The sequence below is a fragment of the Lathyrus oleraceus genome, chromosome 2, assembly GCF_024323335.1.
Source record: "Lathyrus oleraceus cultivar Zhongwan6 chromosome 2, CAAS_Psat_ZW6_1.0, whole genome shotgun sequence".
Taxonomy (NCBI): domain Eukaryota; kingdom Viridiplantae; phylum Streptophyta; class Magnoliopsida; order Fabales; family Fabaceae; genus Lathyrus; species Lathyrus oleraceus.
Genome location: NC_066580.1, coordinates 655,021 through 727,109, shown reverse-complemented (window position 1 = coordinate 727,109; position 72,089 = coordinate 655,021). Strand labels below are relative to the sequence as shown.

Genomic DNA, 72,089 nt, shown 5'->3' with positions numbered 1-72,089 from the left:
TTCCATTCACTACTAGATTATACTTTGATTGCACCAACAACATGGAAGAATACGAGGCATGTATCTACAGAATTGAAGTAGCCATTGATTTGAGAACTAAAAATCTTGAAGTATATGGAGACTCCGCTCTAATGATCAGTCGGGTCAAAGGAGATTGGGAGACCCGGAATATCAAGTTAATTCCTTACAAAAAGCATATCATAAAGTTGATTCCCTGGTTTGATAAAATCAATTTTCACCATATACCTAAGGAAGAGAATCATCTAGCAGATGCTCTAGCCATCCTGGCATCCATGTTTAAAGTCAAGTGGAGAAATGAAGCACCTGCTATTCACATTGACCACTTGGATGAACCAGCACATTGTCTAGAAATTGAAGCAAAATCTAGTGATAAACCTTTGTTCTATGACATTAAAAGATATATGGAAAAGTAAGAATATCCCGAGAAAGTGTTTATCACTGATAAGACGGCTCCAAGAAGGATTTGTGTCAAGTTCTTCTTGAATGGGGATGTGTTATACAAAATGAATTATGATTTTGTTTTACCTAGATGCATGGATAGACACAAAGTAGCACAATTATAAGATCAATACACGAGGGATGTGAAGAGTACATGCTAAAGGGTCTGCCATGGCCAAAAAGATCCTTTGAGTTGGTTACTATTGGATGATAATGGAGGTTGATTGTTACAACTTTGTCAAAAAATGTCACAAATGTCAAATATGTTGTGACAAGATCCATGTGCCACCAATTCCATTAAACGTTTTGACTTTTCCCTAGTCTTTCTCTATATGGGGTATTAATATGATTGGAATGATCGAGCCGAAAGCTTTCAACGGTCATCGCTTCATTCTGGTTGTTATTGATTACTTCACCAAATGGATCGAAGTTGCTTCATATGCTAATGTCATACGACTGGTGGTTACCAGATTTATTAAGAACGAGGTAATTTGTCGATATGGTGTTCCTATCAAGATTATTACTGACAATGTCGGTAACCTCAATAACAAGATGATGAGAGTTGTGTCAAGAATTCAAGATCGAGCACCATAATTCTTCACCATACCGGCCTAAGATGAATGACATCATAAAAGCGGCAAAAAAAAGCATCAAGAAGATTGTCCAAAAGATGGTCAAGACCTGTAATGATTGGCATGAGATGTTTCATTTTGCTTTACATGGCTACATAACTTCAGTATGTACTTCTACTGGGCAACTCCATTCTCACTGGTATATGGGATGGAGGTTGTCTTACCAATTAAGGTTGAAATTCCTTCATTAAGGGTTATCACGGAGGTTGGCCTTGATGAAGTTGAATGAGTTCAATCCATATAGGATCAGTTGAATCTCATTAAAGAAAAGTGTTTGAAGGTCGTTTGCCATGGTCACTTGTACCAGAGACGCCTCAAAAGAGCTTTTAACAATAAGGTTCTCCCTCGTGTGTACCATGAAGGTGGTCTCGTGCTCAAAAAATACTCTCTTATACACTCGGATTCACGAGGCAAGTGGACTCCCAACTACGAAGGACCATTTGTCGTCAAGAAGGCCTTCTTAAGCAGAGCCCTGATCCTCACCGCCATGGATGGGAAGGAGTTGTCACTGCCAGTGAACTTCGGTGAAGTCAAAAAATATTATGCCTAAAAAAATGATGAAAGAACCCGCTAGATTGACATCTGCAAGGACAATCCAGGCAAAAAGGGGTATCCCGATGGAACAAAAAAGAAATTTCCATGCAAAAATTAGGGATCAAATCAAAAATACAAAAGTCCGCTAAGTTAAAAACCTGAAAGGGCGACTTAGGAAAAAAAGGGCATCCCGATGGACGAAAAGAAAGGAAATGTCTAGACAAAAATTAGGGATAAAAGGCATTTGACTGCAACCCTCAAGCCTCTTTCATCACAACTTGATCTCAGACAGCCAAAGATTGATCTAATCATCATCAACCGAAGCGAAGTGTTGGAACCTAGATCTTACAGTGGATGGTAGCCAATGTTGTAACTAATGGAAAATCACATAAATTTTCCATTGTCGTTTACTTTTGTTTTTCAATTTTTACAATTTCCTCTTCAAGGATTTTTGTATCCTTGTACACATCATATGTACAAATTTTCCAAAATCAATAAAATTCATTTTTCCTTTATGAATTGCTTTTAGTTATCATTTCTCGTATTTTGTTTTCAAAATAATTGTTTATTTTGACCATATAATGCCACAAAACATTGAGAATAATAAAATCTAAAATTAAAGGTAAACTTAGTTCATTGCTTTGATTACTTGGAAAGTTCTAAAGGGCGATCGGTAGTCTACAGTAAATGCTTGATATATAGAATCATCTCAATGACTGCCCAATCAGATCATATATCCTTTCCTTCCCAGCGGTATTAAGTTGAAATCTCCAACAGTGGTGGTAACACGAAGCACCTTTTCGTTGCAAGTTCTTTGGTGCAGATATTGGCAAGTTGAAGTCTACTATACACCAAAAGAGTCTTACCCTTGTGAATATCATTCATTTGCCACAAAATAACCCATATTACTATGTAGCATATATAACCTAATGCATCATGAAAAAATCAAACATACATTGCATATAGCATGCATATCATGTTTTTCCCTTGCGTCTGATCTATTATTTCTCCAATATAATATTTCAGTCAATCCCCAGCATATGAACCTGTAAAAGTTTACCTGTCATTCCATATTCCCAATACATTTATCCTTCTCATATTACAATTGTTTTCAACAGACAAATTTTTGGATATTTGTGTATTTAATCCTCTTCTACCTTGAATACCCGAAAAGTTGTCGCGATTCGCACATTCAGGTTTAAGATGATTAAATAAGGCAGTTGTCATACCCCAAATTTCCCCCTCCCTTTTTCACTTTTCATCTGACTTTTGGTTTTATATCCATCTGCACTCATTCATGCCAAATGCATGTATATCATTTATTCATGTTAGCATTTTTAAATAATCATTATAAATTCAAGATTTATAATTATTTATATCTAACAATAGCTAGGGTTTGCTTGATAATCAAACCCTAAGGATTATGGTGGTACAATCAATTTGGAATCAAGGTATGAAACCCTAATTCTTGTTGCTTGGGACCTTGGTTCATGAAGGTTGCATAATTGTATTCAATCAATATATGAAACCTTAATTCTTGTTGCTTGGGACCTTAGTTTATGGAGATTACAATCATGGTATTCACTTATGCACAAAACCCTAATTTTTGATCTTTGGTACTAATAGATCATGTGGTTTGCCTTATGAGCTTGGAATTGATCATGAAACCCTAATCTTGAGAACCATTTTATTGGGAGTTGATCGTGGATCCTTTTACTTGATTTGAGGTCTTTGATTAGGTAGTTTTCATCTCGAAACCCTAATCATGGATGATTGGCATTTATGGACAATGTGGTTTGTCTATTGATCTTGTGATTGGTTAGGGAACCCTAATTCATTGTAGTATGGTTCTCAATCATTATTGATGCATCATACCATTGTTATTTGAAGTCAAACATCATCCTTTATTGTGGTCAAGCATAAGTCAACCTCAATTTTGATCATCTATTGACCATGGCTTATCACTTGCTTGATGACTAATTTTCATCCAAGGCCTTATTATTCAAGTCTTATTGAAACTTTCATTCAAGTCATGTTGCATTTTAGTTTTATTCAAAATCCTCATTTAAAGTGCATGTTTCATTCAAGTATCATAGTCCATGGATTCATGCTTCATAGTGCATTTATTGTCTCATGATTCATCATGCATTTCTAGTCCACTGATCTTTGATTCATGGTGCATTCATGGTCCATTTGTTCAAGTATCATAGTCCATTGTCTCATAATTCATCTTGCATTCCTAGTCCATTTATATTTTATTCATGGTACATTCAAAATCCATTTGTCCAAGATTCATAATTCTTATTCAAAGTCCATTTGTTCAAGCATTTTAAAGTCCACGATTCATTCATTTCAAGGCTATGATTCGAACATGAATTTTGGAGGCAAAGTTCTAAGTTGAAAATAAGGCATGTTTCTTTGAACCAAAAGGATTAATTTCCATTCAAAATTGTCCATTAATTCATACAAGTACCATTTACAAAGTTTCATACAAATAAACAAGAGTTTAACCTACAATTGACTTTTGGTCAATTATTGACTTTTTGGTCAACTGGTTGACCAAAGTCAAGTGGCCTAATTCGATGGTCCTAACTCTAATGCCTTTTTATTCTTCATTCTCTTTTCATTCTTACATTTGATTTCATGTCCAAGTCTTTCTTCATGTGTAAGCAAACTTTGATTTTTTCAAGTTGTCATCGTGAGCCTTCATGCCAAGCCTCCTTGCATCATGACCAAAGTTTCAAGCCAAGGTAACCCTACACATCACAATTAGCCTACAATGCATTAACCATACACATCATAAATAATCTTTCAAACCAGTTCCATAAACAACCTAGGAACCAAAACATTCAATTCAAGAGCAAGAGTGCATTAGTTTGTTACATCAACATTCAACGCATCATTCAATACAATGCATGATGCAATTCAAAGTTGAATGCAATGACATGACCATGACAACAAGACCATTTGGACTGAGTTATTACCAATGTCAATGATATTGCACAAAGTTTATACACTAATAACCCTATTCACATATTAACAATAGCAACCCAACGTTAATAGCAGGAAATTTAATCAAAATTGCAACAGGGAAGTGGACAAACCATAAGCATTGAGTATATATTCAAATAGGGAAGCCGTATGGTAATACCAACCCACATATATACATTCAGCCATTGATCTAAATTTCACACGTACAAGGCTATAGTCAACAGCTGTAGGAAAATTGAGCAGGACTACAACAGGGCAATGGACAATATAAGCATCAAGCATGTCATACATGTTACAACCATTAACAACCAATTGCGCATACTAACAACCCAAAACCCGTATCGGCCATATGTTCATCACCATTTAAGTATAATCGGTCCTTTGTTTCAAATTACAAACAGGTGACAAACATGAGCGTATCATACTTAACATTAGGACCTAGCATCCCACCACTAACAACATCACAATAGGCCAAAGCATAGCAATAGGAGGGTCATCAACTCATTTCAAATCCATATTAATCTAATTGAAATAGATGGCACAACCAACCTAATATTAACCAACCTTATAACAGAAATAAAAGAGAAGGGGAACCCCAACTAACCATCACAACAGAGCTAACAGAAATGACATCATAACCAACTAATATAACAATTACATCTAACTCATCTCAACTCACAACTTCCTAACTCCTAACTGTCTAACAGAATCCAACTGTGTAACAACCTGATTGTTTCCATCTAACAACTCACACATATTTCCAAGCTAACATAAATCATTCAGACTAAATTGCATTAAGGGATTTAAGGATTATAAAGCCATCTTCAATCCTCACTAAAGGGGAATCAATCATCATCAATTCTTCACTCAATACTTGCCCTCGCGAAATCATCTTCATCATCACTAATCCTTATTCTCAATACACACAGATCATAATCGGTTCACATAGAGAAAACCAACCACTTGTTCACACAATCATCAAATAAACCATCACTCATCATTCCCATAAATCTGATTCTTCACTCTACAAACATCACTCAAAGAGATTCTTCCCAAAGACTAAAGAAGTGAGTAGTAGTAGAAGAAGAAAAAGAGAATACACATTAAAGAGATCAAAACTCACCGTGTTTCTTCTGGAATCTTCAATTTCGATATGCTCTGGTAAGCTCACGTGATTTCTCTTCATTCCCTGTGATTTCTTGTTACCATTGATCGTTTGAGTGTAGAGTAGCAATTGCCCCATGGTTATGAAGTGGAATTATGTGAGATTGAGATTTAATTTATGGATTTCTATCTATGGTTCTTGAATGTTCTTGGTGATTCTGATTATATGGTTAGAAATTGAGATAAATTGGGTTGGGTTTCGGTTAGAGGACACTGAAACAAGTTGATTGGTATAGGTCTTACATCGTTTGGCTCTCCGCCGCTGTCAGAGACAATTTCCGACACAACGAAGGTAGGTGGTTCACAAGCCAAGAAGTTGGAGGGAACATTTTGAATCTTGGAGTGTTTCTTCATGAGCGTGAGAATTCTGAATCCCTATCTCCCTTGTGAAATTGGACCAAAATCCCTATGGCCCATGATATTACTTGTTACATTCCCTATCCAATTTCACGCCCAACCTGCATTCCAAGCAAGAACTTGGCATGGGTATGCTCTAATGGGCCTACGCAATTTCTTTTCACACCTTGTTTGGAATGTCTTACCCCTTACCCATTTTAGTTTTATTTTTGTTTTTCTTTATATTTTCTTTGTATTTTTATTATGGTTTTTACCTTTATTTTGATTAATGCATTTTGCCCTAAAAATTAGAATATAAAAAAAGAGTATGGTGATTAATGTTGATTAATGATTGAATTAAACTTTAATTATTTTTTGTTACTTTGATTAGGCATGGCAACGGGGCGGGTCGGGGACGGTTTTTACCTCTCCCAAACCCAAACCCGAATCCCCAAACAATCCCCGTTCCCCGCCCCAAACCCAAACGGGGATGGGGAATCAAAACCCAAACCCGTCCCAAACGGGTTCGGGTTGGGTTCGGGTATCCCCGCCCCGCCACCATTCATTTAGTAAAATCAATTTTTTAATTGAAATATTTATTTTTCCAAAATAAAATTACATTACAAATAATAAAATAAAACAATCTAAAAAAATTACATACATACATTTCAAATATTTTAAATAATAAATTCAAATTAAATTATCAAAACATTGACCACATATTTAATATTTTATATTATCAAAAATAAATAATAATGTACATAATAAAATAAACGGGGCGGGTTCGGGGACGGGTTCGGGGTGGGTACTAGTGTCCCCATTACTCGACCCGTCCCCATATTTTAAAATCGGGGAAAACCCAAACCCAAACCCAAACCCAGTCAAAGCGGGTTTTCCCCGTCAACTTCGGGGCGGGTTCGGGTTGGTACCCGCGGGTACGGGTTATATTGCCATGCCTAACTTTGATTACTTTGAAAACAAGAGTGGTTAATATGTAGAAGTTACTCATAGTTTTTTTTGGTCAATTTAGCAATATGATTCACATTGATCAAACTCCTAAATGTGTAGTAGATTTTTAGCCACGCTGGTGATTAAAAATTCATGATCTTAATACTTTCTTTTTAGATGTTTTTGTTAACTCTGATGTATGTTTAAGTTTAGACCTTAATCTTTAATTTGTATTCTTTAGAATTAGCATACCATTTATATACATTCAGTTGTATTTCGATGCATGAACCATGATCATGATTATGGACTTATTAGGGTTTAGCATTGCCACTTGATTGAGTTTAGGCCATGGTTAACCATTATATGTTTGCAAGGACCTTTTCCCATTCTTGTATGGTGTATAATGATCCATCCCCCCATTGTGGCCAATATGTTTTTCATTCCCATGATCATGTAATAACTTAGGAATTTATTTTCTTTGTTGTTTACTTTGCATGTCAATAAATAAGAAACGATAAAAATAACATTTTTCCAAAGAATAAAACACACTTGATCCAACGTCAAGTGCTTTTCAAAATCAAATACAATCAAAAGCAACGCGAGTGCTTGATCCAACATTAAGTATCTCATCCACTCCATTTCCATCTCACTTATATATCATCCAATTATGTCTTCCATTCCATTATTCTCCCATACCTTGATCCATTATATAATCATCAAATGATTTTCATGATAAATTGGATGAAAAATATGTTGTGTAAGTACATGTGCATAACATTCTCAAGTACTTAGGTTGTCAGTCGTATCTAGCTTGTGGCCCGATACTTGACATCCATTCGAAAACACTTATAATAAAACGAGTTTAATTAGGTCCTCTTAGGATAGAAAAAAAGTGGTTAGGATGCAACTGTTCTTTCAACTCCATAGTATTCTGATTGTCGACCGTACTTAGCCGGTGGTTAGACGCTTGCCTCCCTCTAGTTACCGACGATTAAACTCGCCAAAAAATTCATAATTATAAAAAAAAAACAAATATATTCTTTTTCCTTATGGAACCATCCAAATCTTTCATCATTCATCAGTCAATATCTTCAACTTCATCAAATCATTCACCTCAGTGATATACTTTCTCTTTGGACCAAATATAATCTTTCTTTGGATTCCATATATATCTTTGGGTTAATTACCATATGTTTAAATACCTACTTATTAACCAAGATCCCTTTTTTATCTTTTCTGTCATATCGTGTATTAATTCATGCCCATTTTTATCTTTTCGGCCATACTATGTATTCGTTCATGCCACATTTTATCTTTTCGGTCATACGATGTATTGGTTCGTGCCACTTTTCTCATTGATTTAAACATACTTACCTTATGGATTCAAACAACATTATCTTTTGGTTCAAACTATACCTTTATCACATTTCAAAATCCTTTGTGGTTTGCCTTGTCAACCTTCATGCTTAGGAAAACATTCATTTCATCTTCCGTCTTAGTTCTATGAACTACGGAGCTCTGAATTCCTTATTCCACTATGAGGATACATATGGATGAGGGTCCCAATCCTCAGCGAGCACCATAATTATTAAAACACTTTCCCCCTTTTGCAAATAGCCTTTAAATATAACACCCATTCGAGCAAAGAACAATCAAAATGGTTCTCATTGAGTACAACAGATATGAGGGATGCTAATAATTTTCCCTTGCATAACCGACTTCCTTATCCTTTTTCTCTCCTCTCTAGGTTTTATCTATATTTTCCCTTTCCTTCGGGAATAAATAAAGTTTAATGGCGACTTTGTTGTATCTTCGAGCGTGCGATGCACTCAGGTATTTTTGTATAGCTTCGTCTGTGGAAGCCATCTTTATCTGGTTATAAATGGAGAATCCGTCCATGAATGAGAAAACCGAGAATTGAGCGGTGTTATCTACCATCATGTCAATGTGTGGCAGAGGGAAGTCGTCTTTAGAACTAGCTCTATTCAAATCTCAGTAGTTCACACACATTATGACTTTTCCATATTTCTTTGGGACTGGCACGATGTTAGTAACCCACTACGAATATTTTGCAATGGCTAAGAATCCTGCATGGAGCTGCTTTTTTACTTCCTCTCTGATCTGTAGTGACGTGTCGAGTCTAGTCCTCCTCAATCTTTTATTTATTGGTGGACACTCTGGTTTGAGCGGTAACTTATGTACAACGATGTTCGTGTCTAGTCCTTGCATATATTGGCATGACCAAGCAAACATATATGCATACTCACGTAGGATCTCGACCCATCTTTTCTTAATTTCATCATTTAATCCAGCGCCGACTTTGACCTGTTTCTTATCTTCTTCGGTTCCTAGATTGATCACATCCACTAGTTCCTGATGAGGTTGGATTTCTTTGTCCTCTTATTTCAATAGTCTGGATAACTCTTCAGGAAGTTCACAATCATCCTCATCTCCTTCTTCCACTTGGTAAATCGAGAATTCGGAGTTGTAAGGGATTATAACAGTGTTGTTTTCAATAGGTTCATTTATTAATCTGCGTGAGGAAGTTTATTCATATTATTTGTCTTTTGAATAAAGTGATAGGAACGAGAGTGTGTGTACAAGACTATTGCCATTTTTTTTGAAAAATCTTAAAATGAAAGGAAACGAAGCTCAATTGAAAACAAAATGCAATTTTATCGATAAATAAGTCATTGAAACAAAAAAGAGCCCTACAAAGCATGTCCGTTTGTCTTGGGAAGGGCAAATGACTTATTATAATTTTATTTAGAAAAATAATAAATTACTTTGAACTATAAATCATCTCAGGAATCTCAACGGTCTTCCAATTGTTCAGAGTGGCATATGGTAAACAACAACACACGAAGTTAGGTATCCATTCATCTTCTTTTACGACTACAACCACATGATATTCACTTATGTATCCAACACTATGGAAAGTTTATTTGAGTGTGCAAAGTTTCTTATGATTGGTCTTTTGAGCTTCTTTGTTAGTCGGTTTGTAACCCAACCTGAATCAATCCTTCGTCTCAGGTATCTCCGACAGCTTGCCCCATCCTAACGTATCTCCACTCTTAATCAACCCTTACAACTTCTCCCATAGAGAGACTAAGTTATCTTTCTTGGGAGCGTCTTTTCTTCGACTGACCGATGCAATTTCCAAATCTTGGAAAGGTATTTCCAGTGTTTTTCCATCTGCTTCAATATATCCGAATAATGAGAGGTGGCTGATAAACATGTCCTTCTCACCCTCAACAATTATCAATTTGTCATCTACTATGAATTTGAACCTTTGGTGAAGGGTGAAGGTGACGTCTCTTGCAACATGGATCCAAGGTCGTCCTAGAAGACAATTGTAATATGGGTTAATGTACATCACCTGGAAGGTAATTATAAACGTATGTGGCCCCACCATTATTGGTAGTCCGACTTTTCTAATTACTATTCTCTTCGAGACATCAAAATCTTTGACCATCGATGTGCTAAATTTCATGGAAGTTCTCATAGTATTCAGCTTCCCGAAAGTGTTTTTAGGAATTACATTTAGAGATGAGCCTGTATCCACTAGTACCCTCGAGAGTTGACTATCATAATATTTTTATTGACATATGTAAGACCTTATTATGGGCATGTCCTTATGGCGATAATTTGTCATTATTGAACCCTAAGCAACTGTTGGTAGTGATGTTAGCCACTACTTTGTCAAACTAGTTTACTGGTATATCATGGGTGACATGTGCCTCATTCAATATATTCAATATAGCTCCCATATGAGCCTTTGAATTTAGCAAAAGAGACAGTATAAAGATTTTAGAAGGCGTTTGGTTTAACTGATCCACCATCTTATAGTCATTCTTTCTGATAAGTTTCAAGAACTCATCAACTTCTTTTTGGGGGACACCCTTCTTAGAAGGTCATTTCCATTATCTTCCATCTTCTTTTTGTTTTGAACTTTCAAGAGTATTATCCTTTGGTGGTTGTTTGAGGGTGAACACTCTTCAACTACGAGTCATACCTCAAATACCGACAATATTAGTAATTGCGATTCTAGTACTAGAGGTTTTTCTCCCACGTATGTCATAGTATTATAATTCCACAGTATTGACTTAGTACTTTTAAATGGGAATGGTCCAGGAACATGAAAGATAATAGGGTCTTCTGACTTCATTGGTATTGGAATCTGAAAAGGTAGTGGAACCATATTGAATTGGTCCTTGAGAGGACACTGGTCCGAGAATCTTAAATCATGCTTGCACCTTCCCTCTTTGATAAGGGGTCTTAAAGGGGATGTGTCCCTGAGATTCCATAGCTGAAATATCTTATACCTTATTTGTCTATCTTATTTGAACCAAACCTTCGTCCATCATCTACTGAAGGCACTTCTTCATTTTCTCACATTTGTCTCGATTGAGCAGATAAACTTTATAATCAGCGTGCAACTTTTTGAATAACTCGTAGCCATTCAATTTCTAACGTATCATAAAGATAGGGGTTTTCACTTGGTCTACCCTTTGTATCAAGATGTTGTCTTATGATCCCTCAATAGCATTGACAGTTGGGCCATTATGCCCTGGCATTTGATTACTCTTCACATCTGGACCTACGGAAGCAAAAGAAATAGTCGTACTATTAAGCAAGTCTTGTACCTTGAATTTGAGAGCCAAACAGTTCTTGGTAGTATTCCCTGGTGAAACCAGCATGAAAATCACATATTACGTTAGCATCATAGCCACGAGGATGAGGTGTTGGTGGAGGCGCAAGAGGTATAGTCTCCACCAACCCTCTTTGCAATAAGTAAGGCAGGATTTGAGTATACATCATTGGTATAGGGTCAAAGTTTTTCCTAGGCCTCTGTTGATCGCTTTAGGGATACCCATTATGTTGTTGTTGATTATACGGAGGTGGTGCCTTAGGTTGTTAGGCTTGGTGCCTGCCGTGGGTACTGATTAGGATTTACTGTAGCCACATAAGAATTATAAGGCATTTGAGAATAACCATCAATAGTAACACCATTGGTCTCGCCTTTCTTCGAGTTATTGTTGTTAGGGTACCTATTATTATTATGTTGATTAGAATATGATTTTCTGACCTTACCATTATTCAACCCATTATCAATTCATTCCCTAATTATCACCAGGTCAGCAAAATCTGTGGATACCGATCCTATCATTTTCTTGTAATATGGGCCTTGTAAGGTGCCCATGAACATATCAACTATTTCACTCTATAGCAATAGAGGTTGTATGCAAGAAGCCAATCCTATCCATCTCTGAGCATATTCTTTCAAGGATTCATTGCCCTTTTGAGACAAATTTTATAGTTGCATGCGAATTGCACTTGTATTGTCTTAGAAAGGCATTAGCAAAGTCTTCCTAGGTATTGACACGAGTTCTCCCCAACTGCATATACCAATCTAAGGATTCCTCATTTAGACTGTATTAAAAACTGTGCATCATCAATTTCTCATTTGTTGTGTAGACAACCATTTTTTTGATAAACATTTGGAGGTGATTCTTAGGGCAGTTGACACCTTTGTACTTCTCAAACTCCGGTGTTTTAAATTTTGGAGGTATGACCATATCAAGTACCAGATACATCTCCATAGCGTCAAATCCTAAGATATTGAACCCTTCAACTACCCTGAACCTTTCTTCCAGTATCTTGTATTTATTGTCGACCCTTGGTTCTTCAACATCAGTAATTGGGTGAGCCGGTATATTCCTTTAAGCCATACACCTCGAGCCTTCATCTTCATATTGCTTACTCAGGTCTATGTAATTGTCATGTGGCACTGGTATTTGTATAGGACGAGATGCCTCATTTTGGACCAAGACTGGAATAGACCCTTCAGGAAGAGGGACATTTGTTTTCGGTTGAGTCACCTCCGCCTCAATACCTTGAATATAAGCAACAAATCTGTATAGGGGGTATCACCCACAAGTGGAGGGGAAGACATGGAAGCAACCTTTCTTCTATTAACCTCAACTTCTCTTTCCATTATATTAGTAAAAGTATGTGTGGGCTACTATATATTGTCTTTCATTCACTCTACATTCCCTTTTATCGAGTCTATATCCTCTTTGAGAACGACCTGATTTTGCTTGATTTATTCCATGGTTTTATTTTGGTGAACTCAAGTTTGATAAGGAGGCCGGAGAGCCAGGTTATCTTGAGCAATGAATCTGAGAAAATATGGGCCAATATGATTTTTGTTTCTTTGTATGCATGTGTGTGTATGAATGGATGAGTATGTATGCAAAAAATATATATATTTTTAGAGGAATCTTAACCATACATTGATTGCAAGTAAGCTAAGGATATTAGAAATTCAAAATACTTTATTTATTCCATAATTTGAAGACAGTAACAAAGAAAACTCAAAGATTGTTCATAGTTTGTAGAAAAGGGAAACACACAAATATAAAAACCCATTACAATAAAAAAAACTTCTAACAATGTTCCTTAATCCTAACTATAAACTCGTCCATCATGTACCAACACAAGTTAAGGAAGTCACACATCTCCTTCTAAGGCTTGAATATGTCAATCATATCTTCAGCTTCCCTAAGACTCTAGGGTATCTCATCAATTAGGTCATTAGACAGTATGATCAGCTTAAGGTATTTCTCCTTGTAATGTTCAGCCTTATACTAAAGCTTTAACATAATAGCATTGTCTTCCTCAATTGTGTCATCCATTGCTTGATTATGCTCCTATGTGTAAATGCCTCATTCTCTCATTTCATCATAAGCATCTTCAATAAGTTTCATATGTCACTTAAGATCTACCACCTCATTTTAGGCTTTCTTCCATTCATAAGGGCGTCTAGCAAGTAGTTCTTCAATAACTCTTCTTTGTAGTAGTGAATCCGTGTATTGGCTTATGGCTTCACGGAGAGCATTAAGTAGACTTTGTACTTCAACTTCCAAAGCTTGGATACAAGCTTCATATTCTCTTTCACTTCCTTCGGGGCCTTGGTTGAATTCATCCAGATATCCTTCCATTAATCCCTTTGGCGCTAGGCTCTGTCCAATTCATCTTTACGTGCTTTGAGGCTCGAGTTAACAACCTTAAGGTTAGCATAAGCTTGCTGCTTTTTATCCTCTTCTACTATAGTCATTTCCTCACTCCTCTTGAGTTGTTCTAGTGCTTGTTTAAGGTATTTGTTCAACTGATTTTTCTCACATGTAGTTCGGTAAAACTTCTCTTTCAATTCCTCATTTTCTCTCCTTAGTTGAAGGATATTGGCATTGAGGGTGTCCCCCTCCTCCATAGCGATCATAATTGGCATAAGAGCTATTAGTTTAACGGGGCTATCTAGGGCAAATGGTAACTTTATTATACATACAATTTACCTCATCCGTTGAGCATAGGGTGTGGTGGACCCCTCCCTATGTCTTTTAGGATTAATTTTCCCTTATTGAGTTGCCCCGAAGCATGAATAACCTTTAGAATAGTAGGATTGTTCATAGTTTCCTCTTGTAAAATAAAACCTTCCAACAATTTATCCTCGGGCTTATAAGCCAATAGATGTCCCATTTGTCTCGTAGCTAATGTTGGATTGTAAGTTATGTATCCTCTTGATCATATAAGCGACACATTAGGAAAGCTCCCATAACTTAAGATTATGTCCTTGCGGTGAAGGATTTGTGGGAACCATAGAATGTCTTTATCATCGAGTGAGACTATGTATTGGGACCACTTGTGTTCACTAATTCTTTCAAGATCAGTTATATCCCTTTATAAGTGGGAGATAAGCCATTTATAGAGTAATGGAACACAACATAACATCTTACCTCCCTTTTTTGTATGCCTTTGATGGAGAGTATGGTAGACATCTGCAAGAAGAAAAGGTATAAGATCTTTATCCCCAACTTTTACAGCCAAAAATAAATTTATGGATGCATAGTCCACAAAGTCTTATTCAGTAGGAAAAACTATTAATACAAATATGAGAATGATCATGATACTATCCAAAGCATCCCACTTTAGGGAAGTTGTAAAGTTAGCAACTTTTTCCTCTAGATAATCCCTTAGGAAGCCTTTGAAGTCCACCATTGACCCTTAAGTTTGCTTGCAAATCAGTGCCGTGGATGTTAAGGTGATAAGTTATTTCTTATACTAAAGGATGATACCCTATCATATTTAAGTGGCCTTTTGTAGGTTTAAGAGTCTTTATGATCTTGTTAAACTCTTCGAGAGTTGGAGCCAATTGGAAATCTTAAAATTGAAAGCACCTTAATGTAGAGTCAAAGAATTATGTTAGAGCAGTCAAGGCTTCTTTTTGTACAGTGACACTTAAGAGGTCCAAGATTCTTCCATATCTGTAGTTTAGAGATTTCCTACTGTTTTTTCTTAATCCCATGGCATGAGTCTTCAAGTTATCTCTCTTTGATTCCCTTACTTTAAACTGGAAGGTTTTCCTTTTACCGAATTCCATCTTACTCAAAATGCTTGCCAATAGATGATTAAGATTCATGTAATGATTGAATGCAAAAAATGATTTTAATGATAATGATGATGTGAATGTTTTGAGGTTTAAGGGTAGGTAAGGGTAATATGCAAGCATTACCTAGTTAAAGGAGTCTCCTTATGATAGGCTAGCTCTAGGTTTAAACTATCCAATCCCCTCTCTTGTAGGGTATAGAATTTGGGTTAATAGCCTTATAGTTATGGACCATACCCTTGTTTTACCATTAGAAGGAGTAAGCCTTCATACGGTAATCCTTCGGGATAAGTCTCATCTAGGCGAGACATTTGTAATGACCCTTGCGAGTTGATAATATAAGGTTACCATAAGTGGAATGAGTTTTAATTAATGGTTCTCAGAGTCATGGATCGCATCCAAATCATTAGCATAATGAGGGGTTAACCCTATTATGAAGATACATTTGGGGGGTCTATCATGAGTGTAGCTTTCATGCCTCTCTGAGATGTGACATCTCACCGGTTAACAATAGTTCTACTTATTAACTTATATTTTCTCTCAAGCCTGTTATATATATATATATATATATATAATAATAATAATAATAATAATAAAAACAGGAAGAATAAAAATATAAATGGAAAAATCAAATAAATAAATAATAAAAAAAATTCAAGAATAAATAAAAGAAAGCAAACAAAGAAACACACAGAAATCCCCCTAAAATTAGAGGTTAGGATGAACTTTCTTTATGGAAAGTTAGAGAATTCCCCAGCTCAGTCGCAAGCTGTTGCGGCTGAAAAATTACATAGTCATCATCATCCTTTATTTGTTCCTAAGGAACAAGGAAACAATGATAAAACCTAAAGTTAAGGGTGAGACACTAGGATTAAAGAGTCAGTTAAGCAAGTGAAAAGTATTAGGCACCCCTCGTCTCTATTATACTCAATGAGATCCTTCTCTAATTCTAGATTTTCCTAAGGATGTTTGCTTATATTATTTATGCTTGCTTAATCTACTTACTTATAGGAAATATTTTATTATTAAGAGAAAATATTCAATAAAAAAAGGAGAAAAAATGTTTTTGATTATTGTACTCGCTAGAGTGTTACAACTCCATGCTTACGTAGCCTCAAGTTTATTGAAGAATTAGAGCGCCATAATTCGTTTAGAAAAAAATTGTTTACTTATTGTTTTTAGATTTTGAAAATTCTCAACGCATCAGGGGCGGATAAATGTTTGATTTGAAAATGCCTAAATGCACAAGGACAGATGACTTAAAATTTGAATGTGTGAAAGTTGATTTTAGTTACAAAAATGTTATGATCAGTTTGATTTAGAAATTAGATTATATATATATATATATATATATATATATATATATATATATATATATATATATATATATATATATATATATATATATATATATATATATATATATATATATATATATATATATATATATATAATATGTAAAATAGAATAATGGAATTAGAAAATCTTTTCACAAAGGACATGGGCCTCGGTTATTCAAAGTATTCACCTTCATTCATAGATTTTAGTGTGATTCAAGACAAACTTTTCAAAGTTAAAATCAATCACAACCCATCAAATTCAATTTTTCGCCATAGGGCATCTAAAAACTTTTCACAAAAGGACATGTTATTTTCGTTCTATCGTAATACGAACAACACTTAAGTCTCCCATGTGCGAGCATACAAGTAATGTTTAACTACTAGAATATGATCCAAGCGCATCCATTTTACTGCAAACAAACAAACGTTTAATTCTCTCATGCGCGAGCATACAAGCAACATTTAACTTCTAGAATGTAAACGTTAACATTGTTCACCAAAAACAACTAACACTCCATATTTTCTACCATGAACTACAAATAGGGGTGGCAAACAGGCATGCCTGTCCCATTTAGGTCTGCCATGCAAAATCCCGTAAAAAAACTGGGCGGGACGAGGTGGTTATAGTTGAGGATGTTGGCCTAAAACTTAGCCTCGCCCCACAAATAAGTGCGTGTGGGGCGGAGAAGGCCCGTGGGAACTGCACTCTTTAAGATTAAAAATGCAAAAATTTATGTAAATGTATGTGTTCGCAAAAGCCCGCAAAAAAATGGGGCGGGACGGGGTGGACACATTGAGGGACTAAATCCTTGGCCCGTCCCGCAGTAAAGTGCGGGCAAAATGGGCATACCCAGTGGGTCGGACCCGTTTTGCCACCACTAACTACAACGTTATGATTTTCTCATTGCACTATGAGAATACATAGGCACGGGGGTTCGAATCCTTGGTGAGCACACTGATTATCAAACCTATTTTTCTCCCATTTGAGCAATCACAAGTAATCTTTAGATAGTAACACCCAATCACGCAAAGAATAATCAAAATGGTTATATTAGGTACAACAGATGTGAGAGGTGCTAGTACTTTCACATTACATAAATGATTTCTTTACCCGTTTCTCTTCCCATTGAGTTTTATCGATATTTTCCCTTTCCTTCGGGAATAAATAAAGTTCAGTGGCGATTTTGTTGTATCTTCGAGCGTGCGATATGCTCAGGTATTTTTTCCAGCGCGACAACTGGAACCCACTCTTTCAGCTTATTTCCATGTGCAACCACCTTTAGTTTTTTCTTCGGACCTTTTTGTTGAAAATAATTTAAAAGATAAAAAATAGTTTGTATAAAAAGATTATTCAACATAAAATGTCTAAGATTTACTTATATCATTGTACCATAAATAATGAGAAACATGGTCCTAGTATGTACGAGAAGTGACGTTTCGTACGACCTACCGGAGTACTGAAATGGTTGTTGCGCATGTCCACCTACCTCATTTTCTTGTACATCTAGGGCAGGTAGAGCTCCTCGTCCTACACCTCCATGATGAATGATTCTACTATCACTTACTTTATGCCTCGCCATTGTTAAAAAAAACAATTTTTTATCAACTTAAAAAGAAACTTCTAGTGAACAAAATCAAGGGTTCGAAGAACTTACTCCAAAAGTTTTCTGGTATGTTAAGCTTATAGATCGAATAACTTAGAAGTAAGACTTCCATTATTGATATGTGATCCATAAGACTTAGGGAATAAGTTTCAGTGATGATAAGCTGACCATATAACTCAGGGTAAAGATTTTCAGTGTTGTTTTGCTTATCGAAAAACTTGGGGAAAGATTTTTGGTCTTAGTGTTCTGGACCAAATAACTTTGGGATAAGACTTCTAGTTCGTAAAAAGTTTTAGATTTCTTTTAATGGACCAGAAAACTTGATATTAAAATGAAAAAAAATGAAATTTTAAAACATATACAATTTATACATGGGTATTTTGGTAAAATTACATAAATTGTTAGGGTGGGGATAAAATCAGGGTTATCGGGTAAAATTTATGGCACTTTGGCATGGTTTGAATGAGGACGAAATTTTGTTTAGGTGAGGAATTTGGTCCACGCTTGATTTTAGTTTGATTGGATGTTTGATTCAATTTACATCGTCTAAGGGAGAATGTTATGTTTGCATTATTTTGGTGATGAACTTGGTTTGATTTGCATTAGTTAAAATAATAGTAGTTGGGATGGTCAAAGGGATTGTGGAATCCCATTTGGGATTGGTGGGGCTCAGTGGTTGTGAGGTATTTTCCTAAAAAATAAGGTAGTTTTCAATGGTAGAGATTTGGTGGAATTTCCAATGTCAACTTGTGATAGTATATGGCCTGCCATTAAGAAACATGTAACATATGAGGAATCTTGTGGGAATTTTGGAGGCAAAATGGTGGATGATTGATATTGAAAACGATGAGGAAGAAGATGATTTGAAGGTTGGTGGGTGGCACACATGAAAGTGTGTGATGGAGGTAAAATGGTGGACTTGCATTGAGGACAAAATTTGTGAGCATAAGATTCAATAACAAGGATGAGGCCATACCTCCCCATCATTTTGTTTTTTTGGGGAAATCTAGATTTTATAGTGGTTGATGGGTAATTCGTGCGGATGGCCCATATTCGTTTTAAAAAGGGTCATCTGGAATATACGACCCCTATTTCCAAGTGATCGAGGTGTATGCATGGTAGAGTGTGGTAAGACCAACATTGTTGCATGTGGAAGGCGCATGAGGAAGTGTAACATGTTGGACTTTTTTTCAAATGCACTACTTACTTCATTTCACAGTTGGACTTTTTTTTCTTCCTCAAATGTTTTCTCTTTTCTTTCCATGTTTTTTTTCTTTGCGTTTTCTATACCTTGTTTAGCCAAATGCTTAGAATTTTTGTGTGACCTGGAGCCCTTTTCTAAGTCAATGTTGTTCACTTTTTCCTCCCAAAATACATCTTACAATTTGAATGGTAATAGGCAAAAATCAGTTTTGGATTTTCACTATAGTAGGATCTTAGCAAGGAAATATGAACCTTATGGTGTATGTGTGGGGAAGATGTGGGATATATTTCATAAGCTTGTCTAACTCGTTTAATAATAGAAATGGATCAAAACACAATTATCTAATTTTTATGATACATATTTAGTGACTATTTGTTTCCTGTATGGATGTAAGCAAAGAATGACTAAGTCACCAACCTCAAAGATAAAGTCGTCTATCTTTTATTTGTCTGTATTTCAATTTTTCGATCTACTTTTTGTAAGTTGTATTTCAGTTGACTTAAGATTTTGCGCCTTTACTACAACAAGCTATCTAAAGTGGTGACACTATGGAGCATGCAAGATAGTCCACTATGGAGGGAGGGATGTAGTTGTGCTAAAAATAAGTGAGGTGAAGAAACTTGTATCAATAATGAGCGTGGTTACTTGCAAAAGTCTAAGACATGCCTCTATACTACAATTAACCACATATATTTATCCATATGTTTTTGGATGGTATGGTGTGTTGTATTTAAGTGTTGTTCCTTATAATTTAAACAACTTCATCCAAAAGGTATTATGAAATGATGAATCTTTGTCTGAAATGATAGATTTGGGGATACCATAAAAGCAAAAAATCTCAACTAAAAATATGTAAATTGTGTAGGGAGATTGATGAATTTGACATATTTAGTGAGACGTCACATACAACCAAGATGGAAATATGACCAAACGAGTTAGCCAAATGTATTGCAAAATCCATGGTAAGCTTTTCCCAAACTTGATTTGGTAATGGTAGACATTGTAATAACTCTTTTTCTTTTGTGGTTGGTATTTGTTATGTTTACATATTGAGCAGTGTATGACAAAGTGTTTAATATTTGAGTAAAGTCCAAACCATTCAAAAGAAGCTCAAAGTCTGGCTATGGTGAGTTTAACTCTGGAATGATTGCATTATGTGTGTTGTGAAACTTATGGAGAAGGGAAATGCGTAATTCACTAAAGTCAAGTATGCAAATTTTGTTTCTAAAGTACCATATGCATTTTGTGAATGTATACAAGTCGTTATACTATGAGTCTTTATTTTTCACCAATATCCATCCTTCCAAATGTGGGAGATAATGGAAAAGATCATGGATTGTCGAAGAGGTTGTCAATAACAAGAATTTATTAGTGGATAAATTCTTGCATAAAGCATCTGCTACCAAGTTTGAACGACCATATTTGTAAAATATCTCAAAATTAAACCTGTAGTGTTATATTTGCAAAAGGTTTTGCCTACCCTTGGATCTCCCTAGGAGAATTGACGAAGAGAGGTCATCCAAAAGGAGGTATCGCCTCGCCCCTACATGGGAAAACATAGGATAATACGTTCTTCGGGTAGAGAGAAAGTTAAGTTCATTAACTGACCTATGGCTCATTCGAAAATAGGGATTCAACTGTCCACTATTGAATAAGTGGGCAGTGGCCCTTTCCGAGGAAACCCTAGGTCCTATAGACCTCTATAAATACATATCCCCTCAAGGAGAGAAAGGCATATCTTAAGTAATACACACTCTTAACACCCAAAAGAGTACATGATCGCAACCATTTTAATACATTACCATGTGCGAGTGTACGCTTGCTACCAAGCACCATTGGCTGTTAGTAGGGTCTTTCACCTCATGTGAGCATGTCTCATAAACAAACCCAAAACACCATCATACACGGCTTATCACCACCGTGGACAAGCCCTCATTACCAAAACATGTTATAAACCTATTAAGGTCTTTGAGTCTCTATGCCATTGCAGAAAGAACATACACACTTGTAGTTTTTGATCAGACAACGACGTCCACCATGGGCCCACTTGGTAAAACTAACATGGGCCACACTTTTACTCTACCTCCCTCCATCTTCCCCTAAAGATGACCGACAAAACCATAACTTACAATGTAAACACCATTTTTTGAGGCTTTGCCGGTGGAGATAACTTCAGATCTTCATGGAGGAAGTATGCGAGGCAGGTATTTGCGGCAAACGTAATATCCCCTGGCTTCCCTAAAGACTCTTAAGGGAAAATATGAGTTAATATCATCTTCTCTGAAGAGGATTCCCCCTGAATCAACCCTTACAATGATGATCCTCTGGTCATCACAATTCAACAAGGGAGCTAGGACATCAAGTGCATCTTGATATACCCTTGAAGCTCTGCTGACGTCCTATTTTGGGACGCCTTCCAAAAACTGTAACTCAGCTCGAATAATAAAAAAACATGCAGTCATTATTTGACGGGGTTATCATGCTAACATGTAGATATAATGAGCCATATAGCCATAAAGACCACACATGGAGAAGAAGTTAACTTTAGGGCGATTGACGTCAACTACCTCATTATGGACAGTGTATCACCATACAACATCATCCTTGGGCGAACAACTATCAACGCCCCCAGAGAAGTCATATTCACATTGTACATAACCTTGAAATATCCGCTCACTAATGGGCAAGTCGATACAATTTGAGGGGATGAATAAGTGGTTCGTGGATGCTACCTGAGTAGTCTAGAGACAACCAGAGAAGAGCTGACGCTTATTGAGGCCCCCCTCCTAAAGTTCTAAATACTGATTTCGAGTGTTGTGATCCCAGATTAGGATCCGAAGCGGAAAAGCTTACTCTTACGGAGGACTTGAAGGAGGTCTAGATAGGTACTCAGGCCCATCAGATGACGAAGATATGTGCATTCCCGTCCGTTGAAGAGAAAAAGAAACTAGCCGACCGACTAATTAAGAATGCCGACTTGTTCTCCTTGACTCCCTCCGACATCCAGGAATAGACATCAAAGTGGCGAGCCATCTCCTTTCCATCCACCATTCCGCAAAACCAGTGGCGCATAAGAAGCAGAAAGTTGGCAAGTAGAAAAAAACCACCATTGATGAAGAGGTGGGGGAACTACCCAACGTCGGGTTCATCACAGAAACAAAGTATTCTGCATGGCTGGCTAATGTGGTTCTAGTATGTAAAGCTAACAACATGTGGCGTATGTGCGTAGATTTCACCGATCTGAATGTCGATTGCTATAAAGATTTGTACCCCCTGTCAGACACCGACCACCTCATAAACAGATCATTAGGATACCATATGTTGAGTTTCATGGATGCATATTCAGGGTACAACCAGATTCAGATGGATCCCCTGCACGCGCCTAAGACATCCTTTACGCCAAATCATGGCAAATACTATTACAATGTCATGTTCTTCGGCCTCAAGAACGTTGATGCCACCTACTAACACCTCATGGATGTTGTCTTTGTCCACCAGATATGGCGAAACCTAAAAGTCTACGTCGGATATGATAGTTAAATTTTTTTTTAACTAACTCCAGTTGAGTTCAATTAAAATTCACGAACAATTCAATTTAACTTGTTAACTCAAATCCAGTTCAATTCCATAACTTTAATCAACTATACTAAAAAAAATTAATTAAAATAAAATAAAATTATAGTTAAAGACCATATAATTTATATTTAGGCTAATGATTAGTTTTCTTAACAAATATAACTTCTCAAAACTCTATGATACATTACATAAATATTGGTGCAAATCAAATTTAAATAATAATATTTCAATTAAAACAATGTTTGTTACTTCATACCAAAAGAATATATATAATTCAAGATATTGTCACCCAAAATAGTTAATTTTAGCAACACATACAATATCACATCTTACATTTTTTTTGAAATATATTCTATTATAATTATTACGAAGGTTGAATTTGATTTTTTTTTATAAACAATAGATTTGTAGATATTTTTATTACCACTTATATAGTCTTGATAATATTTTTGACCATGAGTATTAGTTTTTAAATAATGATAATTTATAACTTAAAATATTATTGAAATATGAGAAATACAAGAGTGGTATTTTTGAAATATGGTAATGAAAGAGGGACGTTATGCAAAAAAAAGGAGAAACGAGGGTTGGGATGTTGTTTTTTTCCTCTGATTCTTGATTGGATCCGTGGCGGTGGCTATCGATCAATCATTTCATCGGAGTTCAGAAAATTGGATCATTAGATCGATGCTATTGGTTCTTTCCTGTATTTTCTAAAATCTGAATCGTGTTCATCGTTCATGGTCTGATCTACTGTGCTACTGCTGCATCTAGAAAGCGTGCGTGTAACTGCAATGGCATCGCCTGCACCTAATGTCGATCTCTTCGATGCTTATTTCCGACGTGCCGATTTGGATCGAGATGGCCGTATCAGCGGTGCCGAAGCCGTCTCTTTCTTCCAAGGCTCCGGTTTGCCCAAGAACGTTCTTGCACAGGTTCAATCTCTCTTTCCTCATTCAATTCATTCTTAATTGATTCAATTAATAGCACTAGTGTAGTTATAGACTTGTTATACTATATATTCCTTCCTCTAAATTGCAAATTCAATCCTTGTTATACAGATTTGGGCATTTGCAAACCAAAATCAGAGTGGCTTCCTTGGTCGTGCGGAGTTCTACAATGCACTTAAACTTGTCACCGTTGCACAGAGCAAGCGGGAACTCACTCCTGAAATGGTGAAAGCTGCATTGTATGGCCCAGCCGCATCTAAGATTCCTGCTCCTCAAATCAATTTCAGTGCCACAGCTACACCTGCACCTGCACCTGCACCTGCACCGGGGGCCGTGCCACAGGTAAATCTTGGAGTGAGGGGGCCAGTTCCTAATCAAAATCTTCCTGTTTCACCAGTAAATCAGTCAACAAGGCCTCTGCAAAATTTGTCTGCCGGTATTCCAACTCAAGGAGTGGCTGCTGTTGGAGGAGGTCGCCCTGCAAGTTCTGCTGCCTTCCCTAGTTATGGTAATATGGGCGGAGCTCCGCAACAACCGCAAGCAGCACCGTCTCAGCTACCGGTTAGAGGAACTAGTCCTACTTCAACTCAGGAGGGGCTTGGTCTTTCAATTACAACATCTGGATCAAATGTTGCACCCCCTACACCTAACCAATCAGAACATCCTTCCTCTGCCACTAAGCCAGCAGATCAAGTGGTCAAGGATTCTAGATCCATGGATACTTCTGTGAATGGTACTGCTTCTGATTCATTTTTCGGAGGGGATTTTTTCTCAGCCAGCTCAACTCAGCCAAAGCAAAGTTCTTCTCCACAAGGGTTTTCTTCTACCAATTCTCTGCTTTCATCTGCTATTGTTCCTGTATCTGGAGGAAACCAGAATTCTATTAGGACTAGTTCCCCTGATTTATTGCAGAGCTCTCTTGCTACTCAGTCAGGCAGTCCACATCTTCAGCAGCCCCGTCCACATCTTCAGCAGCCCCATCCACATCTTCAGCAGTCCCAGCCAGCAGTGAAACAGAACCAGCATGCCCCGGTTCAGACGCCTAATATGCTCAGTTCATCTGGACTTCAAGTGAGGCCGCAGGGTCCTGCGTCAGGTCAGCCCCAATCTCCATGGCCACGGATGTCTCAGACTGATGTTCAGAAATATACGAGAGTATTCATGGAAGTAGACACAGATAGAGATGGGAAAATCACTGGGGAACAGGCGAGGAACTTGTTTCTTAGTTGGAGATTACCAAGAGGTATGTATATTTTATACTTCCTATCATTTTGGTTGGACATCAGGAGTAAAATGATTTCTCTATTTTGCTACTTCTCTAGTGTTCTGGTTGTAACTTCTCGATGGCTAGCTAATTCACTGATCATTATTTGTATACCATGTTTTATATTCTCCAGAGGTTTTAAAGCAGGTCTGGGATTTATCCGATCAAGATAATGATAGCATGCTTTCTCTCAGAGAATTTTGTATTGCGCTGTACCTAATGGAGCGACACAGGGAGGGACGTGCTCTTCCAGGCGTACTTCCAAGTAGTATAGTTCTTGATTTACCTCCTACTGGTCAACCTGCCAATGTCCACAGTGCTGTATCTTGGGGAAATCCACCTGGTGTGTGCTGAAGAACTATCATGCTTATTTAGATTATTATCATTCACTTGTATGGAAACTATTTTGTTCTATAATTTCTTTCTCTTCCTCCTTTTACCTTTGAAAGGTATTCAACAACAGCAAGGGGTAGCTGCATCTGGTGCTCGACAAGTGAACCCTGCTGCAGGTCGGCCACCAAGGCCGGCTGCTGTCCCTCCATCTGATGAAGGACCTCAGAACAAGCAGCAGAAATCCAAAATTCCAGTCTTGGAGAAGCATCTCATAAATCAACTGAGTTCAGATGAGCAAAATTCAATTAACTCGAAGTTCCAAGAAGCAACAGAAGCTGATAAGAAGGTAACTGTTGTATATTTATTTCTCTGCAGTATTTATGCTGTGCGATAAATATGCCACATTCAATTATTTTAATTTTTTGGTACATTAGGAGATTCTAGCACCTAAGAAGTGGAGGGTAACAAGTTCCTTTTGTTGGGGATTGAACCTCTGATACAATCACCGTACTCAATCTTAAAAGACTTAGGCTAGTGACAGTCAAGCTATAGCCTATCAGTATCACCTCACTGGAGTCATATATGCCATCTACATATTGTGTATGGTCATCTTTTAAGGTTGATTAGTTTGAGGATATGGTGGAATGCCTGAGTAAGCTGTAATTGGTTTCAATAAGAAGTATGGTTATCTCTTTATACAACATGCTGATTATATTGCAATTTGAAAGTTGCATATGGAAATTACTAGCTATTACTTGTAGTTCTATCTACAAAGATTGCGTAGAAAGTTCATGTTCTAAATTGCAGTTTGTGCAATGCATATCATTGTGTCTGCTCACATATGCCTGATTTCATTCTATTCTGATTCAAATTGAACAAAGGCAATTCTGATCTCTTTATTCTTTTGCTAACTGCAGGTAGAAGAACTTGAGAAAGAAATAGTGGAGTCGAGAGAGAAAATAGAATTCTTCCGTGCAAAAATGCAGGAACTTGTGAGTGTTTTCTGTGCTTTATACCTTCACGCCTTGTTAAAACTCTATCCTGTTTAAGCTGCGTTCTATTTTCTCTTTTTGGTAGTTTATTTTCTCGATAAACCAGTGATTTGTTTACTTGTATAGTGTATCTTGATTTGGAGGCTAAGCCAGAACCATATAGATGTACTGATATAGCGCTAGTAATTGAAATGTAATTTGGGAGACAGATTGCTTAACATTGTGATTATTGTACTTGAGAAATAATGGATCTTGCCAAGAACTTTCGCTCTCTGATTCTATTTGTTGAGCTTTAAGGATTGCAGAATATATGTAGGCTGAAATTGTTGTTTTGCAAATATCACAGATTCGTTGACCAAACTAACCTTTTCTTACTGCTGACCTACTGAACACAAATACATTGACTCCTATCTTCTTATTGAGCTTCTGTTTCTTATATTAATTAATTTGGAGATAGTAAGAATGGCCTCCGGGAAAGGTCTCTTACTCAATCTCAGAATTTGGGTTGGACCTAACTCATCCCTATAAAACTGGCTTGTAAGGTGAGGTTTGCCCCCACTTATAAACACAACACTGACCATATCTCTAAGCAATGTGAGACTAAATCCACCCCTTCAAAACCAACACAATGAAGGTGTTAGGGGCTGCAATGAGGCAAGCCAAAGTGCTGCAATTAAGGTGACTAGGGGCGGACCGCAATTAAGGCGGAAAGTCCAACACACCCCTCACGCTTGGGCCTCAATGAGCCCGAAGCGTGGACGATGCTGGAAGCCCAACAATGGATCTAGGATAGACTCTGATACCATCTCATAATTTGGATTGGGCCTAACTCATCCGTGCAAACCGGCTCGTAAGGTGAGGATTGCACCCATTTATAAACACAACACATACCATATCTTTAAGCAATGTGAGATTAAACCCACCCACTAAAAGCTAACACAATGAAGGTGTTAGGGGCTGCAATGAGGCAAGGCAAAGTGCCGCAATTAAGGTGACTAGAGGCGGACCGTAATTAAGGCGAAAAGTCCAACAATTATTATCTATTAGGAAAAGATGGTGTAAAATAAACTCAGGTGGTTTGGACATGTAGAGAGTAGACTTGGAGAGAAGTCAAACAACTAGGTAGAGGAAGCCCTAAAAAAACTATAAGACAAGTTATTAAGAAAGATCTCGAGATTAACGAGTTGGATAGAAGCATGGTCTTGGATAGAACATTATGGCGAAAATTGATCCATGTCGCCGACCCCACTTAGTGGGATAAGGCTTGTTGTTGTTGTTGTAAATGTTTTGCCCCTTCTTTTAGCTTTTAGCCGCTTCTTGAGATACCTACGAATTATTGGCCCAGAAGAGAGAGGCCTATGAAATAGATTTGTTCTATGGTGAACACAGGCTGGACTCCTTTGTGTATTTATGTAATAAAACCATGGATACCTAGAAGAGAAAAACATATAAAAGCTGCCTTTCATGCGCTGCATGTGATTAACATTGTCATGTTAATACTCTTTCGTTTATTTTCTCCTTTTTAAAACAAATTTCTGATTTTCTTTTTCCTGCAAAAGGTTCTGTACAAGAGCAGATGTGACAATCGTCTTAACGAGATCATCGAAAGGATATCTGCTGATAAGCATGAGGTATTTTTCTTTATCATTGCATATATCCTTATTAGACCTATTATGTTATCTGTTATAATTGGCTCAATTTATTAATTTCAGGTAGAGATTCTAGCGAAGAAATATGATGATAAATATAAGCAAGTTGGAGATGTATCGTCCAAGTTGACAACCGAGGAAGCCACATTCCGTGACATGCAGGTGCAATAAAATATGGCTTTTCCTGCAGTTGATAGCATGCATAGCATATATGTTAACATGTTATTTTTTCGCATTTTGCATCACTATATCACATTGTTTTATTGTATGTATAGGAGAAAAAAATTGAATTATATCAAGGGATTGTCAAGTTGGAACAGGATGTAAATACCGACGACACGGTACAGGTATGTTTGAATATGACCTGTTCAGGACATCCATCATGATTTTTTTATATATTTTTTTCATATTCAATCTACTCATGCAATTTTCAGGGACGTGCTGATCGCATCCAATCTTCCCTTGATGAACTGGTGAAATCTCTAAATGAAAGGTGCAAGCAGTATGGATTACGTGCAAAGCCCACAACACTAGTGGAGCTACCCTTTGGTAATTTCAAATTTATAATTCTTTTTATATCCTTTCAAGTGTTATCAAGTATTTTTTCATGTCTATAGCTTTATTATATGACATTTGTTGCATCACTGTTGTTGATATTTAGTTTGAGGAAGTGACCTTCTATTGCTGAACTACTGGTTTTGAATCAGCATGAAAACTTTTTGAGCCAACCCAACTTGATAAAAGTTGCCTGATTAAGTGACATTTAATTTAACACAGTTTAATAATTTTCTTATGTAACCTTATAACTACCTTGTGGCACAGTTCTGTATGGAAAGACTATACATAATCTTATACAGCTATTGTTGCTGCTTAGCACAAATGTTTTCTCCTGGCATTATATTTGAAGAATCTATTAAAACAAAATATGATAATGGATTGCTATTGACACAAAATTAGCTATGCGGTTCTTAGTAATAGGGCCGAATGTAACGGTTATCAAATGTTGTATTAATGCATTGTTTGTATGAAAAGATATGAAACTGGAAACTGGTAGATGTTTCTGACAATAGTGTACAAGATAAACGGCACATTTGATTCAAATAAAAAAACTTATGTTGCATCTGCTTCACTTATGTTTTTCACATGATAGATTCATTGTTGGCCTCTTGATTCAGTTACCACGCTCTCTCATTTGACTTGTTTAAGTTGTGTCATGCCATTTCTTTTTGCTTTGATTGCTCTACTCACCAGTCTCGAGTGCTGCCCTCTAATATATATATGTTTTTCTTGTATTATGTGGCCTCACCCAAATTAATCCTTTAGGCTGGCAACCTGGTATCCAAGAAGGAGCTGCTGACTGGGATGAGGTTTGGGATAAGCTTGAAGATAAAGGTATTCGAAATAACAATAATTGGATTGAATATTCTATTTCTTTTAATTACTAAAAATTCAAAACAAATGATATGCACATTGTTTGGCACCAGCCATAATTTTGAGATTTTTTTGCACAAGGTCATGAAAACCATATTGACGTGGCTAATCATCATTTTATCTGGAGGATTAGTTGATATATTGCGCGCATATTGCATGTCTGCATCTTCAAACTTAATTGATTTCATTTGCATTTTTGGCTAGTGAGCTATACTTTTTTTATACTATATTATGTATTCATTTTCTACGCTTAACTGTTTGTCTAATTGTGAGAGATCAATCATTTTGATTAGTTATATGGTTTAGATTTAGAAGATAGGATAACCCAAAATTAGGTTATATTTAAGAGAAATTATGATATTTGTATGATTGAAGTTATGGGTAACTGCAATTTCTTTATTTTTCTAGTTTGCATCCGTTCTCTTTTTGAGAATGTTGGAAAGATATGAATAATTTCTTGGTTATTTATTATTGCTTTTTTCTAGCAGAATTTGCTCTTGTCAAAGAATACACTCTTGATGTGCAAAACACCATAGCGCCTCCCAAACAAAAGTTACCAAAGGCTGTGAACACAAAAGCTTTGGATATTGAGAGTCCAAAACTTGCAGCATCACCCAAGAGTGATGATGATAAGTCAGAAAAGCCTCAGACTACAAATGAACAGGGAGTAGACAACGGATCTCCTTTTAATAAAAGTGATGATGGGTCTGCAAAAAGTGCTCCTAATAGTCCATTTGCAAGTAGTACTATTGGAAGTCCGCATAGGGACTTTGTTGATTCTGACATTCGAAAGAATTCCGGTGAAGATAGCTCTCCCCGTAATCAAGATGCCGTGCAAGAAACCCAAAGGTATGGTTAATAAGATTTGCACCCGCGTTTGGATTTTACTGATCACATGTATTCTCTGTGCCTTTTTGAAGGTTGTGACAAGCATAATAATTATCAATAATGGTGATTATGTGTATTACATTTTTGCTTCCATCTAGCATGTTTTGTGTGTGTGTAATTTATGTTTGGCATGGTTTAAGGGCCTTTGGGAACAATAGGATAGGAGTTTGGTCTATGCTGCCTCATTTTTCTAATTTATATCTTTAGGTTAAGGTAATCATGTGTGCTGTACATTTTTCAACTCAAAGGGCTTTTGTCTCTAGATGCGTGCATGTGCATAAGGAACCTGCTAACAACTTAGGCTTTTAAGTGATTTCTTAATATGTAATATATTGTGCTTCAAGAGAGTCACAATTAAGTTGTCACCTCAATGGTTTGGACCTTCATTTCCCCCCCTAAAAGTCATAGCTGAATAGTAATACTATCATCAGCAAACTCACATGTGCTTGTGCACATACTCCTCACATTTTTTGTCGATCCTCCACTTTTGCTTGGGCAAACAACCTATTTTTACATCTTGATAAAAAAAAACCTTTCAACATAGCTTAGTCAAATATGAGGATGCTAACCTCCTCGCGTTTGAGTTGAATCAATCATCTTAGCATTCTCCATATAATCATTCAGCTATTCACTTAATATAATTTTAATTTAGCATAGCTTTACCCATTAGAAGTTTTTCAGACATCTTTGTCTTCTCGCTATACTTGGTTTGTTTACAGTATTTCCTAATTGACTAAATCACCCCCTCTCACTTTAACTGAGTGATTTTGCAGCTTTAAAGAACACATGCAGATTTTATACAATTTTATTACTAATTTAATTTGTTTCCTTTGAACTCAATCTTGTGATATTCAAATTCTTATTAAGTTACTTTGTTTTTGTTTCTCAGTTGTACTTTGCTTTGCAATACTTGTTTTGGCCATACCTTCATGGAATTTTAAAAGTCCTATGGAACACTTGTATGATTGATTTATCATTAAACTTTCACGAGACAGTCTCACGGTTATGGTGTTGCTGTCCGAACCTGCATTTCACCTTGTCACGACAATGCTAATTGTCATATAGCTTTTACTTCCTAAATGATAGAAAATTTAAATAGCTACCAAGTATATTATGAACTGGTTGTAGCATGCACTAATGGATATCGGGGTAACCGCTATTTGACTATGTTTTGAACAAATTATATGAATAATATCTATAAACTAATTATAACTACAAACTATAAACATATATTTCATAAAACTAACATAGTAAAAGTAATTTTAAAAAACATACTGTTTAAAAAAATAGTGTAGTTTTATTAAAGAAAAGAAAACAAAACCACAAAGCAGAGTATAAAAAAAATGGTGGTGCTGAGTAAAAAAACAGTACAAAACGAGAGAACAGCGAAAGAGAGAAAGGAAGAAGAAGAACGCGAACCAGCTGCACGTGAAAATGAGAGAGAAGAACTTTTGAGTGCATGCTAAGAGAATCTGTACTTAGGGCTTAAGAGGGGGAATTTCACAACTACTCTCTAAACAATATTTTCTAAAGGGTATTTTAGGTTTTTGCTGCTTTTAACACAACGGATTTTGACCCGCGATGGGCCGGGACTCCGCTCCGCGACTCGCGATTGCTCAAAAAGTGGCCACGATTCAAACCTGCGCCGCGATGTGCAATTTCATAGCGGCCGGCCTCCACGCTGGTCCGCTCTCCCGGGATAGCGCTACCATCCGCCGTATTGATAACTCTGGTTAGACTTAGATTGATATGACTTTTACAAGTGCATGCATGATATGGAGCTGGGTCCACTTAGTGGGATAAAGTTTGGTTGTTGTTTTCCTTACGCATGATAAGGAGGTTTGTTCCCTACTAAGGGTTTGAAAGGTTATTTATTGTTTAAAAATGGTTTTGCTTCATGTCAATGTCCACCCTCGGTTACCAATATATGCTTTTTTTTTTGTATAATATCGATTTTGTGATCTGTTAAAATAATTGTCTGTATATAATCTTGCATATGCAGTGATCACGGTGGCGAGAAGTCTTTGTTTTCAGAAGACAAAGTTTTTGATGAATCTCATTGGGGGGGAACCTTTGACGCAAATGATGATATTGATTCAGTTTGGGGATTCAGTGCCAGTAGCATCACTCATGGGGTATGCAAGTTCTCATCTTTAATGTATTGTTTCAGCAAAATTCTTTCTTCTTTTGAAAGATGCATCTGTCTAAACTTCTCCTTCTATATTCTCACTTTCCATCGTCAATGTTAGTGGTTTAATTACTGCATTTCTACTGCTATATTCTAACTTTTCATCGCTAATGTTGGTAGTTTAATTACTGCATTTCACACTGACTGGATAGTCTAGCACACCTATATATACCGGTATTCTAGGAAATGTTGCAAAACTAGTACCTTTACTCAACATGATAAGACTTCGTACCCAAAAGTGATAATATGAAAAGTATAATACCTTTCCTCAAATTGAAGATTACTAAGATCTCAGCTTATTACAATTTTAGTCAAGAAAAAGCTAGTTATAAATAAACCTACACAGAAAAAAGTAAAAACATAATAACTCTTAAGATTACAAAACATACAATTTCAATAGGCTTCCCAATAAAGGGCTCTCAAATAAAGTTTGCGAAAAAAGAGCACTGCTAGAGACAATGCTGTGTCAGAGGGTTAGGATGATGCACATGTAGATGAGTTAGTCAAAACATTCCATAGCTATGGGTCAAAAGGCAAGGCTGTGCTGATGTTTACTAGGAATAGGTCACCATTCTGTACAGTCAACGCCATGGTTGTTTGACTATCAGTTTGATTTATACATTCCTGAGTTTATGGCTCTAGTTATCCAAGTTGGCATAACTCACATGTACTATAGTTTTTACAAACTTGGTTGGATTCACATGGACTCTGGGTTAGTGGATGATTGAACAAGTCTACAACATAATGGTTATTTTTCCTAAAATGTGTTTTTTATTTTTCTAAAATCCAAAATGCAACAGCTGCATGATAAGGATCTGTACTGCATAAAATGTTAACCTCACAGTGCAGCACTCAATTCCTCGCATGCACCTGATATCCCAATACGAGCTCATAGGTGACCGCTGTGTTATTTAGTGTCAACTCCTCAGCTCCCCACATAGTCACAAACCAGAAAATCAGAATAAACCCGTCATTACAAGTTAGCGATGAACTCAACACGCCAATGTGGTGAATGAACCTAGCTCTTCCGAGTTGAATCCCAGCCCCAAGGAGGGAAGCAGTCCCACAATCCTTTGTTTTTAGTAATTTTGAACCATGTTCATCGATTTTGAATTTGTTATATTTTGTGTGTCCTACTGCTAAGTATGTACCTATCTTGTGTTTGTTTTATATTTTTGTATCAAGTCAACTCAATAGTTGAGACTACGGAGATTTCACCAGTTTTGTATCAAGTCAACTCAATAGTTGAGACCACACATCAATACAAAACCCACCATCAGATGTATGCATATTGGGAAAAAGGGATTATTGATGCAAAATGTACACAGCAATACAAAACTCACCATCTGAAGTATGCACATTGAGGAAAAAGATTAGTGATGCAAAATATACACAGCAAGGCTCAGCTAAACTAAACTTCTCCTAATAAACATTATTTTGTGGCTTGAAACTGAATAAATCACCTCAAAATATGAATTCTAGAGATAGAAAAACCTTTGATCATATATCATTGCATAGTCAGTTTTCCTCAATTCGACTTTTTAATTGATTATTCCTTCTCTTGAATCATCAATTAGGACTACATTGCCATTTGAGAATATTCATTGAGGCATTGGCTTTTGGCCCTTAGTGCAAATCTATTTATATATTATATCTCCAATAGTTGATACCTCCGTTAGTATAAATCCTTCCCTTAACTACATATCCTTTGTAGTTTTATTTTATCATGGGCTATATGTACTCCTCAATCATTAGAGCCCTTCTGACTTCTTGTGGTACCTTATATCATAGGATTTTTCTAGACAGATGAGGATGGATCAGCCTTATTAAATGTTATTTGTAGCAGTTAGAGAGTCTAAGAGCAGCCATTAGTATTATTAGAGTAACATTTATTATTATTAGGAGCAGTTACAAAACTTAGCTAGAATAAAAAGGGAAACAAAACCGTGTTCTGGGGAGGCTGAAAATTAGAAAGAAGTTATATTTGGGAGGGAGAGACCAAGCTCTCGAATTCTTGGAAGGGAGAAAATCAAGATTCTCGAATTTCTTGGAAACTCGTTGTAATTACTATTAAATTTTATGGTTTGATATTAGTTTCTATCAACTGGTATCGGAGCACTTCTGATCCGGGAGAGGAAATATAAAAAAAACAGAGAAAAAATGGAGTTGTCATCAAGAATTGAAGGAATGTTTGACCTTGTTGATGAAGTGTTGAAAGAAATTAGAGATTGGAGAAGAGAACTCAGAGTTACGATTAGAAATACCAATCGTTGAAGAAAGGGATGTTGTTGGATGGATGATCAAGGTTGAAAAATATTTTGATGCAGGAGGTGTATGTAAAGAAGAAGATCAAATACCAAAAATTGCACAGTGGATGAGTGGTAAAGTCCTCGCATGGTACCAAGTTCCACTTGGGGAAATTTTAAAGATGCAGTTTTCAAGAAATTTGGGTCAAAAACCGAATCAATAGAGGATGAAGAATCAAATGAGAGGACACTACCGGAATGTTTAGATCAACAATCTCCATTGTTAAAATCACCCGACATCGGCACAGTGGTGTTTACATCAGCACAGTGGTGTTTACATCGGCACAGTGGTGTTTACATCGACACAGTGGTGTTTACTGATATTCTTAAGATAAAGTCTGGTAACGAGAAAGTTCCATTGCCGATATCGCCATCGCCCCAGCAACCATTCACCGGAGGGCTGCTGGTAGCAAGACAATTTGATCCGGGAGGAGTTTTTTATATTTCATGTACAACTCAATCCTTCTGCTTCAAGTTATGGGATCCGGGAGGATATATTTTTTCTCCTGTGTATTTTCTTTCATCTTGAGGACAAGGTGATAGTTTAGGGGGGAGTATTGTTAGACCTTAGGAATTACTTGGAATGAAAACAGAATGTGGCTGTTCTATTCTGTTAGTGACAAGCATATGAGCAGCCTTATTAAATACAATGTTATCAAAATCGCGTTCCGGATCGTGGAATCGCACGATTTTGCGATCTCAACCACCTCCACCGATCTGGATTGCAATCAAGATCTTACAATAGCGAAAATTGCGGCAAAAATCTCGGTTTTGGTAAACATATTGTGAAATCTGACTATTTTTAGAAATATTGCAGTATCCTGAGCTTTAATTACCTGGATCAACTTGACCCGGTTTGCAACCCGATTCTGAAATCAGACAATTTTTAGAAATATGAAATGAATCTGAGCTTCATTTTTGTCTACACCTGCATTTTTCATTGTCCATTTCATTTACGTTTATCTACGTTTTCAGTTTTACCTTCTGAAACATTCATCTTTAGATTTATTCTTCATGTTCGTTTTTGTTTTGCTTTTTGCTTTTGTTTTTGAAAAAAAAAAGTATTTTAGAGTCACGTGATAGGTCAGCCTTTAAAAGGTGACTTGAATTGGCTTTATTCACAAATTAACCTTTCTCTTATGCATTGTGGCATTGTGACTGACACGACATTGCAAACATGCCACCACACATATCTCCTTTTTTAAATTATTTTTTGTTTTGAAATTTTAATAACTACTATTTCTTTTCCTTTTTTTTGTTTTATTTTCATATTATTTTTATATCCTTTCTTTTCTTTTCTTTTTAATTATATATATATATATATATATATATATATATATATATATTATTTTGGTAAAATCTTACGATTTTATGTTTTACGGTTTTGTTATATCCTATCGATTCTATAAAAATAAGTGAGTAGAATCTTGCGATCTTAATTACGATTTTATATTTTACAATTTTGATATACTCTTCCGATTTTATGTAAGATCTTGATCTAACAACTTTGATTAAATGTTATCTGTAGCCATTAGTATTATTAGAGTAACAATTATTATTATTAGGAGCAGTTACAAAACTTAGGTAGAATAAAAAGGAAAACAAAACCATGGTCTGGTGAGGCTGTAAATTAGAAAGAGGTTATGTTTGGGAGGGAGAGACCAAGCTCTCAAATTCTTGGAAGGGAGAGAACCAAGACTCTCGAATTTCTTGGAAACTCATTGTAATTACTATTAAATTTTATTGTTTGATATTAGTTTCCATGTGTCTGTGGAGAATATGACTTGGAGGTTCTGGAGATTTCGATAGTTACACAATACTTATGACTGATGCAAATCATGGTCATTTGGTTATTATGAATTTATAGCTTTAATAAGATTTTATGACTGTTTCTTAGTATCAAACTCATAGGGTTAGATGTCATCCTTATATATTCTTACTGATTGCTTTTGGACATTTGTTTTTACTTTTTATTACAGGAGAAAGATCTTGATGGAGCCGGAGACAACTATTTCTTTGGTTCTGGAGACCTGGGCCTTAACCCCATTAAAACAGCGTCAGCACAGGCTGGTGGTCCTTTCCAGAAGACAAGTGGGTTCAGTTTTGATGATTCTGTTCCAAGCACCCCACTTTTCAGCTCGGGTAGCTCCCCACAAAAGCCTAAAGACTGGTTGGAAAACGCTTTTGATTTTTCAAGATTTGATTCATTTAGCACACATGATAGTGCGTCTTTACCTGCCCGGGAAGCACCAGTCCGATTTGATTCATTTAGCACACATGATAGTGCATCTTTACCTGCTCGGGAAACACCAGTCCGATTTGATTCTGTCCGCAACAGTGTGGATTATGATCATGGTTTTCCTGCTTTTGATGACTCGGATCCCTTTGGCTCTGGGCCTTTTAGGACTTCATTCGATAATCAAACTCCTAAAAGAGGATCTGATCATTGGACTTTATCAGAAAGTCCAACTCCTAAAAGAGAATCTGATCATTGGACTTCATCAGAAAATCAAACTCCTAAAAGAGAATCCGATCATTGGAGTGCTTTTTAGCTTCCGAGATGTGCCTCTGGTGGAGCAAGGAGCAAGGAGCAAGTTGTGCATCTTTCTGTTTGACACCTCTTATTTGTAATGTATTCTTTGTATTTAATCTTGTGTATTCCTTATCTCTCTCTTTTTCTTTGGGGTGGGGCCTGGGTTTTGTTAAACCCAACAATCCCACTTGCTTTCTTGAATTTGAAGTGAAGGTCTGTTCATATTTTTGGCTTTTCCATTGAGTCCCCATTAAAATATCTCCACTTGATGAGATTGTGCTATTGATGACTATTTGATTTTAGTTTTGTTTAAACTATAACAATCAGAATTTCATTATAATTTTTTTTAGTGAGTTATAGTTTGAACTTAATTTGTCTAATTAGTTGCATAACTTCATCTCAACAAGGGTTAGTTTTTCAGGCTGATCTGTTTTTTATTTTACAATGAATGACATGTGACAGAGTTTTGATCCTCAAATATCACATGTAATAGATTTGAATTGACATTGTTAACCAGATGGACTGATGTAGGGTAGAAAGTAGAGCTTTGGGACCACTCTTAGCTATTCTATGGAAAAATCCATTGTAAAACAAAGGATGATATTTGAGATGGATTGTAAAATGGTAGTTGATGGTGTGGACTTTGATATTCATTTGGTCCCAATGATTCTCTTCTTTTCCTTTCTTATTGAAACCGTCTGATTGGCACGCAAATAGATGAGAGAAGCAATTTCTTTAATTGAAACTTCAATTTGATTGAAACATCAAAGAAAAACTGAAGCAATATTATTATTACATATTGATTGACAAACCAATTTCCGCATAGTAGTAGTTGTTGGTGAGCAAAATCAAATTCCCTTTCAAGAAAATACAATTTAAAAGAAAAATTTCAAATAATTCTTTGAAGTGGTTGTTGGATAAGCTCTTTAGTTGACAGATGCATAATTTATTTTGTTTTCTTCTCCTTCGTTGCACCTATGTTTTGAACCTTTTCCATTTTTATGAGTGTTGCATTTACTTGGTTATCTAATGTGTGAGGTCTGTTTTGTGAAACATGTTAACTGTGCTAGCATGCGTGACGGCTGTAGTCCTCCAAGATTCCACCTCTCTTATGCATCATGACAATAAGAAATCAAAATTCATTTGGAGTCGGGATACCATCATGTGACTTTTGAGGTTGATAGCAAGGTAGTGGTGGACCACATTTATAACCAAACACAATTAATGAATTATATTTTACTATTGCTTTTTTAGTATTTTTTTCCAACTTGACCGTAACTTACGTGAGCGAATGATACGGCTCACCTCGAGTAAAGGCGACATCTTTTCCCGTGCGCTCCTTGTTTTTATTCTACCCAACTTATATCATTATTATAAATTAAGTACATTCAACCTTTTTTTATCAATGATAAAAGGTTACCATTACTAATACTTCTAGAGTAGTAGAATAAGTGCTAAGATATTTAATTTAAAAATATTCGTTTTAAAATTTTTATATTTCATTTTTTAAAAGTTAAAATATTATTTTTTTAATAATTTTTAAGCATCTCCATAAAATTCTAAAATTATACATCAATCAACCATTTAATTTTTTTTATAAAGAGGTAAAATAACAATATCCTAAATGTTATTTGAATTAATGCAACCATTTCTTTCACCATGACGTCAATTAGGATTAGTCATAACTTCACTTGTACACTCATACACAAAATCTAAAATAGACACAAAAAGGACATATGAAGTAGGAAGACAGTCATAATTTAAAACACAAGCATATTTAGGATTAAGATGATAAGATCAAATACCTTTTTGAAATGCTATTGGAAGGTTAAGTGCATGTGACGTAACTGAAGGAGCAGGAGATGGTGTTGATGGATCAATATCATCTCTAACTTCTGATGAACGGATACCCCCCGTCGTTGGTAGACATTCAATGAAAATGTAATGGGTGTGAGAATGATGGAATGAATATCTCGAGCATCTAAAGTACCAATCTCACCAGGTAGCATAGAGGTAGAGAAAGGTAATGAGGTTTCAAAGAATGGCATAGGAGGAAACGATGTATTTTTGAAGTTGGGGACAAAAATAATGATATCCTTTTTATATATATGAGTAGCCTAGAAAGATGTATTTGAGAGTTTTGGAAAAAAGTTTGTTTTTACCTGGACTGGGGTTATGAACAAAGCATGTAAAACCAAAGACGCAGAGATGAATGAGGTAGAGATCATATTGTGGGTTCAAGATATAGTATGGAATTTGATCTTGTAGGATCGATGAAGGCATTCAGTTGATAAGGTGACAAGATGTGAGAAGAGTGTCACCCTAAAAATGAGAACGGACATTATGGTGAAGTAAAAGAGTCTGTGCAATTTCAACTAAATAACAGTTCTTTCGTTCAGTGATACCATTTTATTGTGGTGTGTAAGCACATGATGATTGATGACTAATCTCCTATAATGTTAAAAAAGATTGAAACTGTGATGACATATATTCACGAGCATTATCAGTGCGCAAAAATGGAAGTGTCAAACTGTTTTTTAATTTCAGCATAAAATTCTTGAAATATATGGAAGACATCTAACATGTTTTCATCAAAAATAACAAAGTACATCGTGCAAAATCATCGATGAAGGTTATGAAGTAATAATATCCTAAAGTTGACTTAACATGTCTAGGATCCCAAATATCATGATGAACTAAAGTAAAAGATGATACAACACCTTTATTTACTCGTTGGTAATAGAGGTGATGAGTATGTTTGCCTAATTGACATGAATGACACTCAAATGATGAAAGCTTAAAAAATTAGGAATTAAAAGACCTGGTTTATTAAGGTCAGGGTGATCTGAACGTTGATGTGTAAGACTTTAAGAAGCAATAAAAGCACATTCCACCGATGGTGATAGATGATATAGTCATCCAGAATCACTCCCTATTCCAATCATCCGTCATGTACATCAATCACATACAATGAGATTTTGAGGACCTTAAGCGTTGCTAGAGCGGTGACGCGTGTGGTCCACACACGAAAGGAGAACTGACGCTTGAGGGAGCATGGGAATATAGGTGACAGCGAGATTTTGAGGACTTGTCAATTTGGAAGAGGCGATTCTGACGGTATAGTTATCTTGTCGAAAGGACGTCATGAGTGGCGGTAGTGCCGAATATGGCCGAAAAAGAGGCAGTATGGTGATGACTGGAATGCGTCACCCCGATTTTTTTCCATCGAAACACAGTGGGTCAATCAGGTAAAACACGACGAACAATTGAATCTTAAAAAGTTCTAGGTACCATATTGAAGTATAAAAGAGTAAAACATGTTTGAATAAACTCTGTGTTTTTAAAAGGCACTATGGAGATTGTATTATATACAGAGGGAATACAATTGATTATATGCTATAGTCGATCTGAGACTATTTTATATACAAATATTCTTAATAAACCCTAACATTCATCAAATCTTTAATTCGTTCATCTCCTTTTCAACATACTGTCGTTATTTTACCCAAAAAATCACCCTGAAACTCATTAAATATTCAACCCCTTCATCTGATTTCCTTTACACATTCAGCAATCTACCTAGATACATTCATAACTTTAAACCATATTATTTAAGTTTTCTAACAATCCTTCAAATGCTCATCTCAACGCCGTTTATTTTCTCACAAATAATAACCAATTCAGCAAAATCTTCTTATTTTTCGTATCATTCTGAAAGATATTCCCGGAAAACTTCTAAGACTTCACATTTTCTCATATCCATTTGTAACCCAAAAAACATTCATATATTCATCACCCAGATTCATCGATCCATAAACCAGATTCATCGATCCATAAACATTAATCACCCAGATCATCGATCCATAAACCTTCACAATAAACCCTAATGTTCTCCTTTCAAGTTCATGAACAATCAACTTCGTAAGAATGACGTCCATCAGCATAAATCAAGATGATAACACCATCAATAATCCACCTTCTCCTCATGCAATTCATGCACCCTAGTGACAACCCGGGTCTAACTATTGTGTCCCCTCCTCTGAATAATCAATTTTTTTACTCTTGGTCAAGATCCATAATAGTTTCTATGTGATCCTAAAACAAACTCATGTTTCTAGACAGAACCTTAACTTGACCTCCTAAAATCGACCGTTTATCTCTTGCTTTGGGCCATTGCGACACGATGGTCATGGCGTGGATGACCAATTCAATTACATAAAAAATTGCTCATAACATTATATGGGTGGATACCGTGCACATGATATGTGTTGAACTGGGTGAGCAATACCACCAATGGGACGTTTTTTGCATTGCAGTCAATCAAGAGGAGATATGTATCCTCAAGTAAGGTGACAAAAATATCACACAATACATTACCACTTTGAAAAAGCTATGGTAGGAACTCAAAAACTTCCGCCTTCTACCCATTTGTACTTGTAACCTTAAATGCTCTTGCGACCTCTTGCCCACTATAAAATCCTATAATGATTCTGATTATGTTATCATATTTCCAAAAGGCCTTAACGACCAATATTCTTGAGTTAGGTTGCGGATAATGTTGATGAGTCCTTTTCCCCAAGTCAACCAGGTCTTTTCTATGTTAATCTAACAAGAATGTTAATTCCTTGTCTTTGTCCCTGATGAAAAAATTTGCGCTAACTTCTACAAACCCAACAATCGGATTCGTCATCCTGATCAAACCAACAAAGTTTTATCTTATGGTCGTCGCAGAGGAAACAACAAGTTATGTAGCTACTGCAACAAACCAGGTCACACCATTGATGTATCCTTCAAGAAACATGACCTCCCACCTTATCTCAAGAAGCCTTATATCAATCAAACCACTGCCTCATTATAACACATAAATGAAAACCAAAAACCAACTCTAGAAGACCATCACAACCAACCAACCAACAAACTCTTTCACAGTTGAACAACATTAAGCTCTACTAGCTCTTCTTCAGTCACCAACTTCAGCCAGTTCAAACAACAATATTCAATAATTTCAAACTATGGTAAGCACATCCTCCAGTATTCTTCCTACACCTTTTCTGCTTAGTAGTAGCACTACCTAGATCTTAGATACAGGGGTCACATATCATGTGTGTCATTATCATCATCTGTTTCACACACTTACGAATATTCCCGCCATAGATGTAAAGCTTCATAATGGAAACACTATTACCACTAACCAATACATCATTATCAAACTTAATGAAGATTTTTACTTTCTAGATTTTTTGTATATTCCTCAGTTTTGCACCTATATCATTTCTATACCTAGGATAACTAATTCCCTTGACTATAGTGTTAACTTTAATGCCACCTCTTGCACTATGCAGGGAAATGTTACCCTGAAGATGATTGGTGAAACAAATCTTCATCAAAGATTATACTAACTCAGCTTTCCTATTACATATGTTCCCCCTAGAAACAATAAAATCAATAACATTACTCAATGTAATCTGTGGCATTATCGCTTAGGCTACCCTTCCCATTCTACTCTTACTGAAATAAATAAAGTTTTTCCTTTACATAATTTTTCTAAGTATATTACACCATGTGAACCCTGTTTATCTACCAATCACAAACAATTATCTTTTCAAAATAGTAAATCTCACTCTAATAATTGTTTTGATATGATACACATGGACATTTAGGGTCCTTACTGCACAACGTTTGTCTTAGGTTATAATTATTTTTTAATTGTTGTAGATGATCATAGTCGTTTTTGTTAGATTTATCTCATGCATGCCAAATATGAAACTATTTACCTTGCCGAATATTTTTTTCATTCATTAAAACTCTATTTTAAAAAATTATTAAAACCATTGGGACCGACAATGACCCTGAATTTATTTTAAAAGACTTTTACATAACAAATGGTATTCATCATCAAACTTTATGTGTTGATATCCCTCGATAAAATGGTATTGTTGAGAGAAAGCACCAGCACTTACTATATGTGGCAAAGGCCTTTTTAGAAAATATATAAAGTTTCTAATTTTTTTGGGCTCATCCTATCTCTCATGCTGTTTTTTAGTAAACGAATTACCTTCCAAATTTTTGCATAACAAGTATCCTTTTTATATTATGTATTACAATCATCCCATTTATTCTTCCCTTAAGGTCTTTGGTTATTTAGTTTATGCCACCTCTTCTAAATACAAAATAACCAAATTTAACTATAGGACTAGAAAATGTGTTTTCCTGGATCATGACTATGGTGTTAAAGGAGATGTTCTATTTGATTTTTAAAAAAAATCATCTCTCGAGACACCATATTTTTTGAATATATCTTTCCCCACACCAATAATACCACAAATTATCCAACTCATAACTCCAATCCTATGAATCCCAACATATTAATAGATTATTCTTTTGATTATATCACCACTATCTCTCACACAAATTCTATACCGAATACAAACACTCCTCATACCTCACCTCCTTCACATATAACTCATCATCCCATCCCTCATCCCATTGCTAATCCTGAACCTACTCAAGTCCCACCCACACGTAAACCCAACCAAACCTCAAGACCTCCAACATACCTTGAAGACTATCATTGTTGCTTCCTTCAAGGTAAAACTCCTTCCCAAATCAGCAATTCAAGTGTTATCCAATTCACTATTCAAACTATTTGTCTTATAACAACTTATCTGATTCTCATAGAATATATAATCTTAAGTTATCCACTATAAAGGACTCACCACTTATGTTCAAGCCATTAAGGACCCTAATTGGCAGCAAACCATTACTAATGAGATTGATTCCCTTAAAATTACAAAAACTTGGGACATTTTACCTCTCCCTTATAACAAAAAACTTGTTGACTGTAAATGGATATTCAAAATTAAATTCTTAGCCAATAAAACTATAAATAGGTACAAAGCTCGTTTAATAGCTAAGAGTTTCAATCAAACCAAAGATATTGATTATCTAGAAACCTTTAGCCCTGTTGTGAAGATGACCATTATCCGTCTTATTTTATCTTTGGGTGCCTCTAACAACTGATACCTTCAACAACTAGATATTAACACCACTTTTCTTCATGGTGACTTAGACGAGGATGTTTATGTGTAACTCCCTACAGGTCTAAAAGTCTCTAATAACAATAACCTAGTTTGTAAATTAAACCAATCGATACAGATTTAAAACAAGCAAGTAGGAAATAAAGTCAAAAACTCACTAACAACTTATCAATATCGATTACACTCGATCTAGGTCTGATTATTCTTTCTCCAGAAGAAAAATGATAACTATTTTACTATTGTTGGTATATGTAGTCGATTTACTTATTGTAGATACCCACTTGTAATTAAAGAGTATATATATATATATATATATATATATATATATATATATATATATATATATATATATATATATATATATATATATATATATATTGTGTGTGTGTGTGAAATGAATTGTATTTTTACATATCTAAGATGTATTTGTGTGATCCTAAGTTCGAGACTTTGGATGTCTATTTGTATGATCCCGAGTACAAGACTCTAGATTCTGTGTGAACTTACGAGGTACTCCGTCAAAGTTTATTGGACGTCACTAGGATTGTGCTCGACTATGGGCCGATTCCCATTCCCCTAAGTGAAAACCTGGTATGACCTAGATGTGTGGCCAATCCACCACGACCTCCGGAGTGACCAACTGCTAGAGGGGGTGGACCGTTATTGCGTCAGAATTCTATTATTATAGTTGGACGTAGAAAATATCTTCGTCAACATCCCCAACTTTCAATGGTGGATTAATTGCTTTAGTTAGACAAATAATATCATGACTAAATCACAAAACAGAATATGTATGAAGAACTTAAACATATGATTTATACGCTACATCTTTTACTCGTGCCACTCGTAGTTTTTTTTATCATATCTCTTTGTATTACTTGCATCATTATTATAAAATATATTTAACTTTTCTTTATCATTAATAAAAGGTAAACACTACTAATTCTTCTAAAATATAATAAGTGTTAATATGTTTAATTAAAAAAAATCGTTTCAAAATTTTTATATTTCATTTTTTTAAAAGTTAAAGTATTATCTTTTAATAGATTTTTTTTTTTAATTTTAAAACATATTTACAAAATCATAAAAATATACATAATCAAACTAATCTTACTTAACTAGAACTAATTAATCACTTGAGTTCAATTAAATAATTTAAGATTTTATTTATACAAACATTTCATAAAATGTTTGATTAATTTTGTAAAACACAATAATAATAATAATAATAATAATAATAATAATAATAATAATAATAATAATAATTTTCTCTTTCATCTTTCATTTAACTTTAAATATTATTATTCCTTTATGTGTTATATTTGACATTTTTAGATAAATTAAAAAATTATAATAAATAAATAAATGATATTAAATTATTTTTATCATTGATGTATTCAAAAAAATTAATATTACCGTACAAATAATTTCTATTGGTAGGTATGCAAGGACAATGGTGACATAAATTGAATATTTGAAAGGTAAATTTGGGCAGTAAATCAACACCGAAATATTTTAACTAGAAAAGATTCCTAGATAAAAAAAAGCCTTTGCATTACAATTTAAATTCTCGAAATGAATACCAAAATATTCGAAGTATAAAAGATTCCCTAGTATCTCTCTTCTAAAATAGTACTTAACAACCTACTAGTAATATCAAATCCTAAGAGGCGAAGAAAGACAACAATGGCGGCCACAACATGGCTCCCTACGTCTTCAGCCTCACTGAACTTGAAAGCCACCAAAACTAAACCTACCATGCCACCAACTCTCCGATTGATGTGCTACGCTCAGAAAATGACCTATGACGGTGAGCCGCGCGCTGTTTTTTCATCGGTAAAAACCTTTGCTCCGGCCACGGTGGCTAATCTAGGACCCGGCTTCGACTTCATGGGTTGTGCGGTGGATGGTATTGGGGACACAGTCTCAGCAAGAGTGGATCCAGATGTTCACCCCGGCGAGATATCTATCTCACATATTTCAGGTAAAACCCCAAACATTCACAAACTCAGTAAAAACCCTCTCTGGAACTGCTCTGGTATTGCCGCCATGGAAGCCATGAAAATGCTCGGCGTTCGATCTGTCGGTCTTTCCCTCTCCCTCGAGAAAGGTTTACCTTTAGGGAGCGGGTTGGGATCCAGTTCCGCCAGTGCAGCCGCCGCCGCCGTTGCCGTGAACGAGTTATTTGGGAAAAGATTGACCATGGACGAACTTGTTGTCGCATGCTTAAAATCCGAGGAGACGGTGTCCGGTTATCATGCAGACAATGTAGCGCCGTCAATCATGGGGGGATTTGTTCTGGTTAGGAATTACGAACCCTTGGAGTTGGTGCGGTTGAAGTTTCCTTCTGAAAAAGTGTTATATTTTGTACTGGTGACACCTGAATTTGAAGCCCCAACGAAGAAGATGAGATCTGCACTTCCTGTGGAAATAGGGATGGCGCATCATGTGTGGAATTGTAGCCAGGCAGGGGCTCTGGTGGCTGGAGTTTTACAGGGAGATTTGTTGATGTTGGGGAAAGCTTTGTCGTCGGATACAATTGTTGAACCGAAGCGTGCAGCGTTGATTCCTGGGATGGTTGCTGTCAAGAAGGCTGCTATTGATGCCGGAGCTTACGGATGCACGATCAGTGGTTCTGGACCTACTGCTGTTGCTGTCACGGATGATGAGGATAAGGGACGCTTCATTGGCCAACAGATGGTTCGGGCTTTTCAAAAGCATGGCAACTTGAAAGCTTCTGCTCATGTCAAGCAGCTTGATCGCCGCGGTGCTAGACTTCTTAGTGGCGTTCCAGCTAATTGTTTTGATTCAGTTTCGGTGTAGCTACTTTCGTGGTAGGAGGTGGGTGAGTAGGTAATTTCCGTCTCTATCCTACTCATAGTGGTGACCCTCGTATTTATATTTTAATACTATATAAGAAAGACAAAAGGGTCACAACCATCTACTTAATACTAAACCCTAGTAATATAATATTATAATATAACTTTTACTACTCCCCTAAAGTTGGAGCAAAAGGGTCACACCCATCTCCTTAATACTAAACCCTAGTAATATAATATTATAATATAATTTTTACTACTCCCCTAAAGTTGGAGCATATATATTAATTATGTTCAATTTATTATAAATGAAATCACTCTGCATTCCGTTCGATGTCTTTGTAAATAAATCTGCGAGTTGTTCTTCTGTCCTAACATAAGAAGTGGATATGAGATTTTTTTGAATCTTTTCTCTAGTGGATATGAGATTTTTTTTGAACCTTTTCTCTCTCTCTCTCTCTCTCTCTCTGATAAAATCACAGTCTACCTCAATGTGTTTTGTCCTTTTATGAAATGCCGAATTTGATGTAATATGTATGGAAGTCTGGTTATCACACTACAATTTCATAGGATAATTATTCTCAGATCCCATTTCATCCAAGATTTGTTTTACCCATATCAGTTTACAAGTTGTTTGAGCCATAACCATATATTATACTTCTCCATCTGATCTTGCTACTACATTTTATTTCTTACTTTTCCAAGATATCAAATTACCTCTTTAGTTAATCTTGCTACTACATTTTATTTCTTATTTTTCCAAGATATCAAATTACCTTTCCACTTAATCTTGCTGCTACAATTTATTTCTTATTTTCCCAAGATATCATATTACCCTTGAAGAATACACAATATTCTGTGGTAGACTTCCGATCCATTGGACATCCTGTCTAATCTGAATCAGAAAAAGCCTCCGCATGCACATGCCCATGATCTTGGTACACAATTCCCTTTCTCAGAGCTTTTTTCAGATACTTAACAATGTAGATTAGTGCTTTCCAATGAGTATTAATGGGGGAAGATATAAATTGACTTACAACACTTACAGGAAAAGCAATATCAGGTCTTGTAATAGTTTTAAGTAATTCAAATTTCCCATCAATCTTCTATACTTCTGTGGGTCTGAGAAAGGAACTCCATCCACTATCAGCTTAACTCTAGGCTACATAGGAGTCTCACATGGTTTGGATCTCATCATACTAGTTTCCACTCAATAAATCCATCCAGAACATATTTCCTTTCTTTGAATACATAACTTTGACGCCTAAGAAGTACTTCAAGACTCCCAAATTTTTGATCTGAAACTTGATTTGGAGGAAAACCTTCAATTTGTCAATTCCTTTGCTATCACTTCCTGTGATAACAATATCATCAACATATACCACAAGTAAGATATTCTCACAGTCGCGTTTATTAAAAAATACTCTATGATCACTCTGACATCATTTCATTCCAAATGTCAAAACCACTTCACTGAATCTTCTAAACCACGACTTGTCCATTTCTCTCTTGAGCAACAAAACCAGGTAGTTACTCTATATATACCTCCTCTTGTAAATCACCATGCAAGAAAACATTCTTCGCATCTAATTGACACAAGGGCTAGTGGTGTTTGGCAGTAAGAGATATAATAATACGAATAAATGAAAGTTTAGCCACGAGGGAAAAAGTATCAGTAGTCAACTCCATATGTTTGAGCATATCCTTTAGCACTAGTCGTGCTTTAAAGCGAGCCACAAAGCCATCTGGATTCATCTTGACATTATACATCCATTTGCATCCAATAGTTTGCTTGCCTGCAGGAAGAGAAAGTAAATTCCAAGTGTCATTAATAGCATTCCTCCTTCATGGTCTGTCTCCAACCATCATGATTAATAGCATTTATGCCAGCAACAAAGGATTAGAAGTAGATGGCAAAAGACAAGAAGACACATAAGAGAAAATAGGATAAGTACAAGTACATTTTCCTTTGCGTAAGACAATTGGAAGGCCATTTGCAGAATCTACAGGCATTGGAGGTGGTAGAGGTTGAGTTTCTTTTGGGATATCCTCTCTTGAAACTTGGGGACGGCGTGAATATGTTTGCTCAAAGAACTTGAAACCTGTTGCAATAGGAGTTGGAGGAATATAGTGGGTACTGGAATAAGTTAAGACAAAATCATCTGAGTCACATTGGCAAGGACGATTGGGACTCAACAAAAAAAGATGATCTTCAAACAATGAGACATCAGCGGACACCAGATAACAACCAAGATCTGGGGAAAAGCAACAGTGCCCCTTTTGGATACGACAGTAATCCAAAAATGCACACTTCAATGACTTTGGATACAACTTAGTTACCTGCGAACGAACATCAAACACAAAACATGTGCAACCAAATCTTTTGGGGGGTAAAGAAAATAAAGAATGAGAAGAAAACATGAAAGAATATGGAATAATACGTGCAATTAATTAAGTGGACAGTAATGAGTACTGCATTTGTCCAAAAAACTTTTGGAACTTTCATCTCAATCAATAAGGTTCGGGCAACTTCCATTAATTGCCTGTTTTTGCACTCAATAACTCCATTTTATTATGGAGCAACAATACAAGATGATTGGTGAATCGTGCCATTTTGATTCACGAAAGTATTAAATTGTGCAAAAAAATATTCTTTGGCATTATCACTTTGAGGAATGCAAACATGACAATTAAACTGAGTACAAATTTCAACACAAATTTCAAAATAGAGTAAATAACTCAGATCTGGATTTCATTAGATATAACAAAGTTGCTCGAAAATAGTCATCAACAAAAGTAACAAAATACTTACTAAGAACTCCTAAAGATGGATTTCCAAGCCGACAATGAAGCTGAAAAGGTGGCATGCTGCAAATTTTGGTAGTTGTTGATGCTTGTGAAAGTCCTTCTTCAAGCAAATACAACCTATTAGATACTCGTCCTCTACCAATACTCCTCTGTGTCAACAGATCCTGAAATACACAAGAGTCGGAAAAAAATGTCACAGAACAATTTAACGAATTAGTTATTTGACTAATTGAAAGAAGATTACAGGGAAACTAAGGTAAATATAAGACAAATGACAAAGATAAGGTAAAAATCAGGGTAGAACACCCGTTTCCTTTAACATGGACTTTGGAACCATCAACAAGGGTAAATGAAGAATGATTACTAGAATGACTAAAAGAGGAAAAGATATCTGAATCCCCTTTCATATGATCAGTGGCGGCATAATCAATAACCCAACGCCGAGAAGAAGAGGACAAATGTGGTTGTGGAGGAAGATGGAGATGGTTGTTGGAAAATCTGAAACTGTGTATATCTGTTAAAGTGAGGATTGACTTGTGCATGGGGACAGCGGTTTCAGTAGTGACCAAATTCTCCACAACCAAAGCACTGGGTTGAAGCCCCACAAACCACGACCACGACACCACTACTTCTTCTACCTCCATTATGAAAACCATCACGACCCTTAGATTGCGCAATTCAAGCTGAGCGGTTAGAGGAATCATTATAATAGTAAGGCGTGCTTCCATAGGATGCTTACATAACTCGAGAGAAAACATCAGTAACGTTATCAGATTTACCAAAAATAAATTTAAAAAATCCCAAAACTCTTTCGCAATCTTGCAGTGAGTAATAATCGATTGAACTTGTCTATCAACAAAATTTAAATGTCAAAATACGTTTATCCTCTGCATTCTATCTTGTTGTTGCCTTTGTTTCCTTTGGACATGTTTTTGTTAAATGTCCATCCTTTTCCATTCCTCTGAGACTAACTTCAACTAGATACTTCCACTCCACACAGTTCTCACCATCCATCAAGCTTGATGTCGGTGAGTTTTGTGGAAGTAGTAACAAACTCGGTAATGAGCTTATTAGAACTGTCTTCGACGCTATTTTCAATTTCCGTTGACATTGTTTAACCAACAACACAACAAATTTTTTGAATTTGAAACTGCACAAAAATACACTATATCAATATAGAACACCACCCACAAAAAATTTCCGACGGCGAACCCTAGTATGCTCGAGATAACCATGTAGAAAGAGAGAAAAATATGATAGTCTAATACCTTTCCTCAACCCTAGTACAATTACTTAACATGATAAGACTCCGTACATAAAAGTGATTATATGAATAGTCTAATACCTTTCCTCAAATTGGAGATTACTAAGATCTCAGCTTTTCACAAATATAAGTCAAGAAAAAGCTAGTTACAAATACATCCTTAGAGAAAAAAGTCAATTAAAGAACATAGAATTTCATTAGGCTTCCCAATAAAGGGCTCTCAAATAATGTTTGCGAAAAAAGAGCACTGCTAGAGACAGGGTTGGGATGAGAAAAGGCAAGTCTGTGCTGATGTTTACTAGGAATAGATGAGCATTCAGAACAGTCAACACTGTGGTTGAAAATGTTTATGGCTCTAGTTAATCCAAATTGGGTTATAACTGACGTGCACTATAGTTTTTACAAACTTGGGCCTACAACTAAAGTGTGTGTTTTATTCTTCTAAACTTCTAAACAGCTGCATAAAATGTTAAACTCACAGTAACAGCACTCAATATCCCAATATGATGAGCTCATGGTGATGAATGTGTCAACTCCACAGCTCCTCCGCACAAAGTCACAAACCAGAAAAAACCTGTCATAGCAAGTTTGCGACGAACTCAACATGGCGATGTGGTTATTATGAATTTATGGCTTTAATAAGATTTTATGACTGTATACGAATTGCTTTCGGTCATATGTTTATACTTTTTATTACAGGAGACAGATCTTGATGGAGCTGGAGACAACTATTTCTTTAGTTCTGGAGACCTGCCTCTCAATCCCCCATTAAAACAACGTCACCATGTGCCCGGAAGACCAGTGAATTCAGCTTTGATGATTCTGTTCAAATCACCCCACTTTTCAGCTCGGCCAGATCTCCGCAAAAGCCTAATGACCGGTTGAAAACATCTTTGACTTTTCAAGATTTGATTCAACGAATCTAGAAAGTCAAAATTCCCTTATAAAAAGAGAATGACGGGAGGATTTGATTGTAGTTTGTTTAAACTGTAACAATAAGAATATTATTATAATTCACATTTAGTGAGTTGTAGTTTGAATTTAATTTGTTTAATTAATTGCATAATTTCATCTCAACAAGGGTTAGTTTTTCAGGCTGATCTATTTTTCATTGGGGATTTCCAATCCCACCATGTGGTGGAAAATGATCTTACGAAAATTCGAAATTGTCCATCAAATTTCGGAGATCTATCTCTAAACGCACCACAAAGTGAATCACTTCATTTTGTAAAAAAAAATAGTTTGAAAATATATTTCTGGAATTTCAAAATACATTTTTGAAATTTTTGATATTTACAAAATTCTGCCAATAAAATCTGTGTGTTGTATCACTAATGCATTAGAGTTGTCCACAAGCAAGCATAGGTTTGAAAAGATTAGTAGCATCCATCGTTGATTCTTTCCCTTCGGCTTCTTCCACCTCCTTCGAAACAGACTTCAGTCTCTCTTCAAATTCTCCCCTATATTTAGTACCAGCAACTAATGCATCCATATCCAAAGCAATTAACCTAACATTAGCAAGATTACTAGGAACATCACCTCTAACAATCCTCTGAGCCAACCCTTCAATAGCATTTGTTTTTCCGCTTATAAATTCCACTTAAATATCTGGCTCAAAAATTTTTAAAATGTATTTTCGGATTATTTTTTTACAAAATTAAAGTATGATTCACTTATGCACCTATTTGATGACGCAACTCCGAAATATAGGAGTATTATTGTACTTTTACGCAGTGTACCAGTAATCTATAGGATGCAATAAGAAATTTATTTTTTATTTTTACAAAGAATGACATATATCACATAGAGTATGAGAGTTGTTTAGTGCACTCTATGAATTGTTTTGTCAGCATTGTGAAAAATAAAAAAATATCACTAGAATCTAAAATGCATTTATGAATGACTCCATTTACACACAATATTTTTGTTTTTGAGCCACGCCCCAAACTATGAGTGAATTTAATCTCAAAATATATTTCTGTAAATTTTACGAAGGTGTATTTTCAAAAGATACTGAGCCAGAGCCAAATGGAAAGATGTAAAAAAACTGAAACACCGATAACATTAATAACATAAAAAATGGAATATTACATAGCTAATTGTTAACATAAATCTAACATTACATTTCAACATTCAGATGGACGTTTCAACATCTTCATGACATCTTCAATCGATTTCGCAATCGTTGCATCCAACTCGATCAGACATTTTATTTCGTAACGAAAAAATGTATTCCAAACAACCTTTAAATATTCACTTGTCTTGAGCTCAAAGTTGTTGAACAACATCTTCTATTCGTTGTCAATCAAGAGTGAACGATACTTGAGCTTCACAATTTTTTGATTGTCAGGATATTGTATGAGATTCTCTAGTATGAATTTCAGATCTACAAGAGAGGAGTACTCGTTGAACTTAAATTTAATTGAGAGGTTTGTGCCGTTGAAGTAGACATTTGCGACATGTCAATTGATGTTCATTTTGATGTAATGTGATTTGGTAAAAGACATGAGATTAAAGCGTTATACTTATACAACTTCTAGGTCAATACTGTTGGAACATTATGTCAATATTCCAATATAGAAAAATAAATTTGAAAAAGTTCCTTAAGTCCTACATTGTGTGTTTGTTGATCAAAACTCTTTAGTCTCACATTGCTTATGTGAGATATCTTAGCTAGCTCACTTCATTATATAAGTAAATTTCCTATTTTATTCCAAAACACACGAAAAACTTATTTTGAGTTTTTTCTTCCTCACTCTCATAATCCTACGTCTTTCGAATTATCAAAGCACCAACTTCTCCCACTTTCTTTCTACTCGTTGAATTTTCTGAGTATTTTCTTGAATTCTCTTTAGAGAATTATGTTAATTTCTCCTTCTTTTGGTTGAGAAATTACAAGTATTAATTTTTGAATTCTCTTATTTGAGAAATTATTTTGAGTGGTCAATTGACCATTATTGAATTCTCTTTGGAGAATTATTGAAATTTCTCTTTATTTGGATTTCAGTGTTATACACTCTGTAGCCTTTTGAGCGTCCATAGTATCCTAACATGATACACTTTTGAGCTTTGGAATCAAACTTCTTCAATTTATATTTAGTGTTAAGCATATAACAAGTACATCTAAATGGATGGAAATATTAAATGTTGGGATTTTGTTCTTCCACCGTTCAGATAGAGTCTTCCCCATAATTGGTCTTATCGAGATCCTAATCTGAATATAACATGCAGTATTTACTACTTCATCCCAGAAATGCTTTTCCATATTATTCTCATTGATAATGGTTCTGGACATTTCTTGCAGAGTACGATTTTTATGTTTAATAACTCTATTTTGCTGAGGAGTTACGAGACAGGAGAAATCATGAGAAATGTCATTGTTTTTAAACATGTTTTCAAAATATTTATTTTCAAACTCGCCTACTTATGACTTTAACAAATTTTAAATTATTTTCATTTTGCACTTGAGTACATAAGGTAGTAAACATAAAATGTGACTCATCCTTGTGTTTTAAGAACTTTACCCAAGTCCATATGCTAAAGTCATCTACGATGACTAACCAATACTTCTTGCCATTGACAGAGGCAGTCTTAACTGGCCCAAACAAACCAATGTGTAAGAGTTCCAAAGGCCTAGAGGTAGAAACAACATTCTTTACTTTGAAATATGCTTTTGAAAACTTGCCTTTCTGGCAGGCCTCACAAAGAGCATCCGAAGCAAACTTCAGATTTGGAAGGCCTTTGACTAAATTGAGCTTGTTTAGTTTAGAGATTCTTCTAATGCTAACATGGTCCAGTCGTCTATGCCAAGTCCTATGCTTTTCATTCATTGACATAAGGCATTTAACATTTTATTTTTCTAAATCTGAAAGTTTGATTTTGTAAATGTTGTTTTTCCTTTTACTATTGAAAAGTATAGAGCCATCCTTTTGAATTACCAATTTGCAGGAAGAAGTCAGAGAACCCCAATGGGATCTCGACCCGTGGTCGTTTGTAGAGATCGACATGTTCTAGATGTATATATAAGTTGGAGAGCTCCAGCGGGTCTCAACTAATTGCAATTATGTTTTAACTATGTCAATGTATATCCTTGTTTATTAGGATTGTGATAACTCATGTGTAGTTTCGAATTAGCAGCAACCAAATCTTGATAGTTTTTAGATGATCACAAGTCTTGGCCAATTCTGAGTATGTCTTACTTTATTTTTTACATGACCCAAGTGAGTTGGATTCCATTGCTTGAGAATCTTTTGGTGTGTTCAAAATCAGATATCTCTCATCAGAGCATCGATTCATAATTGTTTTAGTCGTCCCTTACGAATGTATTTTATAATGTTTGGACGCCATCCTGATCTTTTGACAATAATATTCAAGCTTTTATGAGATTATCTTTAGTTGTGAATGTGTTGGTCCTTTTGGTTTATGTAGCCCTAACATGTTTTATCTCCTTGACAACATCTTATTTATTTGCATGGAAATCAGATAAAATGGTCTGCTCCAAGCGAGCCAACTTTTCTTTTAGCTTAAGTTTGTACCATATAGGTTTAAAGCTCCAGCGAGTCGGGCCTCAATGATTTGAGGGGTCTCGTTAATCTCGAACACAAACCGGCTAATTCCGAGTAGATCATGTCAGATATTTGGCCAGTGATAAGTTAACATAACCGCTTAAAGTTAGAGGTATGTTAACTTTGCATGATCGACGTTCAGAGCTCCATGAGATTGACGTTAAATGGAAGTCAAAGTCTTTTATTTTGCATGACCGACTTTCAGAGCTCCATGGGGGTTGATGTTAGATGCTTTTATTTTGCATGACCCGACCGGAGCCGATTATGCCAGAGGCGTTAAGTGCACTTGGACTTTAGTTAGGTCAAAGGTTTTATTAACGTTACCCGGCCGAACCCGATTATGCCAGAGGCTTCAAGTGTGCTTGGACTTTAGTTAGGCCAGAGATTTGATTAAACGTTATCAGGCCGAAGCGAATTATGCCAGAGACTTCAAGTGTGTTTGGACTTTATTTTGGTCAGAAATTTTATTAAACGTGTTAAGAATGTGTGATTGGGCCTAACTCAACCCTACAAAACCGGTTAAAACCGGTTGGTAGAGTGAGGACTGCCTCCATTTATAAACACATGTTTAGACCATATATTGTCCGATGTGGGACTCTTAACACACCCCCTCACGCCCAGGACTGGACATCTGGAGCGTGGAAATAAATGGTGGCTGACCCGATAGCGGAAACCATAGTAGGTGGCCCACCGGATCTTAAACGAGGCTCTGATACCATGTTAAGAATGTGTGATTGGGCCTAACTCAACCCTACAAAACCGGTTGGTAGAGTGAGGATTGCCCCCACTTATATACACATGTTCAGGCCATATATTGTCCAATGTGGGACTCTTAACACACCCCCTCACGCCCAGGACTGGACATCTGGAGCGTGGAAATAAATGGTGGGTGACCCGATAGTGGAAACCATAGTAGGTGGCCCACCGGATCTTAAACGAAGCTCTGATACCATGTTAAGAATGTGTGATTGAGCCTAACTCAACCCTACAAAACCGGTTAAAACCGGTTGGTAGAGTGAGGACTGCCTCCATTTATAAACACGTGCTCAGACCATATATTGTCCGATGTGAGACTCTTAACAAAACGTTACCCGACCAAAGCCGATTACACCTCTTTGTGGAGGTCTTCCTTGTCCTCGATGCCTTTTTTTATCATATGGTAAGTCTCTGTCTGATATTTGTTCCGACTACTATCCTATATAATTTTACAAATTTAATAAAAGAAAAGGTGTTTTCTACCCTCACATGGAAAAATGAACGACACTCATTTACTCAATGTAAATTCTGAATTAACTACAAACGAGAGAGAGATTAACCCGTCTTTTATAGACAACAAAAGTAATTAGTTTTAAAATATATACTTATATTTGATTGGCTTCCTAGTTTTTACCGTCTTGTGATTTGATACTCGCGTTTCAATTTAACATATTTAATATACAAAGAGAGATACAACTTGTTTCCATTTGTCTTTTTGTGTAAAAAGAATAGACTGTGACTTGACGTTATCATTTGTCAGAACCCACACAACTTTTATCAATACAATCCAACAAACTATACTTTTGCTTTAATGAAGGGTGCCTGCTTTTTCGATGCCTTCAATATTAACAAGTGACAGTACAACTGCAATTTCGAAATTTGAAAAAAAAATTGAGAAAGAGGAAAGCAACAGCAATAACAGCCTCACAACTGCTGCATTATAAAAAATCAATAGCAAAACCTAAAAATCCAGTCTTTATACTGCCCTTATGGATTGGTTTCCAGAATATTTAATTTCATACTAGTCAAGCCAATTATGTTTTTTCATCTTCTTGGACGGTGTTGTTCAGATGCAAGAAAAGATACTCTCATTGCTAGCATGTCAAGAAGGTAAAGCATAAGATATTACTAAGTCAGTCCAAAATCTATTTGATCCCATTGGATTATCTGAAATAGAATGGTTATCTAAGCCGGTATGAACCACATTTGAATGTTCCAATTTAGTCCAATTGACAAAAACCATGACAAAAAATGATAGTAGTGAAAGTGGGACAAATATTTTCAGCCCGAGTAAGTATACAGCAGAATCCAAACCACCATGTTTAATTAGTTTCGGTTCCAGCATTTTCAAAACACTGCAGGCGATGATGGTCTTGAATATTCATGTCATCTATATCATCTATTAAGCCATACAACCAAGGTGGTAATTGGTAAACCTCTACAAAGCCCCTGACTTCAATAGCTCAGTCCCGATGGTTCGGAACTGACTATAAACTGCTCTGCAGAATCGCCTACATGTCCTATTAAATACAACATATGAGGTCAATCTAATTGTATATGTATTCTATGTTAAAATAATTAATATATATATATATATATATATATATATATATATATATATATATATATATATATATATATATATATATATATATATATATATATGTTTCTGATAACAAAACAACAACATCAATAAAATAAAATGCGAAAATAGAATTAGAGGTTTTACCTCCAACCATTATTGCAGTGTTGTGAGTGCACTGCCTTTGATTCTTCCAAGTTCTTGCTCTCAATATAGATGGTCCATAGAATTGATTATTGGCATAAATGAGTCATAGAAAACTTACTCAAGAAATAAATATGTGAATCATAGAGATAGTCCCTCTTAAAACAAATAGTCTCATCTATATAATACAACATGTCTATTTTCAAGTATATATCTGTAATGTGGTAACTAACTTGACGAATAAACCAATGTTTACTCTTGGTCCAGATGTAACATATTTTCTCAAACTGATGTGCGCATGAAAATGAGAAAATATCACAATATAAGAGTTTTATTAATAAATTATATGTATACAATCATAAGGAGGACCCAAGTCCCATGTTCTCTACATGATCCTTAAATTTTATTGGTGGCATGCCCTTAGTCAAAGGATCAATGATCATTAAATCAATACTAATGTGATTAATAACTACTATCTTATCTTTAACTCTTTCTCTATTGGCTAAATACTTTATGTCGATGTGCTTGCTTCGACTTCCACTTTTATTGTTCTTAGCCATAAAGACAGCTGCTGAATTATCGCAAAAAATCTTCAGAGGTTTAGAAATAGAATCCATGATTCTAAGATCAGAAATAAAACTCTTAAGCCATACACCATGAGAAGTAGCCTCAAAACAGGAGACAAACTCGACTTCCATAGTAGAAGTAGCAACCAAGGTTTGTTTAGTACTTCTCCATGAAATAGCTCCATCAGCCATCATAAAAATATATCCTGATGTTGATTTGCGAGAATCAACACAACCAGCAAAGTCGGAGTCTGAATAGCCGATCACATCAAGATTGTCCGTCTGCCTATACATTAGCATGTAATCTTTTGTTCCTTTAAGATATCTCAACACCTTCTTTGCAGCTTTCCAGTGATCCATACCTGGATTACTCTGATATCTTCCTAAGATTCCAACAACAAATGCAATGTCGGGCCTTGTGCATACTTGAGCATACATAAGACTTCCTACAACAGAAGCATATGGAATGTTCTTCATTTGTTCCCGCTCAAAATCATTCTTAGGGCATTGATTCAAATTAAATCTATCGCCCTTGACAATGGGTGCAACACTTGGTGAACAATCTTTCGTTCTAAATCTCTCTAAAACTTTATTGATGTAGGTTTCTTGTGATAGACCCAAAATTCCTCGAAGTCTATCTCTGTGGATCTTAATGCCAATGACATAAGATGCCTCACCCATATCCTTCATATGAAAGTTTTTAGAGAGGAATTGTTTCACCTCATGTAGAAAACCTTTATCATTGGTTGCAAGTAGTATGTCATCCACATACAAAATGAGAAAACAAATTTTACTCCCACCGACCTTCTGGTATATACATTGATCCATGGGGTTTTCAATAAACCCAAATGAGGATATCGTTTCATGGAATTTAAGATACCATTGACGAGAGGTTTGTTTTAACCCATATATGGATCTCTTAAGCTTGCAAACCAAATGCTCACCACTAGTAGAAGAGAAACCTTCAGGTTGTTTCATATAAACCTCATCCTCTAAATCACCATTAAGAAAGGCTGTTTTCACATCCATTTGATGTAACTCAAGGTCAAAATGTGCAACTAATGCCAAGATGACACGAAGAGAATCTTTCTTTGATACAGGAGAAAAAGTATCAGTGTAATCGATTCCCTCCTTTTGAGTAAATCCCTTAGCAACGAGTCTGGCCTTATATCTCTTAATGTTGCCTAATGAATCTTTCTTGGTTTTAAAGACCCATTTACAACCAATGGCCTTTGCCCCATTAGGTAACTCTACAAGATCCCATACGTCGTTGTTTTTCATGGAATTTATTTCATCATTCATGGCATCATACCACAAATTTGACTCTTTGCAACTCATGGCTTGTCTAAAGCTCTCAGGATCATTCTCAGCTCCAACATTATAGTCAGATTCTTGTAGATACACAATGTAATCATTAGGAATAGCTGATTTTCTTGTCCTAGTAGATCTTCTTAATGTTTGATCAACATTTTCTTGTGGATCTTGTTGTTCAACTAATTGTTCATCATCTTGATGACCAACTTGATTTACTGGATCATCAGTAGCTTGTGGAGTCTCGATGATTGGTTGATCAACATCCATTTGAACTTGAGGGATGTTGTAAATAGTAACCAATCTATTACTTGAAGTGGAAGGTTCATACTCTATATAATCATGCATAGAAATTGAATTTTTGATTTGATCGCTCCCACTAGTCAAATGATTTTCAAGAAAATTCACATTTCTTGACTCTACAATCCTAGTTGTATGAGATGGACAATAAAATCTATAACCTTTAGACCTTTCGGCATATCCAATGAAATACCCACTAATGGTCCTCGGATCTAGTTTCTTTTCTTGTGGGTTATAAACCCTTACCTCAGACGGACATCCCCAAACGCGCATATGTCGTAAACTCGACTTCCATCCTTTAAATATCTCAAATGGTGTCTTTGGGACAACCTTGGATGGAACCCGATTTAGAATATACACAACCGTCTTTAGTGCTTCATTCCATGATGATTTAGGAAGATTAGAGTTGCTAAGCATACTCCGCACCATGTTCAATAATGTTCGGTTTCTTCTTTCTGCAACACCATTTTGGTTCGGAGAACCGGACATGGTGTATTGGGCAACAATCCCATGTCTTGAAGAAACTTAGCAAATAGACCAGGTGCTTGTCCACTCTCAGTGTATTTACCATAGTATTCACCACCCCGATCTGATCTCACTATCTTTATTTGTTTTCCACACCGGTTCTCAACTTCAGCCTTAAAGACTTTGAAGGCATCCAATGCTTCGTATTTATTGTTAAGCAAATAAATATTCATATATCGTGAGTAATCATCTATGAAAGTGATGAAATATTTCTGACCATGTGCATCCATATCAGGACAACATATGTCTGTATGAATTATTTCTAATATACTTGAACTTCTATTGGCACCTTTCTTAGACATGTTGGTTTGCTTTCCCTTAATGCAGTCAACACAAGTTTCAAAATCAGCAAAATCTAGAGTATTAAGTACCCCATCTTTTACTAACCTTTTAATTCTCTCTATGGAGATATGTCTTAATCTTCGATGCCATAACATAAAGAATTCTCATTAATATTACACCGCTTAGTGCCAGTTTGAACATGCATTGAACTATAAATGGATTCGATTTGTAAATTAATACGGTAAAGACCATAAGACAATATACCATTCCCAACATATTCCGAATTATAAAATAATTCAAACAAGGTGTCTTTAAAATTAAAGGAATATTCAAAAGGTACAAGTCTAGAAACTGAAATCAAGTTTCGTGAGAAACTTGGTTCATAAAAGGTCATTTCTAATTTCAAAACAAAACCATTATTCAAAATTAAATTGCAAGTTCCAATAGCTTCCACATGTGAGCCCATCCTGCTTCCTGATAGGACAATCCGCTCACTTCTCACTGGCTTCCTTAGGTTTTGCATACCCTGTAAGGAATTTGTTATATGGATTGTTGATCCAGAATCAATCCACCAGGTGTTAATATTAACATCGGTCATATTAGACTCATAACAAACAAATGAGAATAAATTACCTTTCTTCTCAAGTCATTCTTTGAATCCAGGGCATTCCTTCTTCATGTGTCCTCCCTTTTTACAGAAGTAACACTTTGCTTCTTTCTTGATATCACCTTGCGGTGGTATTTTGAATTTCCCTTTCTAATTGGCTTGTGACTTGTCAGTTTTGAAAGCTTTGTTCTTCCCACGAGTGTTTGTCAGCAATGCACTCTCACTATGTTCCATTACAAGCCTTTCTTCTTCCTGAATACACATGGTCATTAATTCATTGATTGACCATTTGTCTTTATGTGTATTGTAGGAGATCTTGAAAGGCCCATACTCAGACGGAAGAGAGTTCAGAATATAGTGCACCAGGAAGGAGTCAGACATATCAACCTCAAGTTTCTTAAGTTGAGCTGAAATATCACACATTTTCATTATGTGCTCACGCACACCTTTCACACTGGTGAATCGGTAGGAGGAAAATTTCATAATTAATGTGCTTGCCAAAGCCTTTTCAGAAGTGACGAACTGATCGTCAATGGCTTTCAGTAAATCACAGACATTCTCATGCTGATCGACAGAACCACGTATTTCACCAGTGACTTTAGTCTTAATGAACATCACATTGAGCCGGTTGGATCTCTCCCACCACTCATATAGTGCGATTGCAGCTGGAGTACTTTCATCTGTAATTGCAGGTGGTTCGTCTTTCCTAATAGCATAATATATGTCCATCCATCCTAGATGGAAGAGAATTCTTTCCTTCCACACCTTATAGTTATCTCCTCTGAGCTCGGGAACATCACATCGGATATCAGAAAAATTAGCAGGTTGAGAAGTTAAAAAGATAAACAAAATTGATGTCAAAATTTGAGGCATAAATATTATCCAGATTGTATGTATTATCAATATAAACATACCATAAAATTCTTGCAACATAAAAATTATTTGTGGGTTAAATTTTAATGTAATAAGATTTTTAAAAAAAAATTGCGATAGATTTTTTTTCAAACCTCACACTTTACGTGTATGATATAATTTTATTTTTCTATCCAAAATTAATACTTTATGATAAAACTATCAAATTATGTACCAATTCATAATTCCTGTGGACAAGTTATGAAAATATTTTGACATTTTATCCTAATTAATCATACAAATATAATAAAAATTCATGTAGGATAAAATTTATTATACCACGTATAATTAATTACAATTTTATGTCTAATAATTTATGTGATCTCAAAACTTTAAAAAAATAATCTCAATTAATTTAAGGATGCCGTGACTAATCCAAATTAATCAAAATTATAACGATCACTAGACAATTACGTAACAAAATAATAAAATTATAAATCAATTTTAATTTATGCATAAATTTAATTCAAAGATTAAATAATAAGACATAATGATCCGTAAAAATGAAATCATATGGATATGAACATAATCAAAATACATGTTTAATAAAACAGCCAAGCGGTAACATTCTTTCTCTCTCAATATCGCATTCTCAATATCGATGATGTATTTCTTTTGTTTGGGGACCAAAGAAAGAAACCGTTAGATTCATGAGACAGAATGATTATCACTAGATATTTCCTTTGGATAATTTCAAATGCAGAATGATTATCACTGCCTCCCGCAATTCGATATGTACATGAGCAGGTTGGCATTAGCATTTGATTGTTGTAGGGTCATTGATGCTCATTACCTTCTAGCAGAAAAACACCTGTGACCTCCTAGCGACACAATGTATTATTAAATCATAATCTGCATATAAGTACATACATCAAGTTTTTCACAATTTAAACATTCATTCCATTCTCACTACCGACTTTAACACTATTTCTATGGTATGGTATGGCATGATCACATCGTATAAATGAAAAAGATAACTTATTTGAGTATGGAATTTTGCATGGCATGACGTTGCCAAAAACGCCGGAAGGGTGGATGTGTGATCTAAACGTCGTCCGGATTGATTGAATCGAGTTTCCGGATTGAAATTGGCAACCTTGTCGATGGAGTTCTCTCTACAGTGGCGATCATTTATGGCAAGCGGCTGTCTAATTTCTTCTTTAATGTTGTCGTCATAGGTAGATTATTTCTTCAACTGGTCAAGAGCACAAAGATTGGAGAAGAAGCAATGTGACCATTTGCATAAGCCCACTTATTAACAACTTCTTCATTTGGAACTACTACTAAAACGAGTATTGACTTGAAGTTATTCCCATACACACAAATATCTTCAATTATTGGAGTAATCTGAGAAGTGAGCCTTTGATTCTCGCCTTCCATATTTTTAGTTTCTTGCAAGAGATACTTGATTCCTGCTTTGCACATATTTCTCTCTTCAGTCACCAAAGAGGTTCTGTCGGTTAACAAAGATTGAATTCTTTGAACCAGTTGCATTTGGGTCATCAACAAGACCACACTATCATTTGGCTTGGATGTCAATTGATGTGCTGCAGTGCCGTCTAAATCTGATTTGAGTAGGCATATCGGTAACCGCTCAACATCTCCATCAAAGATCGTTTTTACGGAAACACCGGTGTGTCCAGATCACGATAACCAAATATTTTCATATCATAATATACATATAAATCTTAGATGACATTATTTCTACAATGTAGCAGGATTGCATTATATATTACAACACTCTAAAACATAAAATTTACTTATCTTTCAATGTCGGTGTATGTGGATCTAGCTGACATCTCCACCATGGTTGTATCTTCTATCCACTCCGACATGAGGTTGCTATTGGAGTAATTGAAGCTGGTAGAACATATCCGACAGTAGTGTATGTGTTCATTTTAGAGAGGAAGAGTACACATACAAGTAGAACCGGAATCCGACTATACGAAGTATTTCACTGTATTGATGGGACGGGTTGATAGAGAGAGTATAGCTAATGCATGTGATGCTGCTAACTCCTGATTGATTAGTCATTATCCTTTTCGGTGCAAAGAATTTAGGATTATAATGTATTCTTAAAACGGGTGTCTCCCATTGAGAAAGCAACAAACTGTTTTGATATCAACTATTAAGAAACCCTTTGAATCCACACAATACTGGGTCGTCCCAAAACAACCAACGCGTGACCGCTAAACATAACAAGGGAAATGTCTTGGGGTGGAGGAAGGTGTCGACGTTATCGATGAACATCATTCCACACTATTCATAATAATGTCATCTCTAGTGGTAGGATTAGGGCTGGACAACGGGCCGAGTTGGGCGGTGTCGGGCCCAAAAGCCTCACCCATCCCAACTCGCGCTTAAGCCATATAAGCTCATTTTCGCCCATTTTTGTAATCGGTTTGGACGGGTTGCGGGTTATGCAATCGGTTTAATCGGTTTTATTGGGTTGATATTATTTTGAACCCAATAATACATTTTGATAATATTTTGAGCTACAAATTACTACAACTTAGATTCAAAATATATTCAAAGTATCAAAAACTTCAATCCAAAATAACAACTGTTATACTACTTTCACACAGACCTTAAAAAGAAATTAATAAATTACAACCACTGTATCATATACAAAAACTCAAAATAAATGAGAAACAAGAGAACTTTTGAAAGTATATCAAATAGTTGCAAATTGTTGGTCTTTGGATGATAGGACTCAAAATATTTGTGTCAAGTTTTGGTTCTTGAATTACAAGTGCTTCCACTTCCACCTAAGTCACTTCCACCTAAGCCAGACCATAACATTATCGATAAGGCAGACCGTAACATTATCTGTGGGAGTATGGAGAATATCATACCTTCATCTTCAAGAGCTTTTACAGACAACCTGGAATTATGAACAAATTTTAGTTTAAATCATAAGCAAATGCTTATCATACCCATAGCAAGACAATATAAAAATAAGAGAACTGACTTGATCCTATCCAATAATAACTTGAGCTCTCTTTCTAGTTCTTCAACATGCATTCCTCTCTCACCTAACCTGCAATTCAAAACCAATTTCAACATTTCTCAGCATAAGGTAAAAACTCATAAAACATACCCAAATCAAAACTACAATATCAGCCTTAATTAATAAATATAAATTTTGATTAACACTGATAGAAGTCAAATCATTAGAGTCAATCTACCATTTAGCTTTAGTGAAATAGCATTGTAATTACTCTAAGCATCACTAATTGAGTTTAACTTGTTTTATAACCAATCATGTCACAATAGCAACAATTCTTAATCAAATCAATAACATGAATTTAACTTGTTTTATAGTCTAGCTCTTCAAGAAATGGGAAACAATAAATTACCACTATCATATGGCTATCATGAAGAGATAGACAATTCTTAATCAAATCAAAGCCGTTAATTCTACACATGTAAAGGCATACCGATATAAAGTAAACACACATCAATTTTGAAGGTCTTGGTCAACTGCATCATTTTCAGCCTGGAAGAGAAAATTAAGAAATAACGAAAAAAATAATAACATGACACTATTTTTTAACCAATAACATAACACTGTTAATTAACATAGCGTATGTTGCTGCTCATTTACCAAGATGTTACAAAATGTATCAATTGATCCTGGCTATATAGTGTATCGTCACATTTTTACCAAGTTGTTCCTGCATGGCCTCAAAATGTTCTATTGGACAACCGACCATGACATTATCAACTTCAGTTTAAAATTAAATAGTATTAAATCCAACTAATAAACCACTAATGATAATTAACACAATAATATATTGTTTGATGCATACCAAAATTTGGCTAGCTTGAATATCTTCAAAATCCACGGGACAAAATATATATTGTTTGGCCATTGAGTAGTCACAAAATATAAGTCACATATGACTTCAAAAAAAATTGTTGAACTGAAAAATTAAACAAGAAAAATATTAAGCTTTAAAAAGGAATAAAGTAATAAGTAAATCAAATTAATAAAGTAAATATTCCTCCATATTTTTCAAGCACAACCAGAAGGTTGTGGCTGAGACGGTAAAGATCCTCTTCTTGCTGTTGAAGAAATTTCTTCAAATTCTGAAATAATGAAATAAACATTTTTTTTAGAAAGATATAACAATTATGAAATAAATATATAATAATTTTACCTGTTATAATATCTTCAGAAAGCTCAAAATCTTCCATGAGGTTCAAGTCTTTGAAATAGGTAAAAGACGACTTTAACCAATTCTGGGTGCAAATTAATGCCTCTGCCATTTCAGGTTTTAGGGAGCTCCTATAAGTTTCTAAGACTCTCCCTCCTGTACTGAAGGCACTTGATGCAACCGTAGACACTGGTGTGACAAAAATATCTTTAGCTATTGTAGATAAAATAGGATATTATGTTGAATTGTGTTTCCACCACACAAGAAGGTCAAATTTAGGATCCCTTTTGACACACTTACTAGAGTAAAAACCCTCAAGCTCATTTTGTTGATCAATCGAGTCTTGTTCCTCTAAATGTTGCTCAAAAGCATCGGCTCTAGCCATCAGTGAAGGACGGCCAACTATTGTTTCATCATTAGAAACATTATTTTCACCACTACCAAGAGGTTGTCTATTATGATTTTGGTCATAAGCTTGCTTATACCAATCATACAATTTTTGTAATCTCTCTTTTATAGATTTGATCAACCCGGTAGCAAACACAGATCCAACTCCATACATATCCTTAAAAGTCCACTCAATATAACTCAACTTGTATCTTGGATCCAAAATAATTCCAAAATAAATCAACTTGTTCATCTTACTAGCACACCCCCAATATCTATTATACTTTTCCATCATGTCCCTATCCACAGTTGCAAAAACACCATTCAAGTTCATAGTAGCTTGCTTTAGCTCACAATAGATCGCAGACACTTGGTGAAAAGCACTATGCAAACTCACACTTTGAGAGGTGGAAAAAACATTAGTTGCTTCATAGAATAACTTTAAAAAAGAGATAAAAGCTCTAACAATGTCCCAATCATCACTACTAGGAGGACTACCTTTTCCAAAGAACTCCCTATAGCTCGACTCTTCATAGTCAAGCTTATCAAAAGCAGCTTGAAACTTCTCTGCAGCCTCAAGCATCAAATATGTCGCGTTCCAACGAGTTGAAACATCGAGACATACTAGTTTTTTACAAGTTATTCCAGCAAATTCAATGCATTCTTTAAACTTGGTTGCCCTATGAGGTGAGGACTTGACAAATCTAACAACATCCCTAACACTAGTAATAGACAAATGCTTATCTTTTAAACCCTCATTTACCACCAAATTCAATATGTGAGCAGCACACCTCATATGAAAACATTTTCCATCCCCCATCATCCCATTCATAGTTGATATTTTTCTATGCAAATATGCTACAACTACATCATTTGAAGTTGCATTATCAACAGTTATGGTAGACACATTCCTAATTCCACAATCCCTTAACACCTCTTCAATCTTCCTACTTACCGTGTCACCCTTGTGGTTTGGAATAACTGTGAAGCTTATAATTCTTTTTTGATAGTTCCATTCGTTATCCACAAAGTGTGCCGTAAGGGTTAAGTAGTTTTGATTTTGGATAAAAATCCAACAATCAGTAGTAAGTGCTACCCTATTGCAGCTGGACTTAAAGAAGGCTTTTAGTTTTTGTTTCTCATCCAAGTGTAGCTGAAAACAGTCTCTAGCTATTGTACGCCTAGATGGGAGAGTAAATTGGGGTTGCATTACTTTAGAATAGTACTTAAAACCTTCCCCCTCAACTGCACTAAATGGTTGTTCATCTAGAACCACAAAAATTGACAAAGCTTTTCTACAAGCTTGCTTGTCAAATTTGGAACTAACTTGACCCAAACTAGATCCTTCTACAGAGGGGTACGTAAGAATAGTTTGGGTGGGATGAGTGGTTCTAGGCTTCTTTGCACATTTTAAAATGTGATGGTTCATGTTGGTGGTGCCATGAGTCCTAGGGCCACATAGGTATTTTTTGTGGCAGTATTTACAAGCTGTAGTTGGTGTATCAACTAAGTCATCTGGTAATCTAATAAAGTGCTCCCAACAAGCAGATGATTGCCTAGAACCACTTGCACTAGCTTTCCTCTTCTTTGTAGGTTGGGTATTAACTAATTCTGGTCTAACAACTTCAGTTGTTGCTACTGAACCAACTTCATTCATGACATATTGAGTAGGTATAGTTTGATTAGGATGATCCATCACTGAAAAATGAAGGAGCCATAAGCAACAAACCATCACAAAAAGATAATTAAATAGCTGATAATGACACATTTTACTACTTGGTTAATGCTGACAGTATCCTCACAATATACATTAAATAGCAGAATTAACATGATCCATTAAAACTAATATGCAGTGAGAATAATCAAAGCCATATTGTAAAATGAGTACTGAAGACCAAAATAATAATAAATCAAGCCTTATCCTATGGAATTAGTTGCATGAATTTTATCAATATATCAATATTTAAAAAGTTAATGAAATAGGAACTAATGAATGAATTTTATATATAATGTAAAATATAGACTGCATTATTCAAATATTAAAATAGTGCAGTAACATAACCCTTCCAATAATGAATTTTATAAATATGGACTATTAAAATTTCTAATATGGATTATTTATAAACAATAATAGTACAGTTAGTTTATACTGCATTATTACTGCACTACTGCACTAAATATCAATATATAATGTAAAATTTATAAACAATTAATGGAAGGGTTATAATTTGTAGCACTAAACTAGCACATAAGCAACAACAATATACCATACATTTGGTATGCACTAAACTAGAACATAAGCAACAACAACATACCATGCTAAAAAACTTATGATTCTCTGTTATACCAAATTTTTTTTTAACTGCAATGTGTTGGACTTGTTACAATAATATAGGGCACACCTCCTTTCTCATGGACAACTTAATGATTTTATAAATATGGACTATTAAAATTCCTAATATGGATTATTTATAAACAATAATAGTACAGTTAGTTTATATTGCACTATTTCTGCACTATTACTGCACTAAATATCAATATATAATATAAAATTTATAAACAATTAATGGAAGGGTTATAATACTGCACTATTTTAAAACCTATTTTGCGCACAATAATACATGGCACACCTCCTTTCTCATGGACAGCTTGATGGAAGTGGGTAACCAATACACCATATGAAGTAATGAGTAAGACTTAAATTGTTCTCAATCATATGAGTTTATTAAGAATTAAAAAGAAACATGTAAGACTTTTGGTAGAAACATGTAAGACTATGATACCTTATTTGTTTAATTTGTCAAGGCAAGACTAGCCACTGATATGAGAACTGAAATATCACTTGCAACTACAACCAGTTTAATTGTTATTAATAGCGGATCGCAAAAAACCGGATACATGAAATATCAGATAACATAGCAGGAAAAAAAACTGACATAAAAATAAATATTTCTAACATAAACCAAAAAAGAAACCGACATAAAACTCAATATTTCAAACAACTAATAAAGCATAATGTATAGTAGCTTGTGTTGCGGGAAAGAGATGAAGGAACAGAGTGAAAACAGAGCAAAATCATGAGTTGTGTCTTTACCTAAGTTCCAAAAATCACGGTTCATGCAGGGGTAGCAAAAGACACATTCCAATTTCCAAAGATCAACCCAAAGTAATCAAATATTATGCACAAATCAAGTTTTTAAGTTAGAGAGTTAGAGAGAACAAAGAGATTCATCGAAACAACAACAATATAAACAAAAAAACACAAACTCTAATCACCCGTAGAGTGAGAGAACTGGTCCAAAGCCTTTAATCACCTGTAACAACAACAATCATCATAAACCCTAAATTAAAAACCTTAGATTCAGAAACCCTAATTAAAAAAATCCTAACTAAGAGTGATAGAACGGAGAGTGTGTGAAAATATTAGAGAATATGGGAAGGAAACAATTAATCACATTGTAACTGAAATGAAAGAGTGAAAGATTTGGGAACGAGAGGAGTGAGGGAACGAGAGAGTGAGAGAATATGGGAAGAAAAAACGAGAGTGAGAGAAGTGAGAACAAGAGGAATCTATGACAAAACGTTGTGTTTCGTAGATGGGCGGGTCTGGGTACCCGTGGGTCCATTTTTGGTACCCGACCCGTTCTTTTGAACCCCCTGTAACCCGGTTTGGTAACCCGTTTGACCCGTTGGCCCGATCCAACTCGCCCAAATTCTTTTTTTTTTCCGGGTTGGGCTGGGTGGGCGGTTTATGTCCACCCCTAGGTAGGATGATTATTATCGCCTTATAAGAGGTCGGCTCCATCTTACTTACTTTGATACTCTAATTGGAGTCTCGCTAGTAAGTATAACGCGACTACCGATATGTTAACATGGAACATACTCGATCTCAAAAAATTCTAATATGTATATAAATGATCCTCCGATCTTATATTATAGTTGGTCAAATTAACTTTCCGAGATGTACAAAGATAATTTTATAATTTCACAAAATTCAGGGAAAGAAAAAATGATAAGGAAGTCGGTTATACAAGGGGAAGATATTAACATTTCTCTCACATCTGTTATACTCAACGGAAATCATTTTGATTGCTCTATGATTAAATGAGTGTTATCTAAAGATTACTCGCGAAAGAATAAGGGAAAAGAATAGGAATAGATAGAGTGTTTGGTGAGGATTAGGGCCCTTATGCCAACGTGTCCTTCTAGTGCAATAAGGAATTCAGAGCTCTGTAGTAAATAGAACTAAAGGTGGGAGATGAAAGAAGACTGATAAAGGTATGGTTTGAACCAAAG

General features: G+C 35.6%; 4 protein-coding genes across 5 annotated transcripts; 2 read left to right on the top strand and 2 right to left on the bottom strand.

Annotated features, from left to right (window-relative positions):
• The first annotated feature begins 23,759 nt into the window (after positions 1 to 23,759).
• Positions 23,760 to 38,108, top strand: LOC127117448 (uncharacterized). The gene is made up of 13 exons (XM_051047466.1): positions 23,760 to 24,169; positions 24,296 to 25,427; positions 25,582 to 25,791; positions 25,898 to 26,127; positions 26,699 to 26,773; positions 28,333 to 28,404; positions 28,486 to 28,584; positions 28,698 to 28,769; positions 28,857 to 28,971; positions 29,746 to 29,814; positions 30,342 to 30,702; positions 32,744 to 32,876; positions 37,215 to 38,108. The coding sequence occupies exons 1-13, from the start codon at positions 24,029 to 24,031 to the stop codon at positions 37,785 to 37,787; spliced, it is 3,282 nt and encodes a 1,093-aa protein (XP_050903423.1). The 5' UTR covers positions 23,760 to 24,028; the 3' UTR covers positions 37,788 to 38,108.
• An 8,256-nt stretch (positions 38,109 to 46,364) lies between these two features.
• On the top strand, positions 46,365 to 52,741 carry LOC127117447 (homoserine kinase). Of its 2 annotated transcripts, none has more exons than XM_051047465.1 (2): positions 46,365 to 47,646; positions 52,396 to 52,741. In XM_051047465.1, the coding sequence occupies exon 1, from the start codon at positions 46,492 to 46,494 to the stop codon at positions 47,626 to 47,628; it is 1,137 nt and encodes a 378-aa protein (XP_050903422.1). In that variant the 5' UTR covers positions 46,365 to 46,491; the 3' UTR covers positions 47,629 to 47,646; positions 52,396 to 52,741. The 2 variants fall into 2 exon arrangements, with proteins under 2 accessions (XP_050903422.1, XP_050903421.1); XM_051047464.1 differs by having other exon boundaries at positions 46,365 to 47,658.
• A 9,743-nt stretch (positions 52,742 to 62,484) lies between these two features.
• LOC127120976 (uncharacterized) lies at positions 62,485 to 63,207 on the bottom strand. The gene has a single exon (XM_051051599.1). The coding sequence runs from the start codon at positions 63,205 to 63,207 to the stop codon at positions 62,485 to 62,487; it is 723 nt and encodes a 240-aa protein (XP_050907556.1).
• Positions 63,208 to 67,264: 4,057 nt separating this feature from the next.
• On the bottom strand, positions 67,265 to 69,489 carry LOC127120975 (zinc finger BED domain-containing protein RICESLEEPER 2-like). Its single transcript, XM_051051598.1, has 3 exons — positions 67,707 to 69,489; positions 67,410 to 67,595; positions 67,265 to 67,338 (listed from the first exon to the last, which is right to left on the bottom strand). Exons 1-3 carry the CDS (start codon positions 69,487 to 69,489, stop codon positions 67,265 to 67,267), a joined length of 2,043 nt encoding a protein of 680 aa, XP_050907555.1.
• Positions 69,490 to 72,089: the final 2,600 nt, after the last annotated feature.

Coding starts and splice junctions, on each gene's coding strand:
- LOC127117448 (XM_051047466.1), top strand. CDS start 24,029: ATGGCATCGCCTGCACCTAATGTCGATCTCTTCGATGCTTATTTCCGA. Junction 25,792..25,897: donor ATCTTGGGGAAATCCACCTG/GTGTGTGCTGAA, acceptor TACCTTTGAAAG/GTATTCAACAACAGCAAGGG. Junction 28,770..28,856: donor ATACCGACGACACGGTACAG/GTATGTTTGAAT, acceptor TGCAATTTTCAG/GGACGTGCTGATCGCATCCA.
- LOC127120975 (XM_051051598.1), bottom strand. CDS start 69,489: ATGGATCATCCTAATCAAACTATACCTACTCAATATGTCATGAATGAA. Junction 67,596..67,706: donor GCTTGAGGGTTTTTACTCTA/GTAAGTGTGTCA, acceptor TTGTCACACCAG/TGTCTACGGTTGCATCAAGT. Junction 67,339..67,409: donor TTCTGAAGATATTATAACAG/GTAAAATTATTA, acceptor TCATTATTTCAG/AATTTGAAGAAATTTCTTCA.
- LOC127117447 (XM_051047465.1), top strand. CDS start 46,492: ATGGCGGCCACAACATGGCTCCCTACGTCTTCAGCCTCACTGAACTTG.
- LOC127120976 (XM_051051599.1), bottom strand. CDS start 63,207: ATGCCTCAAATTTTGACATCAATTTTGTTTATCTTTTTAACTTCTCAA.